Source organism: Cricetulus griseus, chromosome 2 (assembly GCF_003668045.3).
Source record: "Cricetulus griseus strain 17A/GY chromosome 2, alternate assembly CriGri-PICRH-1.0, whole genome shotgun sequence".
Classification (NCBI taxonomy): Eukaryota; Metazoa; Chordata; class Mammalia; order Rodentia; family Cricetidae; genus Cricetulus; species Cricetulus griseus.
In genome coordinates, this window is record NC_048595.1 from 395,398,386 (window position 1) to 395,469,282 (window position 70,897).

At 44.8% G+C, this 70,897-nt stretch overlaps 2 protein-coding genes and 2 long non-coding RNA genes across 10 annotated transcripts; 2 read left to right on the forward strand and 2 right to left on the reverse strand.

Annotated features, from left to right (window-relative positions):
- Window positions 1–1,950: 1,950 nt before the first annotated feature.
- Tuba1b (tubulin, alpha 1B) lies at window positions 1,951–5,165 on the reverse strand. The gene is made up of 4 exons (NM_001243979.1): window positions 5,064–5,165; window positions 3,509–3,731; window positions 3,223–3,371; window positions 1,951–3,102 (listed from the first exon to the last, which is right to left on the reverse strand). The coding sequence occupies exons 1-4, from the start codon at window positions 5,064–5,066 to the stop codon at window positions 2,122–2,124; spliced, it is 1,356 nt and encodes a 451-aa protein (NP_001230908.1). The 5' UTR covers window positions 5,067–5,165; the 3' UTR covers window positions 1,951–2,121.
- Window positions 5,166–5,329: 164 nt separating this feature from the next.
- Window positions 5,330–20,949, forward strand: LOC103163351. Of its 7 annotated transcripts, XR_003481434.2 has the most exons (7): window positions 5,330–5,567; window positions 8,978–8,999; window positions 9,417–9,528; window positions 12,585–12,719; window positions 14,976–15,051; window positions 15,215–15,409; window positions 15,547–16,137. It is a non-coding gene; the product is annotated as an uncharacterized LOC103163351 (long non-coding RNA). The 7 variants fall into 7 exon arrangements; XR_004768637.1 differs by lacking the exons at window positions 9,417–9,528; window positions 15,547–16,137 and adding an exon at window positions 20,089–20,949; XR_004768638.1 differs by lacking the exon at window positions 9,417–9,528 and having other exon boundaries at window positions 12,585–12,715.
- Tuba1a (tubulin, alpha 1A) lies at window positions 18,708–22,334 on the reverse strand. The gene is made up of 4 exons (NM_001243978.1): window positions 22,235–22,334; window positions 20,432–20,654; window positions 20,146–20,294; window positions 18,708–19,889 (listed from the first exon to the last, which is right to left on the reverse strand). The coding sequence occupies exons 1-4, from the start codon at window positions 22,235–22,237 to the stop codon at window positions 18,909–18,911; spliced, it is 1,356 nt and encodes a 451-aa protein (NP_001230907.1). The 5' UTR covers window positions 22,238–22,334; the 3' UTR covers window positions 18,708–18,908.
- Window positions 22,335–22,347: 13 nt separating this feature from the next.
- LOC113833567 lies at window positions 22,348–57,243 on the forward strand. Its single transcript, XR_003481437.2, has 2 exons — window positions 22,348–22,481; window positions 54,362–57,243. It is a non-coding gene; the product is annotated as an uncharacterized LOC113833567 (long non-coding RNA).
- Window positions 57,244–70,897: the final 13,654 nt, after the last annotated feature.

Here is a 70,897-nt window from a genome sequence, read left to right on the forward strand (position 1 = left end):
ACTTAAAAAAAAAAAAGATGAACTCACTGGAGTCTTCCCATTTTAATAGTGACCTTAGCAAGGTGAAGAATGCTATGCATTTTAGCATTGTGAATTTTTTTGGGGGGGGGGGTTGTGTTGTTTGTTTTTTTGGTAAATGTTGCAGCTAATGAGATGCCAAATTTGACCATCTAAGTTTGATCCCCAGAATCCATATGGTGGAAGGAAGGAACCATCTCCTATTCCCTATGCTTGCAGGGCCTAACAGGGTCTATCCCTATCTATTAACTCCTATAATCAAGGCGTTATGAAAATCTGTAGTACAAACTAATAAATGGGCCCAGGTCTTAAGGGTATCATGACAGAACAAGAGTCAAGTCTCTCTCTGACCCCTAGGGATAGGCCTTTTTGGGACTCACATTCTCTTGAAGTGCTTAAGGAGGACCAGGTTGTAAGGAGAATGTATGAGTTTTATAAAATGTTGCCATTTACATTGACTAAACAAACAGTGAAGATCCTAAAATGGCCAGGTGCAGTTGGACTTGCCTGTAACCTAGCATTTGGGAAGCTGAGTCAGGAGGATAAAGGTCAGCCTGTGTAATACATATGGAAACCTGTATCAAAAAGAAAAACTGGCTTTAGAGGGAAATAATCCTCATTTCATAATTTTTGAAGCTTTCTGTAGACCACAGGCTTTACCAGGTACAGCACCTTGAACAACTCTGATCCTCCTTCCTTCACCTTTTGAGTGCTGAGATAATATAACTAAGTCACCATGCCAGGTTGAATGCAGTGCTAGGAATTAAATTCAGGGTTTCATGCATGCTAGGCAAATATCCTGCCAAACTGAGCTACACATAAAGCCCCTACAATTCCCCAAATCTGAGACAGGGTCTATGCAGTCCTGTCTATCCTGGAACTCATGTTGATGAGGCCTGCTTTGAAATCAGAAACTCACCTGCCTCTGCCTTCTCTGTGCTGAGGTTAATGGGGCCCTACAACCTCCCTTGTAAAAAGATGCTTTCTGTACACTGTGGATGAGTGTGAGCATGTGTATGGAGGCCAGAGGTCAACTACAATGTTTTTCTGTTGTCCGCCTTGTTTTGGGGTTTTTAGACTTTTAATGTGAGTGCAGGTGCCACAGTCAGAGGAATCAGCCCACCCTGGAGCTGCAGCTGGTGAGCCAAGGGATGTGACTGCTTGCATGACTTCGAGATCTCTTGAAAAAGACTATACTCTCATCTCTGTAGCCTCTACCTTACTTGACAGGCTCACTCTGGGATCTGGCTAGACTTGCTGGCACAAGACAACCTTCCTCTGCTTATTTGTATTTTATTTTCTTGGGACAGGGTCTTCTGCAGCTTAGGCTGGACTTTAATTCTGGTAGAGGTATGCCTTTAACCCCATACACAGGAGGTGTGCTATATACTGAGTGGATAAAAAGACCATCTCAAAGTGAAAAAGAAGTACCAGTAGACATGGCCTATGTATCCTTTGCTTCTTTCTTGGTAAGAAATGACCAGTTAAATTTCACCTCTGTAGACCCCGGCACTGAGCATTCAACACAGGTCCTGCTGTTCAGTGTCATAATCCTCAAACAGGGCTGTCACATCACCCTCAAATATTAATTCACACATACCCCTCCTCCTCCCAGTACTGTGTAGCTCTGGCTGGCCCAGAGACCTGCCTGGTTTTGCATCCTAAGCATCACACCACCCTAAAGGATCGTTTGACATTTGATCTTGTGGATTTTCCCAAGCACAGCTGAAATGTAATCAAGGCAGCTTTAGAATAGCACAGTGTAGCTAGGGAACAGTGTTATCCCACGCCTGCTCTCCTGGCAAACATGAAGCACTGAATCACCTGAGTGGTGACCCATGTCCCAGGGCATCAAGCCTGGAGGATCAAGTAAAGGCCTAGTGTGGCAGACTTACCCCAAACCAAAAATAAATAAATAAATAGCAAGTACAAAGTGTCTTAAAGCTTTTTACTTTGAGACATCATGGAAAGACCATACAGGGCCACAGACAAATACATGATCACAGAATGAAGATGACACAATTAGAGGAATCAATGCCTATCAGCTAATGTTGAAGCTGAAGTTCTAGGAGTTTGACATGATCCAGGGGCAGAAAGAATAGATTAGTATTCTTCTCCTTCTTCCTCACCCTCTCCTTCAACAGAATCCACACCCACCTCCTCATAATCCTTCTCTAGGGCAGCCATGTCCTCACGGGCCTCAGAGAACTCCCCCTCCTCCATGCCCTCACCCACGTACCAGTGCACAAAGGCACGCTTGGCATACATCAGATCAAACTTGTGATCTAGGCGAGCCCAGGCCTCAGCGATGGCTGTGGTGTTGCTCAGCATGCACACAGCTCTCTGGACCTTAGCCAGGTCTCCACCAGGTACCACAGTGGGAGGCTGGTAATTAATGCCAACCTTGAAGCCAGTGGGACACCAGTCCACAAACTGGATGCTGCGCTTGGTCTTGATGGTGGCAATGGCAGCATTGACATCTTTGGGAACCACATCCCCACGGTACAGCAGGCAGCAAGCCATGTATTTACCATGGCGAGGGTCACATTTCACCATCTGATTGGCTGGCTCAAAGCAGGCATTGGTGATCTCTGCTACAGAAAGCTGCTCATGGTAGGCTTTCTCAGCAGAGATGACAGGGGCATATGTGGCCAGAGGGAAATGGATGCGAGGGTAGGGTACCAGGTTGGTCTGGAATTCTGTCAGGTCAACATTCAGGGCTCCATCAAATCTGAGGGAAGCAGTGATGGAAGACACAATCTGGCTAATGAGGCGGTTAAGGTTAGTGTAGGTGGGGCGCTCAATGTCGAGGTTTCTACGACAGATGTCATAGATGGCCTCGTTGTCTACCATGAAGGCACAATCAGAGTGCTCCAGGGTGGTGTGGGTGGTGAGGATGGAGTTGTAGGGCTCAACCACAGCAGTGGAAACCTGGGGGGCTGGGTAGATGGAGAACTCCAGCTTGGACTTCTTTCCATAATCGACAGAGAGCCGCTCCATCAGCAGGGAGGTGAACCCAGAGCCAGTTCCCCCACCAAAGCTGTGGAAAACCAAGAAGCCCTGAAGACCTGTGCACTGGTCAGCCTGTAGGAAAAAAAGAAAAGGCATTGTTTATCAGTAGTGAACAGACTTTACTTATTTTGGCAGGTCCCAACACTCCCCCACACTGCATTTTAAATGAATCCATCCATCTATGGTATTTACCAGCTTGCGAATTCTGTCCAAGACAAGATCAATGATCTCCTTGCCGATGGTGTAGTGGCCACGGGCATAGTTATTGGCAGCATCTTCCTTGCCTGTGATGAGCTGCTCAGGGTGGAAGAGCTGGCGGTAGGTACCAGTGCGAACTTCATCTGGAAAAGGAGATGAAATCAACCATTCACAACAGTAACTGACACACACAAGCTCACTCACTCTTCGGCGGTGTGTGGAGAGGTTCTGAGTATGTGACCAGGACAGAATGCCTCAGGGAAGCCCCTGGCCCACTTACCGATGACTGTGGGTTCCAGGTCTACGAACACGGCCCGGGGCACATGCTTGCCAGCGCCTGTCTCACTGAAGAAGGTGTTGAAGGAGTCATCTCCTCCCCCGATGGTCTTGTCACTTGGCATCTGGCCGTCAGGCTGGATGCCATGTTCCAGGCAGTAGAGCTCCCAGCAGGCATTGCCGATCTGGACACCAGCCTGGCCAACGTGGATGGAGATGCACTCACGCTGTGGGACAGAAAGAAGGGGAAAAAAAAACTATTAGTAATGCCGCAAGCAGCTGGAATTCTAACCATGGCACAAAGTGACAAATCGTTAAAACTCGCAAGCATTTATTAAAAAAAAAAAAAAAGCTAATTTCAGCCTTTCCACACCTAGAAGTGCTTAGTCACACTTCCTTTTTTGAAAACCAAGATACGAAGGCTTTTCATTTACCCTGTGCCCTCAGAGTTCTACTTTTGCTTTGTGCCCAGACTTCCGGACAACTGTAGGCAGAGGAAGCATGTGACTTAAGCAATGAGGAAGGTTCTGGTGGCAGGGCTCTACGGAATGAGATAATGGAGCATTTATTTGTGCATGCACCGAGGCGCCCGGGATGCAGCTGGTTTGCCACTTCCTCTATTTGTAGGCGCTGAGCTCAGCTCCCCCCGCATCCGTCCTGGTCCAGCAGGGAATCATAAGCCGCTCAGATCCGATTTCTGTTACCCTCAAACCCTTCAATGTCACCACCTGGTCCCACACAAATTCCTAACTCGAGACAGCTGAGACTTCACGCTGTTATTGCTAAGTATTGTGGAATATAGTCCGAGACCTGCCCCACATTTCTTATTGCTTTCATTAAAAGCAAAAGGAAAATCGAGGCTGAGGTAGAGAGGGGGCTTAGTATTCGAGGGCCAGGGTTTGCCCCACCGTCCCCCCCAAATACAGGAGACACACCCTAAACGAATTAAGCCCGCAGTGCCGCAGCGCGCACGCGCACACTGCAGAGGCTCTTCCCGCCGCTCTCAGGCGGGAACGTAACGGTCGCGCATGCGTCTTTGTCTCCTGGCGTCTTCCCGCCCCCGCCTTTTCGCACCGAAGAGGAAGTGAGGGCGGGGAAAGGCTATGTGCGCGCGCCCGAAAAGCAGAACGCAAGGGTAGGGTGGGGGCAGGGCCCGCGCGCGGGAAGACTGCAGTCTGAAAGCGCCATGCTGTAAATGCCTTGTGCAGGGCGTGGACGGATGCAGACCCAAGTCCAGCGGGGCCCGGGAGAGCCCCTTCTCCACATCCCGGAGGTCCTCAGGGATGGGCTCATGGGTCCTCAGCATGGGCCTCATGCTCCCCGGCTCACCCAGGGGAACCCGGGACAACCCCATCTCCCCCAGACCCCGGCGACCCCCAGTAGCTGGGGCCCCATGCTCGCCCGCTCTTCCAGGGGTACCCTGGAGAGCCCCTTCTCCCTCAGATACAGGCAGCCCCCAGCAGCCTGGGACCCTTGCTCTCCTGCTCACACACGCTTCAGCCCCAGGCCCCAGCGAGCAGCCCTCGCCTCGCCTCCCTTCCCTGCACCGATGCACTCACCATGGTAGCTACGGGTTAGAAGGCGAAGGTGACAAAAGCAGACAGCGGGTCACGGTTACCGTTCCCGACAGCTAAGAGTCGAGGTAAGTAACGCAATGAGGTGGAGGCGTCGGCTCCAGAGCCTCTTAAGTAGTTGCTGGGGCGGGGCGGGCGCGGCCGGGTGGCCACGGTCCCTCCCCCGGCCGGCCAGGTCCATTGAGCGCCCGGCTGGCCGCCGCAGAGGCGGGCTCGGCTCGCAGTCCCCTCCCTGCATGGGCCCACGGGGCGGGGCAGCCGCCTGGGCGTGCGCCGATGCTGCAGACTGGGGCGCGCCGCTGCATTGCGGGGAGGGAGTGGACGCTGCCGCAGACAGACAAGAGGGTGTGGGAGCCTGGGCAGACTGGCGCAGTCTTGATGAACCGGGGGACTTGAGGGGCCCGCAGTGTTAAAAGTGCGGCATCCTCAAGCGCTGAAAGGTGTGGTCCGGATAACTCAGCTGATCATTCATGTGGCCACACTCGATGAGTGAGTTTTGCCTTTCTCCTTGCTTCCTTTAAAGGCTGTGCTTACCTGCTACTGTGAAAGCCCCTTATAAAACCCTATCACTATACTTAGTATATTGCCATGGTTCATTCTCGAAACTAAAGGTACCTAGTACTGGAAGCAACTTGAATCATCCAAATGTTAAAATAGGGGCGGACTAGGCCAGAGTTTCAGCCTCTAGCTGCCAATTTAATGGGATTGCCCTAAATAAGGGCTCTTTCAAAAGATTTTTAAAATCATTTGAAGTGGTAAGCTAAATCGAAGAAGTGAGGGAAAACTAGAAGGAAAATGTCTCACTGAAGAATACAGACAGCAAGGAATTCTTGTGCTATACAAATTTTCTGAGTGCTGTGATGACCAGATTATAATCAATAAACTACCCTCCCCATTTATTCCAAGGCCATAAACTACTACTGACCTTAGAAATTCATAATGTGATGAAGGCTAACACGTGGCTTTAAACCGCCCTCACGGAACAGATTGCAATCACTCAGCTATTCAAAATGTCCTCCTGGCAGTGGCAGCAGGGAACACAGATCCTGTGCCGGCTGTGCAGCCTGAAACTCCCCTTTTCAGAGCCTCAGGCGCCTCTTAGTCAGGTGCCCTAGGATTCTCCACATAGTGCAGGAAAGCAGAATTCCAAGAGTCCTAGTAAAGGAATGCCTCAGCCAGTTAATTAAATAGGAGAAAGAGCAAACACTTGAAGCCAGGCGCCTAGTGTTAGAAGACAAGGCCCCCAAGTGCTTCAGCAGCAACTATGTAGGTAATTTCGGGGGCTTTGTAGTTACATTGTTTAAAAGAGGTAATGTGGATTGAGGAAATAGCTCAATTAGGACCTGAATTTGATTCCCCTGAACCCAAAAGGGGGGGAGCACTTTCATGGTGGCTTGTGCTTATATGCTGCAGAGACTGGCAGACCTCTGAAGCTCAGTGGCTAGCCAGACTGGCCTTTCTGGGCTAGCTCCAGGTCCGTTGAAACCATGTATCAAAAGCATACAAAAAATGTATCCACACAAACATGTAAATGTGATAAATTTAAAACAAAACCAAAAAACCCTAAAAGTTGATCACATGCATGCTCATACACATGTATGTTCACCTATGTGCCCCCCCAACATATAATTTGTAACTAAAGTTGAGGGAGAAGAAAATGTGATCTCATTATCTCACTTCCTTGTCAAAAGGATGTTTAGCCAGGTGGTGAGGCAATTGACATAATTCTCAGAACTGGGGAGGCAGAGGCAGGTGAGTTTGCAGCCAGCCTGGTCTACAGAGCAAGTTCCAGGACAGCCAGAGTTACACAGAGAAACCTGTCCCAAAAAAACAATAGAAAACAAAACAAAAGAAAAAGAAAAGAAGGCTGTTTGGTTTTGTTTTGAGAGTCTCTCCTATAACCCAGGCTATCTCAATTTCATATAGTTGAGGTTGGCTTTGAACCCTCTTATCCTCCTGTCTCTACCTCCCAAATGCTAGGATTACAGATAACCACTACTCTATCTGGCTATTGGCTGAAAGACCTTTTGATGTGGTAGTGGTTACTGATTTCTCTTTTTGAAACAGGGTTACTATGTTGTGCTGACTGGCCTGTAACTCACCATATAGACCAGGCTGGCCTCTAATTCACAGATCTGTCTGCCTCTGCTTCCCAGGTACTGAGATCAAGTGCATTTGCCACCATGTTTGGCAACCTTTTATTTATTTTTATTTTAATTTAATTATGGGGAGTGTGTGGCAGGCATTTTTAGGGGGTCACCAACCAGCTCCTAAATCATGACATGGAAACTTATTATTAGCTCTTATAACAAATTAATCTGTTTCTCTTCATCTACATTTTGCCTGGGCTTTTTTTTTTTTTTTTTTTTTTTTTTTTTTTTTACCTTTCTCTCATTCTGTATGTCCTACTGTGTGTCTAGCTGGCTGACCCTGGGTGTCTTCCTTTCTTTCTCTCTTCTCTCTCTTCCTACTTATTCTCTCTGCCTGCCAGCCCCCTCCTGTCCCTCTGCTGCCCTGCTATTTGTCTTAGGCAGGCAAAATAAAACAGCAACACATCTTTACGTAAATAAACAAATGTGAAAAATTAAAAAAGCTGTCGGGTGTGGTAGCACACACCTAAAAAAAATAAAATAAATAAATGTAAGCATCTTTACATAATTAAAGTAATATCCCACAACAAGCAGGGCATGTACAAATGCCACAGTGCTTATGTGGGGGATAGAGGGCAACTTTGGGGAAGCTCTTTTCTCTCTCCATGTTTCTCTGTGTCCCAGGAATCAAATTCAGGTCATCAGGCTTATGAGGCATGCATGACCCTCTGAACTATCTTACCCAAGACAAACTTTTTTTGTAGCTGTTAATTTGTTTTGATTTTTTCGAGATAGGGTTTCTCTGTGTAGCCCTAACTGTCCTGGAACTTGCACTATAGACCAGGCTGGCCTCAAACTCACAGAGATCCGCCTGCCTCTGCCTCCTAAGTGCTGGGATTAAAGGCATGCACCACCACCACCACCAACAACAACAACACCTCCCAGCTCAAAGACAAACTTTTTAAACCTTTTATTTAGTTGTATGTGCATGTGTGGTGTGTATCACAGAGCACATATAGATGTCATAAGACTATTTGCAGGAATCCACTGTCTCTTCTACCTTTTAGGGCCCAGGGATCCAATTCAGGTGAAGCTTGGCAGCAGGTTTGGCAGATGGTACCTGCTGAGCATCCTGTACCACATCCAACATGGCTCCAGAGACAGACCGGACTCTGGCAGAGAGGCAATGAAGAAAAGACATACATAGACAGCTGTGATTGGGTGCTGTAGGCTCTTAGCTAGAGGAACCGCAGGGTTCTGGAAGCTAAGCATGTTTATTATGTAGAGTTGAACAGAGAAGTGGAATTATTAAGTACAGATGACAAGGGGGCAGGGTCCATGGTGTACAGCTGGACTGACGAGATAGGTTTAGCTAATCTCATAGGAGCAGTATCTGTAGGAGAACAGTCTTCTGGACATAAATGTTGGGGTGGAAGAAACCACATGGACATTTTCTGCACACACAGTCAACACCTGGGACCCCTGAGGAAGGTTTTGCTTTGCCTATGGACCTCACTTTGGGGTGAAGGCTTTGCCATGATTCCATGGATCTGAGGCTCTGTAGTCCTTAATGTGGCTGTACTGTTGTCAAAAGCACACATCCACTCAAAACTTCACTCAGGGCTTTCTCCATTTTCTACACTTCTGTAATGTGTATGTATGTATGTAATCCTGAGCACGATTGTGTGTCAGGCAGTCTCCAGTCAGCTATAAAGAAACTTTCATTGAGTTAAGTTCATGTAGGGAAGGATGGAGGGCTCTTTTCCATATCCCTTTAACATTTTCCTGTCTTCTCTCCTTCCTCAACAGGTGATGTAAAAACAGCAAAAAGGTAAATATAATCGTAAGAATTCTCGTTCATATTTAGTTGTTACCTTTTTTTAAATATTTTATTTATTTATTATGTATACAACATTCTGCTTCCATGTATATCTGCACACCAGAAGAAGGCACCAGATCTCATAAAGGATGGTTGTGAGCCACCATGTGGGTGCTGGGAATTGAACTCAGGATCTCTGGAAGAGCAGTCAGTGCTCTTAACCTCTGAGCCATCTCTCCAGCCCCCACCTTTGGATTTTTTGAGACATCATCTTGAACTGCAAATCAGTTGATTTGGAACTCACTCTGTAGCCCAAGCTAGCCTTGAATTTGGATCTTCCTGTCCCAAGTGCTAGGGTTACAGGTATGAACCAGCAGCACCCCTGGCTGCCTTCCTTCCCTTCACTTCTCTTCTTCTTTCTCTCATTAGGGGTGGTTCGAGCTAGGCAAGTGCTTTATCACTAGAACTCACTGTGTAGCCCAGGCTGGCCCTAAGCTGTTGGCATTCTTTCACCTGAAACTTTCAAGTATTGGGATTACAGGTATGAGCTAGCATTTTTGGCTTCATTTTTGGAGACAAGTTCTCTAGCCCAGTCTGGCCTCAAACCCCCTACATAGCTAAGGATGATACTAAACTGCCAATCATCCTGCCTCCACCTTTTGAGTAATAAGATTATAAGTGTAGGCCACCACACTGCTGGGGATTGAACCCAGGGCCTTATGCTTACTATGGCAACAACCACTCTACTGACTGAGAAGTGTCTCCAGCCCCTTAGGTGACTTGGTTGGTTGGTTGGTTGATTAGTTTTTGTTTTTCAAGACAAGGCTTCTATGTAGCCCTGGCTGTCCTTGAACTCTGTAGACCAAGCTGGCCTTGAACTCAGAGATCCACTTGCCTTTGCCTCTTGAGTGCTCTGATTAAATGACTTTTTTTAAATGAGAAGAAATATTAATTTTGTTTTCACAAGCACAATATAAATTAAAACTGCTGGGGCTAGCTGGGTGGTAGTGGCGCACACCTCTAATCCCAGCATTAGGCAGACGCAGGCAGATCTCTATGAGTTTGAGGACAGCCTGATCTATAGCACAAGTTCCAGGAGAGCCAGGACTACACAGAGTAACTCAAAACACACACACAAAAACAAACAAACATACAAACAAAAATACTGCTGGGGCTGGAGAGTCAGCTCAGTGGTTAAGAGCACTTGTTGCTCTTGCAGAGGACCCCAGTTCAGTTCCCAACATTCACACAGTGGCTCATAATCACCTGCAACTCTAGTTCCAGGAGCTCAAGTGTTCTCTGACCTCTAAGAGCATCAGACAAGTGCTTTATCCTCTTAACCTCTGAGCCATCAGAGGTAATAAATAAATACATGGAAACTTTATCTTTTATCAGACTTCTCCCCTCTAAAAGCCTTCTCTTTGACAGGAAGAGGGAGCATGTCCTCCTTGTCACACTACTGAAATCACTCAGGCATAGCCCCATGATCCACTGGTGAAACAAGAGATAATACAAGACAGAGAGCAATGCCACCACTACCTCACTTATGTCTGGCTGAGTCATCCCTGGCCAAGAGGGTACCATCTTGTGCAAAGTGGGAGGGTCAGCTACACACTTTTGATCTCCGTTTATTTTCTTTTCTTTTTTAAGATTTTTTTTATTTATTATGTATACAACATTCTGTTTCCATGTATATCTGCACACCAGAAGAGGGTACCAGATCTCATAACGGATGGTTGTGAGCTACCATGTGGTTGCTGGAATTGAACTCAGGACCTCTGGAAGAGCAGCCAGTGCTCTTAACCTCTGAGCCATCTCTCCAGCCCCCTTGATCTCCATTTCTTAAAAGGCTGCAGCAGGATAATAAGTTTGAGACCAGCCTAGGCAGTATAGTTCCTCAAAGTGAAGGGGTGGTGGTGAAATGGGACTTTATAGAAACAATCACTATCAGGGAGAGACAACATCATCAGAAACTGAACCTAGAATGACTTGGTTTTTATATCCCATTGGTCAAAGCCAGGTTCATATCTGAAGGAGGCTAGGAAGGCAAGTATTGGGAGAGGAAGGGTTTGTTCTAATTTACCCCTGGGAACCAGCATTGAGTACTTTTCTTCTCTCATCTGGAAAGAATGGGAAGAAGGGTCATCTTAGACGTTTGCTGTGGCTTAGATATGGAATGTCCCCCAGACACATCTGTGTTGAAGGCATGATCCCCAGCACTGCACCATTGGATAATAGTGGAACTTTTAGGAGATAGGAATTCATGGAAGGAAATCTCAGTCAGTGGGACCTGTCTTTGAAGTGGATACTAGGATATGGCCCCTTGTCTTCCTGTCTTTCACTTCCTGGCTGCCATGACCTAGTTCTGCTAGGCCTCAAAGCACTGATGTATGGAAGCAGTTGCATCACCAAAAAGATCATCCCAGTATGGGAGAAGTCCCACAGAAGCTGCATGTGCACCCCACCTCTCTCTCTCTCTCTCTCTAAATGTTTAACAAATATATAGATAAAATATAGTTCAAGTAAAACCCACTGGCCCAGGAAATGGATCAACAGGCAAAGAGTCTGCTGCACAGTGTGAGGACATAACTTGATGCCCAGGAACCACCTCAAAGTTGGGCCTGATAGTATGCATCTGAAAGTCCAGTGTGGGAAGAAGGAATTGGGGGAGAAGTATCCCTAGAGCTCTCTGGGTAGCCATTCTAACTGATCTATGAGCTTGGGTTCAGTGAGAGACCTTACCTAAATAAATAAGGTGAAGGCTGGCACCTCTGGCCTCTAAGAGCAGCTGCATTCATGTGTATATACCCACACAGAACTTTTTATATTTTTTATTAATTTATTTATTTATTTTGGGTTTTCAAGACAGGGTTTCTCTGTGGTTTTGGAGGCTGTCCTGGAACTAGCTCTTGTAGACCAGGCTGGTCTCAAACATACACAGAACTTAGATTAAAAAATAAGTAAAAAGAAAGGTAGGAGCTGGAGAGATGGCTCAGAGGTTAAGAGCACTGACTGCTCTTCCAGAGGTCCTGAGTTCGGTTCCCAGCAACCACATGGTGGCTCACAACCATCCGTTATGAGATCTGGTGCCCTCTTCTGGTGTGCAGATATACATGGAAGCAGAATGTTGTATACATAATAAATAAAATCTTAAAAATAAAAAAGAAAGGTAAAGAATGGGTGTGGTAGTGCACACCTTTAATCCTAGCACTTGGAGGTAATACTGTGAGTTCCAGTCTAGCCTGGTCTACAGAGCTAGTTCCAGGACAGCCAGAAGTATTTATTACACAGAGAAACCTTGTCTTGAAACCAAAAAGAAAAGGAGAGAGGGGATAGAAGGAAGGAGAGAAAGAGAGAGAGAGAGAGAGAGAGAGAGAGAGAGAGAGAGAGAGTTTCCAGGGTCAGGTAGCATGGCCAGCACTTAGGGAGGCAGAGGCAAAGGCAGAGGCAGATAGATTTCTGTGAGTTCCAGAGACAGCCTTGTCTGTATCCAAGACAACCAGGGCTACATAATGAGACCCTGTCTCAAAAACAAAAAACAGCAACAAAAAGGAAAAAAGTTTCTAACACATATCTCTCCTCTTTTTTCTTGCCTAGAATGTATAACAATGACAACCATGATGACAAAACACCTATGTCATAAGGTATGGATGGAAGAAAGTAGAATCGAGGTCCCTGGGACATTGTGGAACTACAGAAGCCTGGGATTGCATCATCAGTTTGAACACGTTGGTAATAAACTCAGCGTCATCGACAATGTGCCGGGTCTCATTAGGGAAGGGAATTAAAGCACTTCCCCTTGCAGTCATTTAACCTAGAGTGAGCCCAGGTTTGAATTCTCTACTTCACTCTTTCTGTGTCTTCCATTGTCCCTTATCCGAATCTGTGCTAGCCCTAAGTGCTGTCTTGGGGTCTGCCCTTGCATCTGTGTGCCTGTGTGTATCTGTTCCTAACAAAAGCCTTTGCTCCCTCTCGTACTGACCAGTACAGACAGCATTACACGTGAAAACATTGAAGGACATGGCACAGAAGTCTTAAGAGTGTTACAAAGAATTAAGTCCCTGACCCAGATAACAAATGCTAACAAGCAATATCATAGGCTGTGTCAGCATGTATGGTGGATATTTGTTTAATGAAGTTTGCTTTCTAGCTGGGGGGGTCAGGGGTGGAGGAGTGGATCACACCTTTAATTCTAGTACAGGAGGCAGAGGCATTCAGGTCTCTGAGTTCCAGGCCAGCCTGGTCTACAGAGTGAGTTCCAAGACTGCCAAGGCTACACAAAGAAAGCCTATCTGGAAAAAAAAAATAAAGTTGCTTTCTGCCTGTAGTCAGTCTTTCTTTGGACTACCAGCCCACAAAAAATGACATGGAGTCTGGACAGTGGTGGCACATGCCTGTAGTACCAGCACTGGGGAGGCAGAGGCAGGCGGAGGATCTCTGTGAGTTTGAGACCAGCCTGATCTACAAGAGCTAGTTCCAGGACAGCCTCCAAAGCCACATAGAAACCTTGTCTTGAAAAACAAACAAAAAACAAAACAAAACAAAATGACATGGAAACTTATTATTAATTATGAAAGCTTGGCCTTCAGTTTAGACTTGTTACCTGCTAGCTCTTATAACAATTAACCTGTTTATACTAATCTACATTTTTGCCACATGGCTTTTTACCTCTTTCCCATCCTGTACATCTGACTTGTTCCGTGTCCTGCTGGTGTCCTCTGTGGGCCTAGATTCCTCCAACAGTTTATTTCTCTCCTCAGAAGTCCCAACTATTCTCTCCTGTGTAGCTATTGGCCATTCAGCTCTTTTTTTTTTAATTTTATTTATTATGTATACAACATTCTGCTTCCGTGTATATCTATCTGCACATCAGAAGAGGGCACCAGATCTCATAGCGGATGGTTGTGAGCCACCATGTGGTTGCTGGGAATTCAGGACCTCTGGAAGAGCAGTCAGTGCTGGAAGAGCAGTCAGTGCTCTTAACCTCTGAGCTATCTCTCCAGCCCCCTCAGCTCTTTATTAAACCAATCACAGAGCTACATCTTTTACACAGTGTAAACAAATATTCCACATTTGTCTATTTGCTGTTTTCAGCATTTACTACCATGACATACACACACATGCACACATACACAAACACAATATGCATTACCCATGGGTCAAGGGCAAGGAAGAGTATATAACTGAAGATTTAGGTTGTAAAAAAATGATTGTATGGGGCCAGGCAGTGGTGGTGCACGCCTTTAATCCTAGCACTCAGGAGGCAGAGGCAGGTGGATCTCTGTGAGTTTGAGGTCAGCCTGGTCTACAGAGTGAGTTCCAGGTCAGCCAGATTTGTTACACAGGGAAACCCTCTCTTGAAAAAAAAGAGAAAGAGGGAGAGATGTTCATTGTTTAAGCTTTGTGTTCTAAATAATTTTCATCTAAAGTAGTGAGAATAATTTTTGGAGACTCTACAGTACCAGTGTATTTATTTTCTCTTCACATATGTGTAAGCCCTTTTTGGCTACCTAGTTTTCATATGTAGCCAATCACCCCAAAGCTTACTATCTTAAAACAATGATTTATAAAAAGAAAAAGTATATATAATTTCTCTTGGTTTGGTGTGGCCTCATCTCTCTGCTTACTCAGCAGCTGCATTCAACTGGGAGGTCGAGAATAACAGATGTCTTGGGCTTTTGTTCTGTTGGATGAGATGCGGTGCTTTTCCACATGACCTTTATTTCTCTCCACTTGTTCTTTTCTCCATTGTTAATCTAGCTGCAGCTTCTTTGTAGGGTGGCTTGCTTTTAAAAGAATGAAAACAAAGCCACCAGGCTTCTTAAGGGCTTGACCTGGTTCTGGCATGCATGCTCTTCTGCTTCAAAGAGTACAGCAAGAGCTTAGGAAAGGCTGCTTTTGCTACAAAGCATTGTCTTGGCTTAGACTCAAGGCTGAAGGCACAGGGATAGGTCATTGTCCAACACCTGCAGTCACCTTGTGTTCCAGGAAGAAAAAAGCCTTTGAAGACGGGGAGGCCCCTCCACCAGATCAGATGAGGGCAATGCTGCATCCTGGTTCACAGGTAAACTTATAGAAACCCATGATTCACAGATTAACAACAACAAATTATCAGGTTAGCAGTTTACCAACTAACTGCCTTGCAGGACTGGAGCTGAGACAGTGATGGACAGGGCTACTCTTGACCAGGATTCTTAATTCTGCATATATTTTTCTTCCTGCCCCAGATCTCTGCTTACATCAAAGCTTGTATAAGTACCGTGAGGATAAACTAGGAGTCATGAACTCCCTTTATGTGTTCCTTTGCCTGCTTTACACCATTATTCATGCCTTAATTGTTACATTGGGATGAGTGACCTCGCCTGATTTGTTAGAGCTGCTGGAGCTGAGGCTTCTGCTCTAAAACTCCACTTACAACTTGGGTGAGTCACAGACCTTGCGACATCAGCATCAGTAACAAGTAACCCTAAATGCATGGGAAAGATTGAAGGGTTCCATACAGATGTTGAGATGACTTATATCACTTCTTCTTCCTCCTCCTCCTCCTTTTTTTCTCCAGACAGGGTTTCTCAATGTAGCCTTGGCTGTCCTGGAACTCACTATATAGACCTACAAGCTGGTCTTGAACTCACAGACATCTACCTGATTCTGCCTGGCAAGACTTTTTCTTCTTTCTACTTTGGCCAAAACCTACTGCTTTCTATCATCTGATGAAGCAGAGAAATACATGTTTGTACTCTGAGGGTTCTAGAGTCTGACTCTGGATAATTTCCCTGACTTGGTGCACTTCAAGCATTGCCCTTGCTGTCCTGGTCAGTTAGGAGTTGTTTTGAACTTTTGTACACCTGCTATTTGCCCTGAAATACTTTGTCTTTGAAGACTCTTTTGCTCTGGGGAGCTTTTGAACTATTGAGTATCTGCTGTTTGTCTAATAGGCCTTGTCTTTGGGCTCTTTTGAACAATTCTGAATTCATTTGAATTATTTGGGAGTCTGTTAAGGTGCCAGGGAAGCTTGGATTCTGTAATGTTCTATAGAAAGTGTTATGAGAAAGCGCCTGGGGAACCTTGGTGGATTCCATGGCAGGCAAGGGTGACTGAGGTGGAGGGACAAACATGGCAGGCAGACAGAGCTTAAGTGAAAAGTTTTGTTAGAAAGGGGAGGGAGGGGGAAGGAAAGAGAAAAGAGATAGAGAGAGAGAGAGAGAGAGAGAGAGAGAGAGAGAGAGAGAGAGAGAGAGAGAGGACAGAAGAGAGGAGGGAGACAGGAAAAGTTCTGTCTGCCCCAGGGGAACAGCAGGAAACAGAGCAGGAAAGGAGAGTGGGAAAGAGAGCATAAGTGGGTGGAAAGGTCTTTCTTTTAAAGGCGTCCTTTGCATCTGCCTGAGTGCATTTTCCACATGACAGACCAAGTTAGGGCTATATAGCGAGACCCTGTCTCAAAAGCTAATACCCCCCACCCCCCAGCTACCTACTGGAGCTTCACAACTGAGAATTTGGGTAAATATATTTTCCATTTACACCCCCTTAATTAGCAGTGTCAAAATAAAAGTGCAATAAAAAGGCAGTTGAGCAGTGATGGTACATGCCTTTAATCCCAACACTCAGAAGGCAGAGGGCAGGCGGATCTCAGTGAATGCAAAGCCAGCCTGGTCTACAAGAGCTAGTTCCAGGACAGCCTCCAAAGTCACAGAGAAACCCTGTCTCAAAAAACCAAAACCAAAACAAAACAAACAAAAATAGGGCAGTTGATACAAAAAAATACCACTTGTTTCCATTGAGTGTATCTCGGAGCAGATACAGTGTTAAGGATAGCATGTTCTTCTGCCCAGTAGGACTGACAGTAGGGCTCAATTTTTGGAGAAATCCTTACTCTAAAACTGTTTCTAGGACTATGTGATGGCTCTTCAGGTGAAGATGTCTGTCACCAAACCTAACAACCTGAGTTCAATCCCTGGAACCACATAGCGGAAGGAGAAAACTCTGCCTTCCACATTGCTGTGACAGGCTCCTCACAACTCTATGCACACAGAATAAATAAAACATCATTTTCAGACACAGCTGTTTGGGAATGGTGATGATACTATATTAAGTCTCTCAGTACTTTTCTTTGAATTTATTGGCCCGTGTTGCAAAAAAGAATATCCCTAGAGAGTTATTCGGATTTAATTAACATTAGATTGAATAGATTCGTTAGGTTTTCAGCATGGTATTAAGCTAGAGATGGGTTTGGGGAAAAAACATTAAAGACCTAGGTCAAATGTAGGAGGCACTTGCTTGGAGAACAGGTGTCTTTTGGGAATTTTGGACAGCGAAAGCATGTGGCACTAGACACATGTCAAGGAGTCCTCCGGGGAGCATAGAAAGCAGCTTATAAAACCCCAGGACACATTTACAAAGTCACCATTTTATCTGTTAGCGGCATAAGGTCAGCAGTTAATTAGCAACTTTCAACTAAAAAAGTTATTATATAGTAGTTGCTTTAAGGAGTCTGAGCCATTCAAACCTAGAGTTCAAGGACAGCCTGAGCTACTTAGAATGTAGAATGGCCTGTTAGAAAACAAACAAACAAATAAAAAATATGTCAGTTTAAGTAACTTTAATGAAATGAAAGTGTAAATACTGAAAACAATGTTTCATTTTTTTTTATTGTAATCTCTTAACCTTTGTGTTGTAATTTTCTTTCTTTCCCTTTCTTTCTTGCTTTTTTTCTTTTCTTTTCCTAAGGAAGGGTTTCTTTGTATAACATCTCTGGCTGTCCTGAAAATTGCTTTGTAGATCAGGCTGACCTGGAACTCACTGAGATCACCCTGTATGATGGCATTTCATCCTTATGTGCCATGTCATACATTGTTCTCAATCATTCTCCTCACTGTCCTGTGTTCCCCATTAGCTATTTCCTTACCTTCCCCTTCTAGTGGTAATCCGTACATATATTTTATATTAAGATAACTTAAAAGTAACTGTAGCATATACATAAGCTACCAGCAACAGTCCTATTACTTATAAAGGCTAGGTCTCATTTGCATCCATGGATGGTCTGGAACCTCCTAGGTAGAGTAGGCTGGCCTCAAACTCATAGATCCATATGCTTCTGCCTCCTAAATATTGGGATTAAAGGCATACACAATATCTGGCTTATTTTTAAAATTGATTTTTACCCTGTCTCAAAAAACCAAAAAAAGTTATGCATTTATGTATTTTCTTTTCCAACCTTTTTCTTTTTGAAAGGGTCTCACGTAGCTCAGACTGGCTTGCAGCCTGTTACACAGTAGATGACCATTTAGTCCTCCTGCCTCTGCCTCCCAATTATTGATACTACAGGCCTACACCACATCTTTTTTATATTGTTCATTATTCTTTCTTCCCAAAATACTGAACCTTCAACCGTGTTGGTTATCAGCCAGTGGCACAGAATGTGGGGTCATATGGGGACTAGAGAATGCCTCCATCAGAGAGCATTCAAGGGCATCTTCTTGATTACTGACTGGTGTGGCAATGTGGGCGGTGCCACCCTTGAGCAGGTGGTTCTGGGTTGAATAAAACTGTAAGCAGAACAATGGGATGCAAACTAGTAAGCAGCACTTCCCTCAATGGACAGTTAGATAAAAAAATAAATAAATAAACCCTTTCCTCCCCAAGTTGTTTTTGGTCATGGTGTTTATCTGGGCAAAAGAATAAAAATTAGGATAAACCCAAATATAAAACACAAGACAACTTTTAAGACAGGGAATATTTTATTTAAAACCCATCAGTGAAATGGACGGCTTGGGTCTATGACAAGTCATTCATATTTTCAACCATAAGTCAGTAACTGTATGAAAGCACACATTGCCACATACAAATTAACTGATCAGACCACAGCTTTCTTTGTTGGAACAGAATAAACTTCCCTGTAAAAGCAGCACCTTTGTGACAATTAATTTAGTATTCCTCTCCTTCTTCCTCACCTTCTCCTTCAACAGAATCCACACCCACCTCCTCATAATCCTTCTCTAGGGCAGCCATGTCCTCACGGGCCTCAGAGAACTCCCCCTCCTCCATGCCCTCACCCACGTACCAGTGCACAAAGGCACGCTTGGCATACATCAGATCAAACTTGTGATCTAGGCGAGCCCAGGCCTCAGCAATGGCTGTGGTGTTGCTCAGCATGCACACAGCTCTCTGGACCTTAGCCAGGTCTCCACCAGGTACCACAGTGGGAGGCTGGTAATTAATGCCAACCTTGAAGCCAGTGGGACACCAGTCCACAAACTGGATGGTACGCTTGGTCTTGATGGTGGCAATGGCAGCATTGACATCTTTGGGAACCACATCCCCACGGTACAGCAGGCAGCAAGCCATGTATTTACCATGGCGAGGGTCACATTTCACCATCTGATTGGCTGGCTCAAAGCAGGCATTGGTGATCTCTGCTACAGAAAGCTGCTCATGGTAGGCTTTCTCAGCAGAGATGACAGGGGCATATGTGGCCAGAGGGAAATGGATGCGAGGGTAGGGTACCAGGTTGGTCTGGAATTCTGTCAGGTCAACATTCAGGGCTCCATCAAATCTGAGGGAAGCAGTGATGGAAGACACAATTTGACCTATCAACCTATTTAGGTTAGTGTAGGTGGGGCGCTCAATGTCGAGGTTTCTACGACAGATGTCATAGATGGCCTCGTTGTCTACCATGAAGGCACAATCAGAGTGCTCCAGGGTGGTGTGGGTGGTAAGGATGGAGTTGTAGGGCTCAACCACAGCAGTGGAAACCTGGGGGGCTGGGTAGATGGAGAACTCCAGCTTGGACTTCTTTCCATAATCGACAGAGAGCCGCTCCATCAGCAGGGAGGTGAACCCAGAGCCAGTTCCCCCACCAAAGCTGTGGAAAACCAAGAAGCCCTGAAGACCTGTGCACTGGTCAGCCTGTAGGAAAAAAAGAACAGGCATTGTTTATCAACAGGGCATACTCTCAGCACTGCTTGCAATTCCTCAAGATGGCAAACCACATTTACTTGAAAGGAAAAAATTGTGAATTGGTATTAAAAATGATCTCATGACCCATAGACCACATGTACAAGTCTACTTAATTAATGTAGTGAACAGACTTTACTTATTTTGGCAGGTCCCAACACTCCCCCACACTGCATTTTAAATGAACCCATCCATCTATGGTATTTACCAGCTTGCGAATTCTGTCCAAGACAAGATCAATGATCTCCTTGCCGATGGTGTAGTGGCCACGGGCATAGTTATTGGCAGCATCTTCCTTGCCTGTGATGAGCTGCTCAGGGTGGAAGAGCTGGCGGTAGGTACCAGTGCGAACTTCATCTGGAAAAGGAGATGAAATCAACCATTCACAACAGTAACTGACACACACAAGCTCACTCACTCTTCGGCGGTGTGTGGAGAGGTTCTGAGTATGTGACCAGGACAGAATGCCTCAGGGAAACCCCTGGCCCACTTACCGATGACTGTGGGTTCCAGGTCTACGAACACGGCCCGGGGCACATGCTTGCCAGCGCCTGTCTCACTGAAGAAGGTGTTGAAGGAGTCATCTCCTCCCCCGATGGTCTTGTCACTTGGCATCTGGCCGTCAGGCTGGATGCCATGTTCCAGGCAGTAGAGCTCCCAGCAGGCATTGCCGATCTGGACACCAGCCTGGCCAACGTGGATGGAGATGCACTCACGCTGTGGAAAAGGGGGAAAAATTATGAAATTAAGCTGTATTTCTATTTTAGATTTTAATAGATTTCTAAAGTGTTTCTAATAACACAAATATTGTTGAAATTTATTTGGAGTCATATCCCTCATATGACAGAAACAATAATGAGTACCTGATACAAATACTGCAAAGGGGTGTGGTCTGAATAATGTCACCTTAATACTAAGACTTGGTGCAAACCCATTGTTCTCACAGCCATACTTAAATAGAAGAGTTTTCATGTTCGAAAAATACTTAATACACTGATACTGTAAAGTGAAATAATTGTCTGGAATTATTTTAATTGCTTCTTTTCCTGATAAGTAAAGATGAATGCTTCATCTTTTGTGATCTGGTATTTCAACATGGACATCAGTACTGCGGCTGCGGGCAGGAGCCACACCCTTCTGCAGAACTCATCAGCACTAGACAAAGTGTGACTTCTGCATTGCTGTGTCTGCTGTGCCTGGTGCTAGCCTGTGCCCTTTGTTACATTATTTAACAGAGAAAGCTCTATTTCCAGCAGCTGTCTATACGATCCCCTCGCTGCTTTCAGTTTCCTAACCCTCTTAACCCTGTCTGGGCCATTTGCCTGAAATAATGAATTAGTGAAGATGTATTAGAACAAAAGACAGTTGGATACGGAGTATAATTTTTTTCCTTGCAGCAGTTTCATTAGATAATGAAGATTTTCCAGAATCTTTTCCACTATATAGAAGCAAAATATTCTTAAAGCTAAGTTAGAAACAAGGGCCAACAATAAAAACCGAGTAAAAAGATAACATTTAAAACTAGAAAATGGTATTTTATTCGATGAATCTTTACATACCACATAATATATTAGTATTATTTATTCTATAGAGATAGTTTTCTATTGTCTTTAAAGCTACAACTTTCATTGTCTGCGGGGGTGGGGGGTGGGGAAGGGCGTTTCCCTGGGTTCTGACAATCAGGGTAGTCGAGGCAACCTCACCAACTATCCAGCCCCTCTCTCCCCAGCGAGATGTCCTGGTGTTAAGTAAATCGTACTTTTGACACTCAAGCAAACAAAACCTCTTGTAAGATTACAGTTCCACAGCAATTTTTTAAAAATAAAAATACAAAAACCACTCCCGAGGGAAGTTTAGAGAGGGCGAACCCCTCCCAAAACGCCACGGAAGCAAGAGACAAACAACCCCGCCCCTGCGCCTCCCTGACACCGGCTGCCATGGATCCGACGCAAACTAACCATTTTCCCATAGAAGTGGGGCGGCGTTTCTGGAGTGAGGGCTCGGCCGCCGCCCTGCTCGCCCGCCGCAGCGCACCCCTCTAGCCGTGAACCCCCGCCCTGACGGCCCAGGCTGTGCGAGCAAACACTCGCAGGAGCCTTTGTTCTTCCCCGGGTCTGGGCGTTTCCCTGCCCCGCACTGCGGCTGCGGGATTTACGGACTCCGCGCAAAGCTCAACTTAACAAAGCATTGAGACCACCCTTCCCCGCAGGGGTGACAAAGACTTAGGCTTTCCCTTGAAGATCTCGGGAGACTGATTCCACCCAGTTACGGAGGACCAGGGAAGAAGGCTGGCTCACCATGGTTGCTGCTTTGCGGCTGCCCGGAGGTTGGCGGAGGCGAGGAGGAGGTGTTGCTTCTTACAGCGCGACTCTTAGGCGGTCGATGTAAGAGAACCTGCGGCACATGGGCGGATGCGGCTCCTTATATACAGCTCGGTCACCATGGGGATGGGCCACGGCCTTTTCCTGTTGGTCCAGACCCCTCCGTCTGCCCAGAGAAGCCGCGACAGGAGAGTGGTGATTGGTGCAAGCGACATGGTATGAGGTAATCTCTCCCCCACCCCTTCCCCCTAGCATCCGTAGACTTTGCATCCTCAGACAAAGGCTGAGCAAATGCAACTAGCGGAGCATCCATTATGGGGTGGGGCTGGGGAGGGGAGGGGAGGGGAGGGAAGGGAAGAAAGAAAATCGGGGCTGGGTGATTATACATGACTTAAACCTTAAACTATAGTTAAAATAATCCAAGGTTTTCCCCTACACTTAATCACAGACTTTATGGTTTTTTTTTTTTAATAGAAAATTCCAGCATTTCATACACAGTACACTAAATTTGACCATATTCCCTCAGGATCCAAAGTCTTTAATTGCTTTTAAAAAACCAGCAGAGATAGAAATGATGGTCCAAACGGCTTGGGTAAATGCCGATGTTTACAGTTATTGTTACTGTTGTTTGAACAAGATTCAGAAGCCCACTAAGAATAGGCCAGCATCGTAATCTAAACTGCAGCTGGGGTTCAGAGGCAGGAAGATCTGCAGTTCAAGGTCACCCTAACTGGCACGTAAATCCCAACCTTGGAGGAGCTGAGGCTGGAGGATTACAGCTGGTTTGAGGCCAGCGTGGATTATAGTGTGTGATCATGTCACAAAAAAGCAAAAGAGAACGAACTAAAGAGAAATAATATACAAAACAGAATTTATAGTTCACCATAGAGCTAGCTTTGTTTACGGACAGCACTCCCTACCACCCCTCCACACCCACTCCCCTCCCCCGAGCCTGTGCTATTTTATCTGTAGAAATGAGCTATCCTTTCCAATACAGGGTTCCGAAACTATAAGGAGAAAGAATTGAGTTTTAAAACTAGCTCTTTCTTTGCGTGGGCTTATATTTCTGCATTGCTCTTCTTTGGGGAGGGGTGATATCAAGTAAAACATGACTGAGATACCAAATTTTTAAAAACAGAGAAGAGTTATATAATATAAAAGGAAACCATTTTGTAATGTTGCTTTCATCCCAGACAACTGTGCAATGTCAGCCCGTCTGCAGTTCATTTTACGTAGTTCCCTAAATTCTGTAAATAGCCCCTTCTGCAGTTGGGCTTCTAACTGTGGGAACAGTAGCTCCTCACACCACTGCTATTCAGCTAGAGTCTGTGGTTGTTGCTCAATTGGCCATTGGGACAAAAATGCCTTGCTTTCACCCCTAGGAAATGGATTACAGTGGCATTCTTTCTATTTAGAAAGCCTCCATTATCGGCCAGGATGGTCTATATAAAGCATGTCTCTGAGCTGCAGACCACTGAATATTTGCTGGAAGAAATTTCAGAGGTTAAGAGATATTTGTTTGGGCACCAAGCTGAAAATTTGGATTTTGACAGATGATTTCCCTTTTAGTTTTCATAGCAGAGTCTTGGTTTTCGGCAGACTATTTCCAGTGGACTCTATGGAGTCCATTCATTCCGCAGGGCTGACAAGGAGCGGGTGTGGGAGGGAGGGCGTTGGGAAGAGAGCAGCTGCAGGTTATGCGGTAACAATGGTGGCCAGGAGTTCTTCCAGCCTGCCATCCACAGCTCTGCTTTTCTTGTTTGAATGTATTGTGAAAGTCTTTCTTAGGGAAAACCAAATCAATAAAACCCACACACAAGCTTGTTTACTTCTTGCATATGTCATAGGAGAAATACCCCCCACCCTCTCTGTCATTTTAGGAAATAAAATTATATTTTAGTAAAGAAGCAAGCAGGAATAAAGATGACTTGACTACTTCTAATCTGAAAATACATTTAGCAAGGATAAGAACTAATGATGGCAGCTCTGTCTTAGAGAAGCCCACACCCTGCTGTCTCTTAGAGAAGCCCACACCCATCCACGCTCTTGGGTATTTTCCAATCACTTCTGCTTTTCTCTTAACTCATACTTAAAATCTGTTTTAAAGTCCTTTAATAAACCCCAGCTCTGCTTCATTAAAAAATACCATAAAGGAGATAGGGATAGATAAATAGCTTGTTGAAAATATTGTCACAAAATTATTGCATTTATTGCACATATTTATTTGTGTGTGTGTGTGAGAGAGAGAGACTGTGTTTGGAGGCCAGAGGACAATTATGAAAGCAGATTCTCCTGTCATCATGGGAGAACCAGGAATAAAACTCAAACCCTAAGCCTTGGTGGCAAGAGCATTTACCAGGTAAGCCTCCTCTCCTTCACCGAAATTTTAATAATGAAAAAATCATACACTACAGGGCCCCACTGCAGTGTAACACAAATCTTTTTTTTTTTTGAAGTACAGTGATACATTTCTATTTCTTTACAATACAAAAGACTGAGAAATGTCTTCTTTCCCCAGTGCTCAGTTCGTTATGCATTTTACAGAGGATTAAAAGAAGATTTGTAGGATCCATTCTTTGTCCCTGTCTACCTCATTGCCATTTGGTTCCTTATGCAAATGAGAGGCTTTTTTCCTCTCTCCCTTTAAGCATAATCATCAGATCTGGGCCAGAAACAGACTATTTAAACACTACAATCTTAAATATATAAATGGAGATCAGTGTGGGTGGGTTAATGTGCTCTTTTTTTCCTTCCTTCCTTCCTTCCTTCCTTCTTTTCTTTTCTTTTCTTTTTTTTTATTCCAGACAGGGTTTCTCTGTGTAACAGTCCTGGCTGTCCTGGAACTCACTCTGTAGACCAGGCTGGCCTCAAACTCACAGAGCTCCACCTGCCTCTGCCTCTGGAGTGCTGGGATTAAAGGTGTGCGCCACCACTGTCCAGCTTCCACTAAGATCATTTTAGACATAAGATGTGTTTCTGGTATGGAATTGAAACAGGTGAATTAAGGATTTGGGCTCATCATTTTATATATGACAGGCAGTCATTGGTCTACTTTAAACAGTAGAATGACACGATTTGTATTATGCAGCATAATCTGTTATATATGTACACTCAAAGCAGTATTGCCATTGTGTAGAGATTCAGTTGAATGGCAATAGGAGAGGAGGAAGACATGAACACACACACAGACATAGACACACACAAACACACATACACACACACACACACACACACACACACACACACACACACACCGGTAGTTTGAATAAGAATAGCCTTTATAAGCATACACACCTACAGAGGTCAGAGGATAGCCTGTGGTATGTGTGGGTCCTCACCTTTAGGATAGGATCTCTGTCTTGTTTGCTATTAGCCTTCCCAGGTTTACTTGGCTTCTAGGGATCCAGACCAGGGTCCTAACACTTGCTTGGCAAGCATCTTACCCACTGAGCCAACTCCCCAAGTCAATTTATTTATTTTGTTAGACAAAGTTTCATGGATTCCAGTCTGGCCTTGAGCTTGCAGTGTAGCCAAGAATAACCTTGAATTTGTGATTCTCCTGCTTCCATGCTTCAAGTGCCGAGACAGTAGACCTGTTTAACACCAGGCCTGTTTTTATGTGGTGCTGGGGACTGATCCCAGGACTTTGTGAATGCTAGATACGTACTCTACCAAGAGACCTACATTCCTAGCTGCACACACTGATTTTAAATTACAATAAATTGTAAATAAGCCATCTAGAAGTTGGTGTAGGAAGCTGTAGGTACAGTGGCGGCCTCAGGATTGAAGGAGTCATGGAAAAAACCTGAGGCTTGGCATTGTGAGAAACCAGAAGAGGCACTGGTAAAGATGCAGCTTCAGTTGCAGTGGAGACTCCAGGATATTGGAACTGCCAGGATCATGGGGCAGTCACCAAGGACAGTGACGGTTGTGGAAAGAATTCAGCCTGAGCCTGTTAGATAAATTGTGCTATGGATGGCAGAGTCCTAACAGAGAGACTGCCCAAGACCCTTAGAGCCCAGTTCATAAGTGAGCCCCAGATACAAACACTGAGATTTTTAAACAAGTTGAGTTTTGGCCTTACATTGATTTAATTATAATTTGCTCTTGTTTCTCCTATTAGAATAAGAAAGTATGTTTTTTTTGAGACTGGGTCTCACTGTGTAGCACTAACTACCTTGGAATTCACTGTAGACCCTGGCTGGCCTTGAATTTACAAAGTTCTACCTGCCTCTGCTTCACAAATGTTGGGATTAAAGGCATGAGCCATGAGGCCCAACTTTTTGTTATTGTTGAGACAAACTTCTTTTTGATTTTATAGAAGCCCATAGTTGAAAGACATTAGAATTTTAAAGAGATGTTGGGTTTTTTGTTTTCTCTTCTTTTTGAGATCTTAGACTTTTAAAGTGTTGAAAGGTTATGGTTTGAAGTGACATGTTTATGTGTCAGGGTTGACTGGGGTGGGAGTGGGGGTGGAATGTCATAGTTACCTTCAGCTGTCAGCTTATACAGACTTAGAGTCACCTGGGAGGAGGAAATGTCAACGGAAAGATTGCTTTGATCAGATTGGCCGGTGGCTGTATCTGTCAGACATTTTCTTAATTGCTAATCAGTGTCCGATGACCCAGCCCACTGTGGGCAGTAACATTACTTATGCTGTATAAGAAAGGTAATTGAGTGAGCCAGAGGTAGCAAGTCAGTAAGCAGCATTTGTTCATTTCTGTGTGAATCCATATGTGTGCATTGGTCATGTTGATTTAAAGGGCCTTGTTCTCCTGGTGTCTGTCCACCATCCCCTCTGGTTCTTTTTTTTTTTTTTTTTTTTTTTTTTTTTGGTTTTTTGAGACAGGGTTTCTCTGTGGCTTTGGAGGCTGTCCTGGAGCTGGCTCTTGTAGACCAGGCTGGTCTCGAATTCACAGAGATCCTCTGCCTCTGCCTCTGCCTCCCAAGTGCTGGGATTAAAGGCGTGCGCCACCAACGCCCGGCTGTCCCTCTGGTTCTTACATTCTCTCTGCTTCTTCTTCCATGGGGTTCCCTGAGCCCTTAGGGAGAGATTTCATGGAGACATCCTGTCTAGGGCTGAGTGTTCCTAAGTCTCTCACTCTCTGCAAAATGTCTGGGTGTCTTTGGTCCCATCAGCTACAGGAGGAAGCTTCTCTGATGATGGGTGAGCAAGATACTGATCTGTGAGTTATAGCAAAATATCATTAGGAGTCTTTTGTTTGTTTGTTTTTGTTTTTCAAGACAGGATTTCTCTGTGTATAAGTCTTGGCTGTCCTAGAACATACTTTGTATACCAGGCTGGCCTTGAACTCACTGAGATCCACCTGCCTCTCTGGGATTAAAGGTATGTGCCACCACTGCCTGGCATTTAGGTGTCATTTTATTGCTACTTTTTTGTTTAGTTTAGTTTTTTGGAGACCAGAAGTATTTGGTTTTACCCTAGGTCCTTCGGATATCTAGTCCCAGGTTCTGGTATGGGTTCCATCTCATGGAGTAGACCCTAAATCAAATCAGATATTGTTTGGTTACTTCCACAAGCTTTGTGCCACTATTACCCTAGCAGAATGGTTCAAAATCTTTGGGTTGAATGATCCTTGTATAGGGATCACCTGAGATCATTGGAAAACACCAAAGTGTACATTATGATTGGTAACAGATGTTAATTACAGCTATGAAGTAGCAACAAAAATAATTCTGTGGTTGGGGGTCACCACAACATAAGGAACTGTATTAAAGAGCCACATCATTAGGAAGGCTGAGAACCTCTGTGGTTCTAGTATATCCTGCAGGCAAGATGGCATTGTAGATCAAAGGGTTTGTGGCTCTTTTGGTAGTGTAAAGAGTACCCTCCTGTATCAAAGATGCTAGAATATAGGGGTGGGTGAAGCTCTCTGTAGGCACCAGCTTGACTTCTCCATGTTCAATGAGTTGTGTAGGGGTTGTTTTCTGCAATGGGACCCGGCCATCAGTCTGGAGAACAAGCATTGTCTTAGCAACAGCCTGGGTTGTTTGGGGATTCCCATGGGACCCTTTTGACCAACAACTCAATTAGATGTAACCCAGTCCTGGTACTGGAAGATTCATTCTGTGACAAAAGATATTTGTGTGTGGGTCTGTCTCCCCCATTATTTGGTGATTTTATTTAGCTTGTTTTCATATATATATATATATATATATATATATATATATATATATATATAAAATCTTCTACTGTACTAGGCATTCATACTACTTTCAAATGGCCCTTAATTTTATCTGTCTCTTCATATTCCCTCCCTCATCCCTCTTCCTCTCCCCCTCCATTTTTGATCCTCCTGTTCTGTCCTCCATCCATCCATCCATCCATCCATCCATCCATAATTATTCTATTTCCCTTTCTTAATGAGACCTGTCGGTATATCACCTCCTAGTCCCTTACCCTATACCTAACATCTGTGGTTCCATGGATTGGATTGTAGCTTGGTTATCATTGACATAATAGCCAATATCCACATATAAGTGAATACATACCAGATTTGTCTCTCTGGGTCTGATATACCTCCCTCAGGAAGATTTTCCCCCTAATCCCATCCATTTACCTTTGAATTTCATATCATTCTTTTTTAACAGCTGGCATTCCATTGTGTAAATGTACCACATTTTCTTTATCTATTCTTCTGTTGAGGGTCATGTAAGTTTTTTCCAATTTCTGATCATGAATATGGTTGAGCAAGTAAGTGTCTCTGTGGTAGGATGAATCATCCCTTGGGTATATGCCCAAAGGTGGTAAAACTGGCTCTTGAGGTAGATTGATTCCCACCTTCTTGAGAAATTACACTGATTTCCATAGTGACTTTACAAGTTTGCATTCCTACCAGCAATGGAAGAGTGTTTCTTGTTCTCTGCATCGTCACCTGCATGAACTGTCACTTGTGTTATTAATTACATCTATCTCATGATAGATGTAAACTGAAATCTCAAAGCGGTTTTGCTTGGTATTTCCCTAATGGCTAAGGATGTTGAACATTTAAGTGTTTCTCAGCAATTTGAGTTTCTTCTATTGAGAATTCTCGGTTTAGATCTGTGCTCCATTTTTTTTTTTTTTTTTTTTCAAGACAGGGTTTCTCTGTGTAGCTTTGGAGCCTATCCTGGCACTCGCTCTGGAGACCAGGCTGGTCTTGAACTCATAGAGATTCGCCTGCCTCTGCCTCCCGAGTGCTGGGATTAAAGGCATGTGCCACCAACGCCCGGCTCTGCAGTCCTTTTATTATTCAGGATTGTTTTAGCTATCCTGGGTTTTTGTGTTTCCATATGGAGCTGAAAATTGTCCTTTCAAGATCTGTGAAAAATTTTGATGGGGATTGCATTGAATCTGGAGATTGATTTAGGTAAAATGGCCATTTTCACTATATTAAGCCATCTGCACGGGAGAGCTTTCCATCTTCTGATATATTCCTCAATTTCTTTTTTCAGTGTCTTAAAGTTTTTATCACAAGTCCTTCACTTGCTTGGTTAGAGTTATTCCAAGATATTTGATATTATTTGAGGCTATTGTGAAAGGTGTTTCCTGGTTTCTTTCTCAGTCTGTTTCTCATTTGTATATAGGATGGATACTGATTTTATTATTTGTAGCCAGCTACTTTGCTGAAAGTGTTTATCAGCTGTAGGAGTTTCCTGGTAGAATTTTAAATTGATGTTGACTATAGATTTGCTGTAACTGTTTGGTTTTTAGTTTCTGTTGCCCTCCCTGATTCTTAGGAGAGTGTGGTTGCCTTGTGTGGCCTGTAGGAAATTCTTCTGGGATCCTGACAGGTGTGGCCACTGGGGATTCCAGGTAAAATGTGCTTCTAGGTATTGGGAGCTGACAGTTAGGAATGGGAATGGGTTGGGGTGCTGAGGAGCTCTGCAGGGGGGAGGAAAGCAGGGTGTTCCTCCAGGATCTGCTTAGTTCCCTGGGAATGGGGGCAGAGTGTGAGGAGAGGCCCCAGCAGAAGGCAGACTACAGAGCTGGGGATGAGACTGGGGCGGGGGGAGGGGGGGTAGTATTGGATTTGAGGAATGGAGCAAGAGATTAGTATCTATCCTTCACCTACCTGCTTCCTTGGCAGGAGTGACCTTTGGCTTCCCAGGGAATGGCTGCTAGAGTTGGAAGCCTAGGTAAAATGATGAGTGTGTGTGAGTGTGTATGTGTGGGAGGGTTGAGAGGGGAAAATCTGTGTGACTCACTGAAGATGGGGTGGGGAGCAAGGTCTCAGCAGGTGTCTGCTGCAGAGCTGGGGATGAGACTGAGATGTGAGGATTGGCTTTAAAAGAGAGGAGAGATAGGTGAAAATCTACAATTAGCCTACTTTTTTCCCTGGTCAGAGTGGTCCTAAACTCTAAATTTAAATAAAGGAATGGACATGATTATGGTACCATAGAAAATTTATTTTGATCTTAATTTTAGGGTTTAGTAGCAATGTGGTGAATAGACTGGATAAAAGACTTCTAAAGTTCCAATGTTAAAGTTTTAGAAAAGAATATGACTTCTGCCGGGCGGTGGTGGCGCACGCCTTTGATCCCAGCACTTGGGAGGAAGAGGCAGGTCGATCACTGTGAGTTTGAGGCCAGCCTGGTCTACAGAGTGACCTCCAAAGCCACAGAGAAACCCTGTCTCAAAAAAAAAAAAAAAAAAAAAAAAAAAAAAAGAAAGAAAAGAAATAGGACAACAGTTGGGGCTGTAACTCAGTGCTTGCTTACCATGACAACGCTCTGGGTTCCCATCTCCAGCACAAAATGAAATTGTCCTCTGCATATCATACTAGTGCATCCAACACTGGAATAGTCCTTTTCACCAAATCAAACAAACAAACAAATAAATAAATAAAAATGAAAAAGACTCATGAAGTCACTCACTGAGGTGCAGTTATTACTGAATTATATAGTCTTTTTCTTTCTTTTTTTTTTTTTTTAATTCCCAAACATGGTTCCTCTGTGTAATAGCTTCGGCAGTCCTGGAACTCTCTCTACAGACCAGGCTGGACTTGAAATCACAGAGATCCACCTGCCTCTGCCTCTGGAGAGCTGGGATTAAAGGTGTGCGCCACCACTGCTGGGCAACCACTATTGTTTTAAGCTGTTAACTGTTCTCCTTTATTTTATAAACCAAATGGCTGCTCCTTCTCTTCCTATTCTTCCTTCTCTCTGTCCTCCTTGTCTTCTTAAAACAGTCACATGGACCTCTAGCTAGCCTCAAACTTGCTACATTGCCAAGGACAACCTTAATAAACTTCTGATCCTTCTGCCTGCACTCCTGGGTGCTGCAATTATAGTCTTACACTACCACACTCAGTTTTCCTTGGTGCTGGGGAATCAACTCCAGGGCTTCCCTCTTCATAAACAAGAACTCTAGCAGCTGAGCTGCATCCACAGCCAGCTGGAATACCAGTTTTTGTAAAACACGATTTATAAATTAGTTGCATTTCATTGACTTAAATTATGCACACTTGCAGAATATATGTTGAACCACCTTTGTCCAGCTCCCTTTGTTCTGAGAAGCAGATGGAAATTAGGTGGCAGACTGGGAAGGTTGCCATGGTGCTCGGGCTACAGGGATTTAACAGTAATCAAAGGAAACTCCAGACTCCCCTCCCCCCACGTTCAGTAGCAATTTCTCACATTTCTCCCTAATCCTCGTCTAATGTTAGCTAAACTGCCTGGTCGGTGATCCCCATAGATCCTGTCTACTTCCCCAATGCTGAGATTACAGGCATGTGCCACTGTGCCTGGCTTTATAGTCTGTGTGCTGGGGGTTGAACTCAGATCCTCATTCTTGTGTGGCAAACACCTTACTATCTGAGCAATCCCCAGTCCCTTCCATGCACTGTGGTAATTATGTCATTATATTTATTTAAATTAATCTCAACCAATCATTAAGTTCTGTCAGCTATATTTGAAGATCACCCTAACACTGTGGAATGAGCAAATGATGAACTGGTAAAGCTTGACCAATTCTGTGAATCAAAGGGCCTAAAGGTAGACACAATGTGGCAGAATATTTGGGGCTCCATCTTTGACTTTTTTTTTCCCCCAGATAGGGTTTCTCTGTGTAGCTTTAGCTTTGAAATCTGTTCTGGAACTTTCTCAGTAGACCAGACTGGCCTCAAACTCACAGAGATCCACCTGCCCCTGCCTCCCGAATGCTGGGATTAAAGGCGTGCTCCACCAGCGGCCCAGCCATTTTTGACCTCTTGAAACATTGTATGCGTTTTCTAGTACAATTTCTTTTGTGTTACTGTGAAAAAACACCAGGACCAGAAGTTCTCATGGAAGAAAGGGTGCGTTTGGTTTAGCTGCAGAGGGAGAGCCCTAATGGCTGGGCGGCATGCCAGCAGACACGGGGCAAGAACCAAAACTGAGCAGTCACATCTTCAACCTCAGACTTGAAGCAGAGCAAACTGGAAGGGGGACAAGGCTCAAAGCCCAGGGCCTGCCTCCAGCAAAGCCGTACTCCTCCTGTCTTCATAATCTCCCCAAACAGCACCAAAGCGAACAGCTTCGCTCACTGGGGAGTTCAAACACCCGAGGTTTTTGGAGGTGTTTATCATTCCAGCTACCACAAATATGTAAATTCAAACAGGAGACAAGCTTCTGAATGGGGTTCCAGTGGCCTGGAGTGCCAGTTCTTCCTCGGTGTATTGAAGGAGGCTGCTGAAAATTTGTTTTCTTCACTGGAACTAATTCAGTAGCTCTTAGTCAGCCAATCAGATTTTTATAGAATTAGTAGTTTACCCTCTTGGAAACGTCAAAGTTTTGGCATAATTGGTATGGGTCTGTTTTTTCATTCTTTTTTTTTTTTTTTTTGAGGGGGAGGGAGGTGCTGGGTTTCTCTGTGTAACCCTGGCTGTCCTGGAACTCACTCTGTAGACCAGGTTGGGCTTGAAGTCACAGAGATCCACCTGCCTCTGCCTTCTGAGTTTTGTGACGAAAGGTGTGTGCCACCACTGTCTGGCTCTGAGTTTTGTGACTAAAGGTGTGTGCCACCACTGTCTGGCTGGGTCTGTTGTTTCTGAACTCTGATAATTCTTAGATAAATTGACTGAAAATTGTTCCTTTATGATAATAATCCCAAAGATACAACTCTCAGTGATGCCTGGCCTTAGAGGCTTGTTTGTTCATTCATTTATGTGTGTTTATATGTGTGGGTGCCCATGTCAGGGAACACTACAGAAGTCAAAGGACAACTCCAAGGAGTCAGCTCTCTCTATCATCTGGGACCCAGAACTGAAAATCAGGTTTGCGGCTTGATGGAGAGTTCTTGTACCTGCTAAACCACATCCCAGGTCCTGTTTGTTTTTTTGAGATAGAGTCCATGTAGTCCAGGCTGGTCTTGAACCACTTTCGATCTTGCTGCTACATCCCCAATGCTAGGATTATAGACACGAGTCACTGCATCAGGCTTAAGGAGATATTTAAGAAAATTATTTCTCCAACTTCTTTTAGACTTAAATTTTAAAAATTGGCTGGGTGGTGGTGGTGCATGCCTTTAGTCTCAGCTCTTGGGAGGCAGAAGCAGGCAGATCTCTGTGAGTTCAAGGCCCGCCTGGTCTCCAGAACAAGTGCCAGGATAGGCTCCAGAGCTAAACAGAGAAACCCTATCTGGAAAAAAAAAAAAAAAAAAAAAAAAAAAAATATATATATATATATAATATATATATATATATATATATATGATTTGAACCCAGATCCTCTGGAAGAGCAGCCAGTGACCTTAACCACTGAACCATCTCTTCAGCCCCCAAACTTGAATTAAAAACAAAACAAAATACATTTATTTTATTAATTAATGGGTTTTCATGTGTGTGCCGAAGCACACACATAGAGATTGGAGAACAGCTGTGGGAACTGGTGGGTCCCAGGGACCATCAGGTTTGGGGCAAGCACTGTTACCTCTGAGTCTATCTCAGCAGCTCTTCTCTCCCATGAATTCAAGCACCCATTATGGACACACAGAAGCAAAAAGATTTTAAAAGGTTTTCCCCTTCTTCTGCTTCTAGGAATAGCAAACTGTTCTAGGATGTACATTGTAAGAGATGTAAACATTCATTTAAGGTAAATTCCTGATACTGTCCCTGTATTTAGTATTTTTCATAAAGAAGCCCACTGTTGAGTCTTTTTTAAAAAAATGTTTTCTGTATTTTTAGGTTTGTAAGAGTAGTTGCATTCTCACCTCTCCTGTTGCTAAGCAACAAACCACACAGTTGCTAGGAGATGAACCAGCAAGGTTGGGGGTAATTGTCAATCCAGTCATCACCTTTCATGTCACCTGACTTGATAGCTTCAGTCAAAAGAGAAAAAAAACAGTTCAAGACAGATGAAAAGGTTAGGAAGAGACAGGAGCCCAGTGGTCAGAGGATGAAATAGGCAGCAGGGAAGGATTGGAGGGAAGAGTGTGTGTGTTCCACAAGGAGAGGCTTTGATGCAATTTCCTTGCATGAGTCATGGAAAAACCTTAAACTGCCCCGCTGAATTTCATCTTCTGCTTGCTTCTGCCTTATCTGAAAAACTGATTAGAGAAGAAACTTGAAGAAGAAATCTTCCAGTTGCCATCCCTGAATGTATACATTAGAAATTAGTAGTTACGCTCATGGAAGACTGACAATTACAAAAATGTTTAGGATTACTTAAAAAAACCCAAGTCTAGAGTTTGGGATGCAGGCCGGCTCATAAACTGCATGACCAGCTCAGTCCGAAGCACCACATAAACCAGACACGATGGCACACTCGGGAGAGGGAGGGAGCTGCAGGAATGCAAGGTCATCCTCTGATATAAACTGAGTTTGAGGCCTGCCTGGGAAACGCGTGACTCTATCTATGCCCAGGGCCTGCAGAACTTCAAGCTACACAGGGTTCTAGCACATTGAGGGGGCTGTGGACACAGGGTCTTATCGCTGACCAAGAAGCTAATTAAAATTAATACCTGCTGGCAAAGGGAAAATCAAGTTTCTCCAATGGAGTGTCATTGGGCATGTCAGCCACACTCCAGGGCATGCTTCATGCCCGGCAATAGTTAGCCAACACAAAATGAACCCCACTTTATAAATGCAGTAAAGTATATGAATATAATAAAGTTTATAAATAGAATAATTTAGTTTTGTTTTGGCATTTTTGTCTTACTGTTTTTTTTGTTGTTGTTGTTTTGATTTTAGTTTTTGAAAAAGAGAAAGAACATAAAGTTGGGTAGGAAAGAATAATCTAGGAAGAGTTGAGGAAGGGAAAAACATGATCAAAATACATTGTATTTAAAAACTATTTAAAATGAAAAAGACGAGTAGGAGACAGTGGTAAAGTCACCTACAGCCAAGCCTGTGTTGGATCCAGAGATCTGCATGGTGGAATGAGAGGATCAACTGACCAGTTATCCTTCAACCTCCACATCCACACATATGAATAAATAAGTAAATGTATAGGTAAATAAATGAACACTAAGAAAGCAGGAAGGAAGCAGCTGTTGTGCTCTGTCTTTGTTATGTCTGAAATAAGAAACCCAGCTCCAGGTTTTCTAGTCCCTGTAAAAGGCTCTTTGGGGCTCTATATGGATACTGTTGCTAGCAATCAGGAGGAAGCTCCGAGATACTATTGCAAGGTCCCTCAGAGCTCTGTCTAAACCTGGGCTAGTGCCAGAAGCACTCAAGTTAAAAATCATTGCAAAACATTCAGTTTCCTTGGTCCCCAGTGATTTTATGCAGGCCATCTGTTTCGTGTTCATCGACAATCCATGTAAAATGGTAGCTTCACACAAATGGTTCATCAGCATCTTCTTCATGAATGTCAGTCCTCACTGCAGAGCACTAGGAAGTCGATGGGTAATAGATTAATTAAGATAGGATACATTGAGGGGTGGGGGTGGTACACACCTTTAATCCCAGTACTCAGGAGGCAGAGGCAGATGGATCTCTGTGAGTTGGAGGCCAGCCTGGTCTACTGAGTTCCAAGCCAGCCTCCAAAGCTGTCTCCCAAAAAGTGGGGGGGGGGCAGGAGAGAAGTGGAGGGAGAGGGAACTGGTGATTGACATGTAAAACAATGTTGTTTCTAATTAAATAAAAAAAAAGGGAGGAAAAAAATGCGATACATGTTCTGCTGTTGCCAGCCTTAACTAAAAGTATAATAAAGAACCTAACACAGACTTGGGGAGGTTCAGGAGGTAAAGGTGCTTGCTGCCAAGTCTGATGACCTGAGTTTGAGCCCTAGAAACAACAGCCAAAGGTATTCTCTGACCTCCAGAAGTAAGCTGTGCCATATGTGTGTTTGTGTGTGCATGAGTGTGACCATATAAACACACACATACACACAACAGCAACAATAATATAAGTAAATGTATGGGAGAAAAGGCCTCTGAACTAGTGTGTATGTTGGGGGATGCATACCTCCATACCCTGCGCAGTAATAAACATTTCTTTTTTTAATTTAATTTTATTTTATGCATATAGGTGTTTTGCTTGTGCATGTCTGTGCACCACGGGTATACCTGGCCCTGCACAGGCTAGAAGAAGAGTTAGAACCCTTTAGAATGGAGTTTTAAGATGATTGTGAGCAGCATGTGGGCACTGGGAACTGAACTCAGATCCTCTGGAAGAGCAGCCCATGCTCTTAGCCACTGAGCCATCTCTCTAGCCAGATAGATGTTAATATACCTTTGTTTTGTTTTTTGAGACAAGATTTCTCTGTGTAACAGTCCTGGCTGTTCTGGAACTCACTCTGTAGACCAGGCTGTCCTCGAACTCACAGAGCTCCATCTACTTCTGCCTCTTGTGTGCTAGGTTTAAATGCATGTGCCACCACAACAGCCTATGCAGATGTTTTCTTAAAAATGCACTCACCAAGGTAGCATAGGCTACCCTTGAACTCAGTCTGAGTGCTGCCCTATTGTTGGAGTGCTTGGAAATATTTTTCCCATTAGTGCTCAGAATTTGATACTATCTATAACACCCTGTTTTAAGATGACAAAACTGAGGCATAAAACTTAGTTAGGCCTTTTGCCAAAAGTCACTAAGTAAATAACAGTGGCAGTGCAGTGGAGTTCTAACCTGTGGTAGTGGAGTTCTAACCTGCCGCAGGCTTTCTGCTGTAAGTTTCATTTCTTCATTTAAACTTTATTTATTTATTTAGTTATTTGTTTTTTCGAGACAGGGTTTCTTTTTGTAGCTTTGGAGCCTATCCTGGCACTTGCTCTGGAGACCAGGCTGGCCTCGAACTCACAGAGATCCACCTGCCTCTGCCTCCCGAGGGCTGGCATTAAAGGTGTACACCACCAACGCCCAGCTAAACATTTTTTAAATGTTTATGAGTGTTTGTCTCTATGTATGTCAGCATATCCTGTGTGTGCCTGGTGCCTCTGGAAGACAGAAGAAAGCCTCAGACACCCTGAAACAGGAGGTAGAAAAGATTATGGGCCACCACGTGGGTCTGTCACAGGGCCACTGCAAGAGCTATCTTTCCTGCCCTAGACCTCCTTTAGATACCACCTTTAAAATTTACATTTGTTTATTTATTGGTGGGGAGGTACAGGGTGCAGGGGCACAGCGGTCACCTTTAGATATTTGATTATACCATGTAAAGATATGTTACCGTGATTGGTTTGATAAAAAACTAAATGTCCAATAGCTAGGCAGGAGTATAGCTGGGACTTCTGGACAGAGCCATCTCTGGGAAGAAGAAAGGCAGAGTTGCCATCCAGACCTGGAGGAAGCCGAATGAGTTAAATGGAGATGAGTAACAAGTGCATGGAAGAAGGTAGATTACAAAGATAATTTAAATGACAAGAGCTAGTTAGAAACAATCCTATGCTAAGGCCGAGCTTTCATAATTAATAATAAGTCTCCATGTCATTATTGGGGAGCTGATGGTCCAGACCAAAAAGTCTGACTGCAGTCAGGTTTGATGACAAGTGTCTTTTCCTACTGAGTCAGCTCGCTGACATAATATTACATTTTATTCTGAATTTACTTTAGAAGCTGACACTGTCCTATAATATCAGCCCTCAGGAAGTGAAGCCAGAAATCCAAGACCCACCTTAAGTCACACACTGAGTTCAAGGCCAGCCTGAATTACTTGACACCAGACCTGAAAACCCTAAGTATGGGCTTCAGGATGCTCCATTGGTAAAGTGCTGGCCACTAAAGCCTTAGAACCTGGTTGTGGACACACAATGAATACAGAAGAGCTGATTTGTCAAATCAAATCTATAATCCCAGAACTGGAATGGCAGAGATGGTGGATCCCTAGAGCTCATGGGTCACCTAGCCTAACCAAATTGACCAGCTCCAGGCTCAGTGAGCTCATTGGTTGGTCAGCTAGCCTAGCCAAATTCACCAACTCCAGCCTCAATGAGAGAGCCATCTCCAGAAAGAAAAAAAAAAAAAAACTACCATCAGCAACAGCAGCAAAAATCCTAAATATATTAAATAAATAAATAAACTCAAATCAAGATTTACATTTAGGGCTAAGGATGTAGCTCATTTGGGAGAGTGCTTGCATAGTATGTGTGAGGCACGACATAAAAATCAGGTGTGGGGAGGCCCAGAATGGTGGCCTGTGCACCCCTTTAATCCCGGCTCTCCAGAGGCAGAAGCAAGTGAGTTTGAGGCCAGCCTGGTCTACATAGTAAATTTCAGGACAGCCATGGCCAGGTAGAGACTCATTCTGCCTCCCCTTCTTTAAACTTAATTAATTATTTTTTGATTGATTGATAGATTGATTTTTCAAGACATGGTCTCACTATGTAGCTCTGGCCGTCCTGGAACAATCTATGTAGCAAAGATTGGCCTCAAACTCACAGAGATCTGCCTGTCCCTGCCTCCCAAGTGCTGGGATTAATGAGGTGTGCCACCACACCTGGTTTAGAGACCCGTCTCAAAAACAAACAACCCTCCCCATCACACACACACACACACACACACACACACACACACACACACACACACGTGTTGCTCAAACACTCAAGAGCTAGGGGGAAGGATCAAAAGGGAAGGTCATCCTTGGCTACAAAGTAAAGTTGAAGCCTGACTAAATTATGGTACCATGTCTGGCTGAATGTGTAATAACAGCCAGGCCCAGGGTAGTATAATCCATGTTACTCAGGAGGTGGAGGCAGGAAGATTGAAAGTTTTCGACAAGTCTTTGGCAATTCAGTGAGACCTCATCTCAGATAGGTATATTTTGGGGGAACTGGTTCTCTCCACCATGTTGGTTCTGGGCATTGAGCTCGATCGTCAGGCTTCATGACAAAGGCCGTACCTGGTGAACCATCTCGCCTGTCCTTTGTTTTTGTTTTTAGTTGGGATCTTCTATAATTTAGCTCAGGTTGGCTTCCAGTTTCACACGAAGCAGGGGCTAGCTCTGATTACCTGTTCTTCCAGTTCTTACACAGGCATTAGTCAACATGCCCGGAGAGGACTCTCTTGCTTTATAGGGACCAAGTCAAAGCCTGAGACTGTCTTTGTTAGTACTTTCTTCTGTTCCTTCCAGGCCTCTTTCTCTACCAGCAGAATATGAGAAGGGGAAGTCCCTACTTTAATTTTTAAAGCCCCGGGACACATGTGGCTCGTGTGAACTCGGTGACGAATCAGCTGAAATGACCCACTTTGGCAGTATTCAGCAGATAGCTTTGACTGGAACGTTGACTGCTGTAGGAAATATCATGCTTGACCTCATTCTGCCACTTTCTGGGAAGTGGGATTACGTTTCCCTCGGAGGGTAACTAGAGGCCAGGCATTTCAGAGGCTCTCCTGTCAGCAATACCGTGTCTATCTGGACTTCGATTCAGGTTAACTATTCTCTTGTTTGGTTAAATAGGAACTCTGGCTCTCATTTAGTGCTGACTTGGTGCCTGGCACTCCCTGACAGTCTAGTCCTTTTACCTTTTTTTTGGGGGGGAGGGGCGGCATTGTTAGAGTTCCTGAAGCCACAGCCAGACAAGTCACTGCCAATGCCCTTCATGTGGCATTGCCTTAGTGAAAGACATGCCTTCCCTTCTCTCCACAGAGGCTAATCACTAGGGCTAGACAGCTTCAAAAAGGCGATTAGAATAACGTGAGAAAGCCTCAAAAACGGGGGTTATAATTCAAATTACACTGTAAATGGTGTGAATTGGGGACAATGAAAAGGAATGATTATCAGGTGGGCATTCTAAAGTCATTTTCCGAAGGCACCAGGTGTGTTTCCTTTTCCTCTTGGGGTGAGGGGCATGGTCGAAGCTCTTCTAGAAAAGAAGTGCAAAGGAGAGGATTACGTGTAACTTACTGGAAGCACAAAGAACAGCTTGAGGTTGAGAGCACAGCTGGGTGGATGCCAGGAGACCTCCCAGGGGAACAGTGCTGCCAAGTAACCGACGCAGAGAGCTGACCAAGCTCTTTTCTTAACGCTGACTGCCGGCTCCGAAGTTCTGTTAGGGAGCTACATTGAAAGGCCCGCTACACTTTAAAGCAATCATGGTGACACTAGAGCAATCTGAATTCTGAGAAACTAGTAAAAGGGACATAGAGCGATGTAGGTATATCCATCAGCTCTCCGAGGAATGACTGTCCGGCTTGGGTGGGACATGCCAGACATTCAATGTCATCATTCTCTCTGTGCCTTTGAAATGACCAGTTTGAAGCCAAATGCTTGGGAACCCAAACGTTCCCAAATGCTTCCTGGACACTTCTGGGCAGGGGGAGAGGGAAGATGTAAATAGCACATCATTTTAGCCAGAAAATGTAGGTTTAATGATACTTCAGTCTCCAAAGCCACAGAGAAACCCTGTCTCAAAACAAACAAACAAAAAAACAAAAAAAACAAAAAAAAAAGAAGAAAAAAAGAAAAAGAAAAGCAGGGTCCAAAGAGCCAGAGCTTGGTGGTGACAGACAGGCTGGAAGCCAGGCATGTTCTGTCCTCAGCTGGCCACTGATTCACTACAGAGGTTTGGGCCCAGGAAACCACAGAGCAGGAGGTGCAGGACACATTGGGGCTGCGACTCAGTGCAGTGTCTTGCCCATGCTGAAAAAACACATCGATTCTGTTTTCCAATCAGCTCCTAATTTTTAATCTTTCCTTCGGAAATTCGGTGTTTAAGCGTACTAGAGAGTAGGCATTGGAGTCGGGGTGATATCTCACAGATGTCCTTTAAGCAATTAACTATCTGCAGGCTTTTTATGACAGGATGCATTCTGCACAAGCCTCATGGCCTTCTAGGTGGTGTCAGCTGCCGCAGTCACATGTTCCCAAGGCACAGCAGTCATCTGTCTTCTCCATAGCAACCCGAGACCCAAGGATTTTACTAGCATGCAGTCCATGGACCACATGAGACACAAAGACTTCTGTCCTTCAAAACAAGCTGTTTGATGCCGTTTTAAAGTAATAAGGATCAGGCCCTGCTAACTAGTGTAATACAAAATGTAATAACAGGGTGTGTCTGGAGCCTGGTCTTGGGTCTTTAATTACTTTCTCCTCACTTGTATTATTGTCTTATACTCTACTAGACACGCCGTCGCCTCAGCTATGGAGCAGTCGCTGCAGGAATTTATGTTTGTCCTTTGAGAACATGTGTTCAAAGCAGATAAACCACACAAATGGGAACGTTTTATAAAAAGGTTTATTAATTTTTTATTTTCTGTGCATGAGTGTTTAGCCTGCCTGTATGTATGTGCCTTAAGTGGTACAAGGTGCCTGAGGAAGCCAGATGACATCAGATTCCCTGGAACTATAGTTACAGTGGTGAGCCACCCTATGGGTGCTGGGAATTGAACCCAGGTCCTCTGAAAGAGCAGCCAATGCTCCTGAGCACTAGCTCAGGGGACTGTCTCCTATCGGCTGATAACAGCACACAGACTCATAGGCATCTCTGTTCTGTTTTATCATCTAGTGCTTGTTTCTGGTGGCCTACACTGTGAAAGAGAAGCCTCATGGTTCTTCATCTAGGCTCCACAGGAGTGCTGGGATGATTCTCAAATGTTGGGAAGTATAATGTTCAAAATAAATATTTTACAATAATTATCTATATGCTGGTGGTGCACGCCTTTAATCCCAGCACTCAGGAGGCAGAGGCAGGCAGGTCTCTGTGAGTTCAAGACCACAGAGAAACCCTGTCTCAAAAAACCAAAAAAACCAAAAAAAAAAAAAAGAGAGAGACAGAGAGAGAGAAAAGAAAAAAGAAATCTATGTAAGCACATCAGGGTTTTGTTTGCTTAAAATTTTATTATTTGTATGTGATGTATGTGTGTGAGTGTGTGTTTTTGGCACTTGGATGTAGGTCCCCAAAGAGTCCAGAAGCGAGATATGAATCCCCCCCTCCCCACCCCCAGCAGAAGTTATAGGCAGTTGGAAGTCTCCTGTTGTGGTGCTGGGAACCAAACTCTGACCCTGAAGCATCAAGCACTTTTAACAGCTAAGCCTTCTCCCCAGCCCCAGATACACTAGTTTGCTTCAAATCAAGTTTCTAATTCTTCTATGTATTTGAAAAGAATTTGTCAATATTATTACTATTAATAGCGTATGTGCTTCCGTGTGTGCCCGCGCTCGAATGCGTGATATTAGATATTGAGCCTAGGGCCTTATGAGTGTTAGGCAAACACTCTACCACTGAGCTATATACCCAGCTGTTGTAACTACTTTTTAATCTACATTTTTTTTCTTTTGGGTTTTTTTCGAGACAGGGTTCCTCTGTATTGCTTTGGAGCCTGTCCTGGAACTTGCTCTGTAGATCAGGCTGGCCTCAAACTCACAGAGATCCACCTGCCTCTGCCTCCCCAGTGCTGGGATTAAAAGCGTGCGCCACCAGCACCCAGCCATTTTGTTTTTTTGAAGCAGACTCTCACACTGTAGCCCAGGCTGGCCTGGAACTCATGACAGTTTCTGGAATTGTCCTGACACTTCCAACCTTTGGAAGGCACTACATACCATCCATAAGAAATGGGTACTTGGCCAGCCTGGTCTCCAGAGTGAGTGCCAGGATAGGCTCCAAAGCTCACAGAGAAACCCTGTCTCGAAAAACCAAAAAAAAAAAAGAAAAAAGAAAAAAAAAGAAAAGAAAAGAAAAGAAATTGGTGCTTTACATTTTGTCTATGTTTCTGTCGTTTTTTTTGTTTGTTTGTTTGTTTGTTTATGAGATGGAGTCTCACCATATAACCCAGGCTGGCCTTAAATTTTTCGTATTAGGACCTAGACAAGAAAAGGTGAGCCATTTGCTTGATGATGTGGAGATAGCTCTCTGGAATAGCCAGAACTGGAGTCTAGTGAGTTCCAGAACTAATGACTTAAATTATAATTCCTACACTCAATAAATGTATAATCTAGCTGAGGGAAACATGACTAACCTGCAGTTTCAGAAGCCCAGTAAATTATGTATAAATTATATATACATAAGCATATATAATTAAGTGCTAAATTAGATGTTGTCAGCTATGAATGCTTCAGGAGGACATGGAAGCGTGGACTGGGAAATCGAGGTCTTGTGGAGGAATGACCTTGAATCTAAGCTTTGGGTGATCTCTGAGAAGTCCATGAAGAAAGTACTGGAAGCAGGAGTAAACAGGACCTTGTCCCAGAGGATCCTGCCCACAGCTTGGTGAAGCCTATGGGGCTGGCCGGCCCAGCTTCAAAGGCCTTTAAGGTAGAGTTTAAGTTTACAGCATTAACAAGAAAACAGTCATTAAAAGCGCTGGATCAATGGAGCGATATAACAGTAGGAAGTTTAAAGAGGAAATGTTTGCCTGCCAGTTTGGGTGGCTCAGATCTGTAATCCTAGCACTTGGGAGGCTGACCCAAGAGGATTGCTGCAAATCAAGGCCAGCCTGAAACCACAGAATGAGGGAAAAGGAAAGGCCCTGAAGAGGTGACACATGAGCTGGGCTCTGACACAATTGGCTTTCTTAGTGAAAGCCGTCATCTTGGCAAAGGCACTGAGTCTGCTGTAAGAGAGAATCCTGCATGCCAGGCTGAGCTCAAAAAGAGCAACTTGTTGGTGAGATCCCAGAAAAAGGGGGAAAGCTACCTAAATACAAATAATTGAGTTTAGGGAGAAGACCTCAGCCAGAAAAGTGTTTATTAAAGTGTGTGTGTGTGTGTGTGTGTGTGTGTGTGTGTGTGTGTGTGTGTGTGGTGCCAGCATGTGCATACCACAGTGCACATTTAGAGGTCATAGGACAACTGCACCTTGAGTCTTTTTGGGCCCAACATAATTACCTATTCTGGTTAAAGTTTACCACCACACCATACCTTTATGTGTTACTAGGAATTGTAGATGGATTTTTTTTAGGGGGGTGGCTAGCAGCTCACAAAAAATGACATGGAGACTTATTATTAACTATGAAAGTTCAGTCTATAGCTTAGGCTGTCTCATTAGCTCTTATAACTTAACCCATTTGTATTAATCTATGTGCTGCCGCATGGCTCATGGCTTTTGCTTCTCCTCCTGCATGCCCTGCTTCCTTTGCATCTGGCTGGTGACTCTGCCTTTTTTCTTCCCAGAGTCCTCTCTGTCCCCAGAAGTCCTGCCTAACCTCTTCCTGCCTAGCTATTGACCATTCAGCCCTTTATTAAGCCAATCACAATGACACATCTTCACACATTTTAAAAGAATATTCTTTCCGGGCAGTGGTGGCACCTGCCTTTAATCCCAGCACCCGGGAGGCAAAGGCAAATGGATCTCTATGAGTTTCAGGACAGCCAGGTTTACATAGAGCATCCAGGCCAGCCAGAGTTACAAAGTGAAACCTTATCTCAAAAACATTTTTTTACTCATTTATTTTATGTGTGTGGCATTTTGTGTGTGTGCCACTGTGTGTGTGTGTGTGTGTGTGTGTCAGACGACAGTTTGTGGGATGGTAATTTCTTCCTTCCATCATGTGGGTTTTAGGCATGGAACTCAGATCTTAGAGGCAAATGACCTTACCCACTGAACCAACTTATGGGTTTGAGACTAGCCAAGTGCTTGTCTAGCATGTACAGTCCCTCAGTTAGATCCTCAGATTAATAAAACTGGGCACATGGTGTACACGCTCCCAGTTCAAGGTCATCCTCAGCTACAGAGTTCAAAATGAATCTAAGTGCAAGAGGCCTTGCTGAAACAGAGAATGGAACAAAGGGAGAAAGAGAAGGGGGGAGGCTGTGCCCACCTACCCCCTCTGGGATGCTTGCAGAAAAAACAAAGGTCACAACATAGAGTATCATTTAACAATAGTCCCATAGCCTATCCAGGCATCGGTTTCACAGTGTTGAGGATAAGAAAATTCAGACTGCCGGGAGCTTTTACAAAAAGAACCAAAGAAGGCAGGGACCAGATTGGAAGCCGCTGGGGATATTTCTGTCATCTGTTGACCAGGATGAGGGGCTCCAGTCCCAAGGGCATGATGACAGGGTCAGCCCCATCTCTTCCCCCTGTTCTTGGCAACAGCCAGTCAAGCCAGAAAGAGCAATCTGCCAAATCTAATTAGAGGAGAAGAAAGTGAACAATGGGTGCCCAGCTTTTAACTGACAGCCCCGTTTATGAGGTGGAGGAGCTCAGGGGAGGATGTGTGTTTCATGTGCTTGGAAAAAATGGGTCCTCCAGATTAATTCTTCCCTTCACTCCAAGTGTAAAACATCTCTAACTGGATTCTTATTTACTTCACCCGAAATCTCCAGGTGTCTTCGCTTTTTTTAATTCATGCACAGCCAGCAAAAGCAGAAGAGAGCGTGGGTCTGTTTCAAAGGTGAGGCTAAAATAGAGTACGGTGACACTGTGCGTTGCTTGGATTCGGTGATGTGTGCATGCTGCTGGTGTTATGTGTTATGAGTGGGTTCCCATTTCTTTTTTGTATTCTGTCATACCAGTGACATGAGCATTTCTCTGTTTTTGAAGTCCTTTTAACACAAGGCTTACGTTTCAGTTTTATTAGTCATGAGTAAACACATTGTAAGATACAAGCATATTTAATTATGTTTTTGATTTGTACTTGAAAGGGACGCTGTCATCTGGGTGATTTATCTCTTGTAGCAAAAGTGGTTTTCATGGGGAAGAGAGACCAATTTTTTTTTTAAAAAAAATTCAGTTGAGTTGTTTCTTAAAATTAATAGATGAACTAGACTATGGATGCTTAAAATTGTACATTTGCACAAGCTAACATTTCAAATATGCAAAGCCTAACTGTTAAGCTAAAATACCTAATCCCAATGCTTTATTAATTTAATGTGGCCTTGGTGTGGGCATTTAGTAATGAACAAAGTACAGTCTTAGTGTGGGGCATTAAGATACCTTAAAGGAAAAAGCAAAATTTCTTTGAGGTGGAAGAGAAAGGATGGGAAGAGGGTGAACAACTAAGCTGGAATTCCCCTGCCCAAGTTGTCTTTGATATTGTTGTCTATTTTCTCATTTAATTGTCACAGCATTCGGTGACATGTATTTCTATTCTCTCCACTAAGTAGGTAAGGAAATTAGTCCAACAACACAAAGAAATGCAGTCAGGCCGCCCTCCAGTCCAGGCTGGCCTTCTTTCAAGAGCCGAGAAAGTCAGAACTCCTTCGGTAGAGATAAGAAAAATTAAATATTAAAAACCATTGAATTCAAAATAAGATGTTAACCCGACATCTGTCTTCCAGTCTGTCGGTCTCTATGGATACGGATGAGGCAGAGGCTTTTAGCCTGGTGTGTTCACCCAATTTCCTTTACTGCATGTGGGTAATCTTTTATTTTCTTTTTTTAAAAAATGTTTATTAGATTTATTTATTTTGATATTTTGTTTTCTGACTGCTCTGCCACCCCATCCTCTGTTCCTTTTCTTTTACACACCCTTTAGGTTAATGTACTCCAGCCTGGTCCCATGTCCAGAAAGCCACTCTCATCCATAGTTCTCCTTCGGTGGTCAAGGGTGTGTGTTCATGCGTGCGTCTTTGTTCTGTGTGTCTCTTAAAAGCAGAAATGGTTCCATGCTGTACTTTCTGTTTGACTTGCTGTTTTTCTATCTGTGCCTCTTGGAGCTCCTTTCACCGGAGTGTTTACATCTCATCCCTTTCAGCCATTGTACAGGGTGTCAGTGGCCACCTTCACTTGTTTTTACTCAGCCTCATGCCTGTGCTCTTGAAATGACTTCATGGCACAAGTCAACACCGAGCGGTGTTTGTATTCACAGGGCAGGTTGAAACAGGCTTAGACTTTACGGTTGATTGGAGTGTTACTAGCAACATATAAGAACTGAAGAAAAGTAGCTGGGGGCCCATCTCTGCACCCTAAGCCCCAGGCACTGTGTTCTCAGTGCATTTGTTATCCATCTGCCTCCCGATAGTTAACCCACCACTCTCCAGTCATTTATTCCTTATATGTGAGATGTTAGCAATAGACTCCCAATGGTGTTGTGAAGTGAAATAGCACAGAGAAAGATGGGCAAGCCTGGTGGACTGAATTACACTCGCACTTCTCTTGAGGTGGTCTTTCAGATGAGGTTCTTCAGGTGCAGCTCAAAGAAGGGTGGTTGCTGACTGGGGCTATGGGTGTGATTAGTAGCCAGGAAGCACTGGAAAGACATGGTGATGCACACCAGTAACCCAAGCCCTTGGGTGGCTGAAGAAGCCAGCCTTGCCCTGTCTAAAATAAACAAAACAAAACACTACACAGCAACAAGCAACAAAACAAAAACCTGCACCAGCAAAAAACTAAATGGAAGGCACTGCGGAATGGCAGCTGGGTGGGTGACTGTTGATTAGGTGACTATTGTAATTTGCGAGATATTTGTCACATACAAAATAAGGGTAACAGTCATGTGTAGCCTCTTCCAAGTGCCACCTCATTCAGTCCTCACAGCTGCGCCCTGTGAAGAGAACTGGATTTGTAAATGAGTGAGTACGGGGATGGAAAGTACTTGTCGTATTTTGGTGTAAATGACATATGTGGTGTTACTTGATGCAGTGTGATCTAAACTCAGAATTTAGAGTACAGTCACCGTCCCTTGAATGCTTTTGTTAGTTGCTTTATTTCTTTTGAGATGGTCTCAAGTAGCTGGGGCTGTCTTTGAACTCCTGATCCTCCTACTTCAGCCTCCTGAGTGCTGGCTAATGCGGTTTTTTTTTTTTTTGCAAAGCATGAATTCCTTCAATGCTTACTGCCTGTCTAATGCTCTGCTGTATGTGTGCAAAATATAAAGTGAAAAATAGAGATCTTGTCCCCAAAATTATGATTTTGATTTTTAAATTGACGTTCTCTGAAATATGAGGTAACATATTTGGGGTATTTTGAACCCCACAGTTGAAATCTCTGCTAGAGACTCACTGTAGAGGTAACTGACATCAGCCAACACAGGCAGGATTATGAACATTCACGCCCAATATCTGTTTAAATTTTCTTTTAACTACAAAGGTAAATACAAGTCCGTGACATCTGCTCCCTGTTCTAGCTGGGTCTCACAGGTGAAAGGGGCCTTTGCAGGGTCTCTCCTGGGCTAACCAGGCTGGTCACAGGGACTGCCTGAGGGTGGGACAGCTGCTCCACTGCGGCTTAAGCTCCTCCAACAGCTTGCGGATTTCCTTTTGTTCTGAACACAACACAAGCTGATATTTAGCAGGCAGAGGAAATCCAGGAAGAATTCTGTTAAGGAGCTGGACTACTCATGTAAAGAGCCTGATTTTGGGATAATGTTCAGGAAATAAACCTGTGTTGCTTCTAAATCATCTGATCCCAGAGTTCTCTCTCTAACCCATAGAACCTGTTTTCCGGGTGTGTGGGAACACATTCCAGCCAGCCCCAAACTGAAATTCCAGTTGGGGGTGAGGGGGAGACCACTCCAGCTGTCAAGAGCTGAAGAAGCCACATGTGAATTTTGGTCTGAGCATCAGTCAGGCCGCAGATGGGCTGGGAGCCTGGGGAATGTGATGACTCCAATTCAGGAGGCCAGAGCCAGCCCCTTTGCCTTAATTCCAGGCTTAGCTCAGAGAGAAGCAATTCAGAATGCTTTTCTTTTAAAGGGACAGTGTTAAATTTTTCATTTTGTTTTGTCTTTTGGTTTTGTGTGTCATTTATTTGAGGTATTAGAATTTGAACTTGGTGCTGCATAGCAAGCCCCTCCCTGCCTTTTCTCCCTAGATGGGTTTCTCTCTGCAGCCCTGGGTGTCCTGGAACTCACTCTGTAGACCAGGCTGGCCTCAGACTCAGAGATCCACCTGCCTCTGCCTAAGGGTGTGCACCACCACGGTCCAGCTAGGAGACAGTATTGTGTTTTGGTCTGGGTCAGATGTGGGGCTGTAAGATTTCCCATCTTGAGGCAGTGATGCAGCAACAATAAAGGACCAAAGAGGATGAAATCCCTGGCCGGACTAGAGACCTAACGTTTCTGTTAGGTGGGCCAACAACCTGGCTCCAGAACCACCTCTGGGAAGGCAGATCACCTGAATAATTATCCCTTTAGTGAGATAATGTGCCTTTCCTTCCCAGGATACCCATCCCAGAATGGTAGTTTGCAGGGCTGCACGCATGCAGTTTCATAAGCCCAAATGGACACTATCCCACTCAGCGTGTGGCTCTGGCAGGCCCTGCCCTTCTCCCCATTTCCCTCTGCCTTGCTAAAAACCATTAGATTACATTCCTGAAGCTAGCAGGGTCTATTCCCTTATTTGGACTGTCCCTCCCCCTGAGGCTGAATACCAAGGTCCAGCTATCAAAGTATTAAAGTCCGGCAATCAAGAGACCGATTTGGCTCGCCTAATTAACATGCCAAGTTAAAATTAAACACCTCATCCTAACGCCGGATTTTCCCTTGTACCTTTATAAACCGTCATTTTCCTACAAGCCATGCCTGTTTCCTCTCTGTTCAGTGGCAGCCCTTTGTCTCCTTCCAGGACAAACACTCTCACTGCTTTCCAAGGTTCCTTTCTTTTTTGTTTTTCAGAATGACACATGCTGCTGTGCCCCAGCCCTGCAAGCTGCTGCACTAGGGACACGGGTCATCTTTAAAGAACCACTAAATTATGATGTCTGTCCCTTTATCACGGCCTAAGGTGGGGTCTCTCTGGGATGTTAGGCCTCCACCTAGGCCAGAGATTTCACCATTTTTTTTTACTCTGACTCCCACATCATACACAAACAATAAACAAAATTTTTTAAAAAATTAAAAATCCCTAGGGGTTCGGAAAAAGAAAATAATTGGGTGGTATAGGGTCCCCACCCATTCTGCAACTGGCAGAGTTCTTCCTTGTGTGACAGGTTTTCTTCTCTGAGGTTAGCTTAGGCTTCTGCACTCCTGCTCAACACACTGATTTTGCAAATGGGAAAAGGTGAGGGTGTCTTTCTCTTCCACTGCGGCTTCAGGTTAGGGCCAAGGCTGAACTGCCTCTTCCTGAAGGTGAGCTTGAGTTTTATTTCATATTAAGAAGAAAGGACACAGTAGGAAAACTTGCCTGGAAGCTCAGATTTAAATGCCCAAGGGTGGGAGTGGAGCCCACTGATAGAATGTAAAGCACTACTAAAGGAAAAAAAAAAAAAAGCAAAACTCAAGGCAGGTTAGAATTCTAAATATGGTTAAACCTTGCTTTTCACAGAGTTCAGGGCTCCGGAAGATTCGGGGATCAGATCAGTATCAGTGAGGAATTAATTTTGCTTTCCTCCTCCCAAGAGATGAAAGCAACTCGTGGAGGAGGGGGGAGGGGGAAGGACAGGTGAGGGGGGCAGGGAGAGAGGTCGAGGAGAGCTCGAGATTCTTTTCTTTTCTTCCCATTCAGGGATGTTTTGTGTAGCCCGGACCGTCCTGGAACTCGCTCTGTAGACCAGGCTGGCGTGGAAGAGACCCTTCCCAACAACAAAGAAAAGGCGGCTCCCCTCCCCCTGTCAGAGAAGGGCTTGGCTTTGTGTGGCTTTGTGTGAGCCGACTTCCTCTGGGGGCTCCTCCAGGGAGTCTCAAGCCTGGTCCCTGCCTTAGTTTAGTAACCTTTGGTTCAGTAGTCTAGCGTCAAGCGGGGAGATGTTTGCCTGCATTGTATCCAACTTTTCAGCTGCTCTGTTCTTGTATCTTCTCTCTGAAGGACACTTACAACAGAGTAACAGGGAGGCATCCCCTCCTTCCTCTCTGCAGATAAACAAATGTCAGATAAACAAATGTCAAACATCTTCCTGGGTTGCCCCATTCACTAAAAGTTACTAAATATCCCCCTTTGTCCTCCAAACAAAGAACTCCTGGTGTTCATCTGGTTGGATCCGGATTGGGAGGGCTGCAGCCCAGACGCTCACCTGTGGGACCTACTAACCCAATCTTCTTTCTCTTGCTGTTGGGTTCCTAATGTGTTTTTCTGGCAGTGCTGTTGTGAATGAGAGACTATAATGAATGCTTCCCAACAATGGGCTGTGATGGGAGAAGCAATCTTCATGTCAAACTGGGAACCAGCACACACCATCATTCTTTTACTTCTTCCTTTTAAATGGGCTTTTTTTCTTTTACTAAATTTGTTCTTTAACCATTTCATATAGCTGGGCGTGGTAGCGCATGCCTTTAGATCCCAGCACTCCAGGAGGCAGAGGCAGATGGATAAATCTCTGTGAATTCAACCTCAGCCTGCTCTACATACTGAGTTCCGGGCCAGCCAGAGTCATTCGATGAGACCCTGACTCAAACAAAACCAGTGTATTCTGATTACGGGTTATACCCATCCTCTCTATTAACCCCGGGCCCCCAGAACGCCCTCCATTCAAATCTCTTCCCCACACTTATGCCTATTAGCTCTGTTTTGTGGCCCACTGAGTTAACCAGGCCTGCCTTTGTGACCACAAACCGTTTGCTATTTTTCACTAGAACGCGGTGCACTGCTTAGCTACACAGCTAAAGACAATGCCCGCCCCTCCCCCAGACAGCATCTGTGGCTCAGAGTTCAGCAGGAAGTACGGCCTCAAGGGCCTTCCGGGATCTTGCTGACAGCTCTGGTCAACGGCCTAATTTCAGGTACAAGTGTCCTGTGGCTGCGCCCATCTGTGGGTCTTCATTCTCTTACTGGAAGTAAAACGAAGTTGTGTGAGATTCTAAAACTAGCAATCGCTGAGTGGAAGGCGCCTGCATTGAAAGTGGAGCTGTATTTGGCATCACCCTGCAGGGTTCCCGACAAACAGGCAGGCTCAAGAGCAGGTGGCAACCCGTCATCTTTCTGCCGGCTTCAGCCATAGGGGGAATAGGTGGTACCACAATCCACTCTTCCAGTGGATGCTGATGACGTGTTCTAAGGAGATGAGTGCAGGGGCTCCTGTCAAATGAGTGAGGAGAGAACGGAAGTGGGGAGAGGAGGCGGGACTCCAGAAACCTCACCACCGCAGCGTCCCTAGAATAAAAATGACAGGCAGAAATGATTAGCGCATCCACTTTAAAACGCAACCCCCTGCTCATATTTCAAGCTTGCCTTATAACCCCTTTTAGTATTTGGCAAGTCCCATTGATATAGGGTAAAATAAAATTAAAGTGGACCCCTATCAGGTTCTGTTTTCCATTCTCCTCCAGTAAGAGTTGTCTAAAACGACAGTTATAAAAATCAAACCCATCCTTTTTAGCTGTTGGAAGCATTAAAGCCCTCAGGGACATTGCCTTCCCAAACTATAGCAGGCATCAGCTTTCTCTTCCCAGCACAAGGCCGGCTCCAGCTAAGTACCTAGCTCTTCTTGCTTAGGGAAGAATAAACTCTCTGGTATGAGCAGGGTCCACGCCCTGCACGCAGCTGCCCAGATCGGTGCTCTTTACCACCGTGACCAGCAGGCGGCGCTGTCTGAACGCTGCGGCCACCGCCCGGCGTCCACGGAGGCCATTTCAGTCGCAGCGAGTGAGCCCGCCGCTGCCACGCCTTGGGAGTCACTGGGCCCGTTTGTTTTAGTTTCTGAAACATCCTGCCTTTTAAAAATATTATTTTTTTATTCCTTTAGCGTTTCATACATTTATACAACTGTATTGATCATATCTGTCCACCACTACCGCCCTCACATTTTACTTATTTACTTATTTACTTATGTGTGAGCCCTGGGCCTTGTGCACAATAGCCAAGGATTCTACCACTGAGCTGTGTTCCCAGCCCCAGTGTGCGCTCATGACAATTGCTATTATTTGAAAACGTGGGCAAGCCAAATGGTTCAGTGGACAGACGTGCGTACAGCTCAAGCCCTGCTAATTGAGACTGATTCCTGGAACACACTTGGAAAGAGATTACTGATATCTCAAGTAACGGTGGCGCTTTGCCTTCCACATGTGCTCCCACTCAGACAGACAGACAGACAGACAGACAGACAGACAGACAGACAAAAAAGTTGCCCCGGGCTTTCAAAAAGAGGGGATCGGGACTGGAGTGATGGCAGAGTAGCACAGAATTCTAACTGATCTTGCTGAGGGACCAGGTTCGGTTCGGTTCCCAACACCCACCTCCTCGTGGCTCACAGCTACCTGTAACCCCAGTTCTAAGAGATAAGATGCCTTCTGGCCTCTGCAAGAACCTGCATACAGGTGGTGCACATAAAATCACACAGCTAAGTACATAAAAATAATAAATAAGATCCCCTTCTAAAAGTGGGCAACCTAATGAACAAAGAGCAAATATTTCTTTTTTTGCTTTTTGTTGTTGTTGATGGGGGCCTTCACGACAGGGTTTCTCTGTATAACTTTGAAGCTTGTCCTGGAATTCGCTCTGTAGACCTGCTGGCCTTGGAACTCACAGAGATCCCTCTACATCAACCTCCCAGAGTGCCCGGATTAAAGGCGTGCGCCACCGCCTGGCTGCAAATTTTTTTTTTTTTTTGGTTTTTCGAGACAGGGTTTCCTCTGTGGCTTTGGAGGCTGTCCTGGAACTAGCTCCTGTAGACCAGGGTGGTCTCGAACTCACAGAGATCCTCCGGCCTCTGCCTCCCAAGTGCAGGGATTAAAGGCGTGCGCCACCACCGCCCGGCTGAGGGCATTTCTAAAAACAAAACTAATGCCTCCGGTGTTAAGAGCACTGGCTGCTCTTCCAGAGGACCCGGGTTCAACTCCCAGCATCCACGTGGGTGGCTCACAACAATCTATAATAATAAGATCTGGTACCCTTTTCTGGAATACAGGCAGAACACTGTATAATAATAAATAATAAATCTTTTTTATAAATAATAAATCTTAAAAACATTTTTTAAAAGTTTCCTTGTTTTGTTTCCAGCCTTCTGCAAGCTGGGCATGCACAAGACCTCGAGAAAATTCAGCTGTGCTGCCATCTGCTGGACGTTTAGAGAGATGCTGCAAGAACCTGTGGGTTGAACAAGGTGTCTCGGTTGGCAATGAAGACCTAGCTTTTCACCCAGAAAATAGCGCCGAGACAGTATTCACATGCAGTCTGCTCATCCAAAAACAAACAAGCAAACAGAAACTACCACGCCCACCGGCCCTTTGGGAGAACATAGTGTTTGTGTTGGGAAGCACTCGGATCTGAATGCTCTGGGATTGGTGGTCACAGGAAAGCCCGGGGCTACAATATGGAAAGAGGCAGAATTCTCATTAACACACATCCAGATTGGGCACTAGCTGAAAACAAAATCCTTGTTTTCCATCACTGCTCACAGGGGAGTATCAGGGACAGAAGTTATAGGACCCCTATTCTCCTAAACGGACTGATTTTGCTGAATGGAAAATTTTAAAAGGTGAAAGGGCGACATAAATAAACGTCAGTCTGGGAGCTGGAAGGTGTTCAGATGTAGCCTTGGTGGGGGTTGATATGAGGACGCGAAGCCCTGCCACCGTTTTCCAACTTCTTGAGTCAGTTCTGATTCATTTGAAGAGTTTTCTTTTTAGGAGCCACAGACCCTTTTCACAGGAGGGCCTGAACCCATTTGCAAACACATTTATAGATGTATTTTCAAATAAACAATGTTTATTTGAAACAGTCCATTCAACATTGTTGCAATTCCTCTACAATGCACATTCAGAAGCCTCTTGGGGAACTGGCCAACAACAGAATGAAGATCAGAGTAGAATTGGCCCACCCACCTGGGAAAATCGGTTCACTGCAGAAGCCTTAGTAATGGAAACACATTAACAAAACAATAACTCTGACCTCAAGGAGCCTCGTAGATACTTTTAACAAAACTAGTTTCTGTATTCTGCAATGAGCTTTTAGTGGTTTTTCTGGAAGAGATGAAATCACTTGATCAACCGTGTGGCCTGCTGGAGGCTGGCTGATTACAAAATCCTTGGGGTCCATGTCAGATGACTTCCATAGTCAATCAGTATGTTCTAAGGGCATCCTACATTTCTTCAATAACTAAGTCCTCAAGGAGGAGACTGTCTGGTCCTACTGCTAGAAGTCATAGCTCTCTCCAGGGGTGCTTAGAGAAGATATTCCAGCAACCAAGAAAACAGAATGAGAAATAAATAAAAGTCCCCATAGCAAGTCCTGGATGGACTGACTGTGTGTCAGAAAATGAGGAAATCGAGTGTGGTTTTATTGATTTGTTTGTATTTTAAAACTTTCTGTGTAGCTCAGGCTAGCCTCAAACTTGAAGCAACATTGCTTCAGCCTCATGTGTGTGTGTGTGTGTGTATACATATATACAAATATATGCACATATCTTGTCTAATCATATAAATTATGCACTGATACTCTCTTGTACCAAGTATCTATTCTAGTTATCGTATAGAGGGCAGTAAATGCAGTAATTTACTGGAGTAATGGCTGGTGTTGTGGCCTGGAAGAAGGAGGGAGCAGCTAGAGGCAGCCAGAAAAATTGAAAGGGGGAAAGATAATCCTGAGAGCCAGGAACACTCAGAAAACTAGCACTATTTCAGCTGATGGCAAGAAGTTATAAAAGGAATGGAAACCCTCGGGGGCGTTCAACTGTAGGCTGTCTAGGTGCCTTCTACATATGGGAATAAATACAATTATTAAATAAACATTGCTAGTCAGGCAATGGTGGTGCATGCCTTTAATTCCAGCACATGGGTGGCAGAAGCAGGCAGATTTCTGAGTTCAAGGCCAGCTTGGTCTACAGAGTGGGTTCCAGGACAGTTAAGGCTACTCAGAGAAACTCTGTCTCAGAAAAACCAAAACAAACAAACATTGCTGTAAGTAGAAAAAGATTTGAACATTAGAGTATGGTATACTTACTGGAATAATAATGAAGACAACTGAAAAATGTGAGGTGTTCTTAATTTTCTTCAGCAGAGTTTTACCTGTGTACCCTAAAGAGACTGGGAGCAAAGGGGTTTAGTTGTTGCTTTGTGATGTGGGCTCAATCCTAAGCCCCCTTACATGTTCAGCAAGTTCTCCACCATTGAATTCTATCTCCGGTGGGAATGGCTTTAAAAAAAAAAGAATTAATTTTTATTATTTATTCACATATCAAGACCTCTTTAGTATAATTGATTCCAGGATGGAAGTACCATTCAGGCCAATAGAACTCAGCATGTAGACAGTACCATCTGCCAAAACAAAAACACAGACATAGTCCATCAAAGTCTGTACATAGTTCTGGGAAAGTCTCTAGATGTACAAACCTTGCTTTTGGCTTCTGTAGTTCTGCTTCTAGCTAACTGTTCTTGTTAATTGAAGTATGTCAACCCAGAACATGGTTTTTGTGCTTAACCGTTCACCCTGAGAAAGGCTCAGTTTTACAGTAGGATCCCAAACATCCAGTTTAGTTGCCAGGCAGTTAAAAAAAAAATGTGTTCTATTGTCCTAAGTCCGTCTTCTCTGATGGATACTCCACAACACTGCCTTAGCCTCCCTAGTAGCTGGCATTAGAAGCCTCTCCACCACGTCTGGCTTTGCTAGCTCCCTTCTGAGAAGAAACCACATACAATCAGCTTTCATCCCTAAAATTTCGTGATTTATTTCCAACGAGACATCATTTGGCTTAGTTCCGATCAGCCCTGTATCTCCCCAGAGTTCTTTTAAAAACTCTCCTCACAGGGACTGAAACAGTGCTTGTGAGACCCTGCCTCAGATAGAAAAATGAGAAAAAAATGAGCACAAGCCCACCTATCTTCTGATGTTTTGATAAAACACATATTTTGTATCACAATAAATAAATAAATATACAAATGTCATTGTGATGGTTAATGCTAATGGTTAACTTAAAAGAATCTAAAATCAGCTAGAAAATGAGTATGCCTATTGGTACACCTCTGGAGGATTATCTTGGTTGCTTTGAGGTGGGAAGGCCAAGCCATGCACGCGCATGCGCGCTGGCGTGTGTGTGTGTGTGTGTGTGTGTGTGTGTGTGTGTGTGTGTGTGTGTGTGTGCACGCGCGCGCGGCACGCGAGTGGTCCCATTCTCTGGCTGGATCCTGGACTGTGTGAGTGGAGAGCAGGGACCGAGCAGCAGAGCAGTAGTCTGCTTTCATTGTTGTGCCCCCCAAACACACACTATGCATGCCATGTGACCCTCTGTTATAGTTCCTGTGGTCTGGACTTGTTGGGCATGATGGAGTGTTGTGAGGGTCTCTGCAAATATTGTCCATGGGAAGCAAGAAGAAAGTCTGCTTTAATATGACTCAAACATCTAGAGTCTGACACCAGGCTTTTATTTCAGGCATATTTAAGTACAATTCAATTTGGGAAAAGTTTCCTGGTGTAACACAATCCCATGTGCATAATAAAGCTTAAGGCATAAGTGCCATCGAAACTCTTTTCGAAGTTCAAGTCATGTCTTCCATAAAGATGTGTTCTGTAGCTAGGTGACATTTGTCATCTTGAGGGCCTGGGGGAGGATCTGATGTGGTCTCTATCCTACAGATAGGGCAGAGGTCATCTAGGCTACCAACATTCCCAGGCTTCTGGACCAAAATCAGGTTATACATTTCTTTTGAAGAGACAACCCTAGGGAGGCAGAGGCAGGCAGATCTGTGAATTCAAGGCCAGCCTGGTCTACAGAGTGAGTGCCAGGACTGGCTCCAAAACAATATAGAGAAACCCTGTCTCAAAAAACAAAAACTCAACAACAACAAAATTTAAGAATACCTGTCAAGCAGGTACTGAGTCCCAGGTTTGATGCCTAGTGCAACATAAGTCAGGTGTGGAGCATATGTCTGTAATGCTAGCCCTTGGAGTAAAGCCAGGGGAACAGTAGTTCAAGGCCATCCTCCACTATCTATAAACTTTGAGGCCAACCCATGATATCGGAGACTTCATCAAAACACAAAACAAATAAACAAAAAACCCAGCCTCAACCCCAGCAAAGATATACTATTAGAACACAAGATATTTGGTTATATTTGGCCTAAGAGATGGCTCAGCATTTAAGAGCAATTGCTGCTCTTGTAAAAATCCAAGGTGCCTTCCCAGTATATAGCGCCTGTGCTACAACTTCTTATGGGTTCAGGCGAGGGAATCTGAAAGTGGGTCATTCTTGCAAGGAGAATGCCATTTATTTCAAAGGAGAGGAGACACAGTGGAAAGTTACTCAGGTCATAGGTTCATGCCCCCCAAGCTCTCCCCCTCCTCCCTGGCAATAGGGATGGGCAGATAGTTTGCACTCTTACATTGAAGCCTAGTCGGAAGGAGGGAAACAAGGAAGTAAATACCTAGTCAGGGGACCCCAATGGGAAGGGCACAGGAGGTCATCCTTAGTCACCAGATGATCAGCTGACCCCAATGGGAAAGGACCCAACACCAGTACCGCCATCAGATGGCTCACAACTACTTTTTGTTTGTTTGCTTTTTGAGGTTTCCCTGTGTAGCTTTGGAGGCTGTCCTGGTCTTGTAGACCAGGCAGGTCTCTAACTCACAGAGATCCACCTGCCTCTGCCTCCCGAGTGCTGGGATTAAAGGCATGAGCTACCAACACCGGACTTCTACACAGAGTTTTTAAAAAATTTAAAATAAATCTTAAAAAAAAATTTGTTACACTTTTTTTTTTTTTTTTTTTTTTGGTATTTGAGACAGAGATTCTCTGTGTAGCCCTGGCTGTCCTGGAACTCACTCTGTGGACCAGGCTGGCCTCAAACTCACAGAGATCCACATGGCTCTGCCTCCCTTGTGCTGGGATTAAAGATGTGCACCACCATTGCCCCGTGCTGAGTCTTAAAAGACTGGATGAGGCCGGCCCCCAGCTTTGCTCATGTGATCAGCAGGAATAGGAAGACAGACATCCCAGAATGCCTGGCTGGAAGAGGCCTCAGAGAGGACGCTGCTGGAAACCCCGGGCCTGAGAGGAGCTCCTAGGGAAGCTACAAAGGGTCAAGTGGAAGAAAGACAAGCAAGTCTCCCATCTCTGTAATAACAAACAGGCTTATGGTAAGCTCTGGAAAATTTCAGTTACACAGTAAAATCAGCTAACTGTCCACCCAGGGTTATTTTTATTTGAATGCACTACCAGGATTTTTCTTTCAACAGATTCCAGCAGGGGGCAGCAAACATAAGCATGGATCGAAATGCTTACAATTATTTCAGTAGAAGTAGAAGAGTACTTTAAAACAGTTTATTTATTTTTTTAATTTTATTTATTTATTATGTATACAACATTCTGTTTCCATGTATATCTGCACACCAGCAGAGGGCACCAGATCTCATAGTGGATGGTTGTGAGCCACCATGTGGTTGCTGGGAATTGAACTCAGGACCTCTGGAAGAGCAGTCACTGCTCTTAACCTCTGAGCCATCTCTCCAGCCCAAAACAGTTTTTTTAGAAAAGATTTATTTCTGCTGTGAGTGTTTTGCCTGCAGGTATGAATGTCCACCATGCATGTGCCTGTTTGCCACAGTGGTCAGACAAGGGGGTTGAATTCCCAGGAACTGGGCATGGTTGTGAGCCATCATATGGGAGCTGGGATTTCTTCCCTGGGTCCTCTGCAAGGACAGCTAGTGCTCTTAGTGTAAGGATTCAAGCATTATGCTGGCCTGCCTCTGTTACCAGGCAGAATCCACTCAGGCAGTACCCTGGTCAGCCCAGGGTTCCATAGGAACTAAGTCTACACACAGGTGTAGAGGACCCCTTAAGAGACAGACCCTTGCCCACTTACACTCTCTTCTTTTATGCGCTCTCTCACTCTCTCTGCTCTGCTCTGTTCTTCTATTTCTCTCTCTCCTCCCCCCTCTCCCTCCCTATAATAAACTGGTTAATGTGCTCTCTATAGTTGCCAGGAGTCCATTTCTCAACCTCTAATTTAAGCAAAAACTTAACCCTTAGCTACTGAGAAATCTCTCCAGCCCCAAATTCCATCTTAAAAGAATTTCCACACTAGACCTAGGTTTTTATCTTGTCAACCGTTAATCTTTTCCAATGAACCCCAGAAGCTGCCCTGTGATCTCATGTTTGAAAGGAGAGGAGGGGAAGGGAGCGGTGGAAAGGGATGGAAAGGAAAGGGGGATGGTGGTACACTCCCGCAGTCCCAGCACTTGCGAGCTGAGGGCAGCAGGGTAAATAAAGGCTAGCATCAGCTATGTGAGACCCTGTCTCAAAAACAAAAAGGAAAAGCCACGCAGGTGTGGTGGCACGCTCCTGTAACCCCAGCACTTGGGATGCAGAGGAAGAACTGCAGTGGTTTGGAAGAAAATGGTCCCAAAGGGAATGGCTCTATTGAGGAGGTGTGGCCTTGTTGGAGGAAGTGTGTCACTATGGAGGCGGGCTTTGAGGTCTCATATTTGCTTAAGCCACGCCCATTGGTATAGATCGCTCCCTGTTGCTTGCCAGTCAAGGTGTATTACCTATCAGGACCTGCTCCACACCATTGCTGCCTGCATGTCGCCATGGCCCCCCATGATGATAAAGGACTGAACCCCTGAATTGTAAGCCAGTCACCCCATTTAAATGCTTTCCCTTATAAGAGTTGCCATAGTCACAGTGTCTCTTTATAACAACAGAAACCCTAGGACAGACTGCCTCGAGTTGTGCGTCAACTTGCTCCACAGCAAGTTCAGGCCAGTCGTGTCTACATGGTGAGACCCTGGCTCAAAACAAAAACAAGTTCCTTAAGACCGCTCTGAGCAAAGTAACTGCCACGATGTTTTCCTGAGAGACACAAACGAAGGTCTGTTCACCCCACAGAGGGCGCTAGCACAACTAGGATGGATTGCAGCTTCTGAACCAGCGAGTTTATCTGCTTATTTAGGGAAGCATGGGTGACTCTCAAACAGCTCCAGCACTGAAGCACCAACCCCACCCCCACCCCCACGTGGGAGCCTGGGAGCTGCGTAATTTCAATGAACCTTTTCTTTCCCGTGCATGCTAATGTCTCAGGAGCCCTTGCAGCTGGTGAGCATCCCCTACAGGAGGGGGTGGTGCCCAGGAGGGTGTGTCACCGAAGTCTCCGTTGAGGGTCTTTGGATAAGGGAATGCATACCCCGCCAGATCTTGTTGGGGTTACAGCTGCTCTGCTGCGGAGGTTAACTTGTTCCCCAGCGGCATAGCAGGAACTTCCAAAATCGTTACAGGGTTTGGAGTTTGTCATGCTGGGTTTGGTCCCAGTATTTCCTCACTGTGCCCACTTTCCTCCTTTTGAAATTGTAATATATATCCTATGCCATTGTATGTTGGCAGAATATAATTTATTTTTCAAATTGGTCGGAGCTACAGTTAACAGATTGCCCTGAGTCTCAGAAGAGACTTTAGATTTTGAAATAGTCTCAAGATTACTAAGGAGTAAGGAGACTTCTGAAGTTGGATTGAATGCATTTTTCGTTATGATTTAGCTACAAGCTTATGGAGGCCAGGGAGTGGAATGTGGTGGTTTTGAAACATCCCCCGGTGGCTCAGGCCCCCCCAGGATTTCGGCACAGGACCGAGGCGACCCCAATCACCAGGAGGAGGCGAAAGCTTGATGCAAACAGCAAGAGGCTTCATTTGCAGTTGTTTAACGAGCTAACCCCATTAGCTCGGGCCTTTCATCTATCCACCATGGCGGATGGCTGGGGAAAAGACCCCAAGAACCCACGGGATAGAGATCTTATAGGGCAGCGTAAGGAGAGTGTCTAGGGGTACGCACAGGCTCAGGATTGGTGTGCCTCCAGGCTTAGAGGACTTGCCCTGGTTGATTGGTCAACTGGTTGTTATGGCCCTAGGCCCTCCCAGGGCAGTTGCTATGTTCTGTACGTCTCTGCTGTGCACTTGTCCATAAAGCACACCCAGAGCTGTAAAGCATAGCACCACCAGCTAACTTCTGATTGGTTCCTTGCCACGAGGCAGATATCTCAGCTCCTAGTGACTAAATCAAGGTCAGGCAGAAACCTGTTAGGCTGTTATGGCTGCAGAAATGGGAAGCTGGTCCCTTCAGTGTGAATGAGAATAACTCACACAGGCTTAGACATTTGAATTCTTGGTCCCTAGTTGGTTGATTGTTTAGGAGGTGTGGCCTTGCTGGAAGTGGTGTGTCAGGGTTAGTGGGCTTTGGGTTTCAAAGGCCCACACTAGGCCCAGTCTCTCCCCCACTCCCCTTTCTCTCTCTTCCTCTCTGCATCCATCATCTTGCAGATAAGATGTAAGCTCTCAGTGCCATGCTCCAGTGCCATGCCTGCGTGCCTGCTGCCGTGCTTCCCATCAGGATGTCATGGGCTACTCCTCTAAATTGTAAGCAAGCCCCAAATTAAATACCTCCCTTCAAACTTGTTTTGGTTATAGAGTCTCTTCACTGCAACAGAAAAGTAACTAAGATATGTAGAAATACACACACACACACACACACACACACACACACACACACACGATGGATCTCTAAATGTTTGGATCTGTGCAGATGGGTCCTGGGAACCTGACTTAGGAGACAAGGGCATGAAGAAAGACAAAAGCAATGGGCCATACTCTCTCCTGGAGATCTATACTACCAGCAGCCTGGAAACTAGACATGTAAACATCTGGAAAGAGGAGACTGCAGTTAGTACACCTGTACACACACCAGCCAGGGGAAGGCTGTGCCATCCCAGGGATCTAAGGGTTTGGCAGCCTTGATGTGGCCTTACCCATGTCAACAACACAGTCATTCCGGACTTCATCAACTCCACACTTAATTTGGGTTGATCTCAAACTCATGATCTCTTCTGCCTCAGTCTCCTAGCAGCTGTGTTCAAGGCTGCTCCACCACGACCCAGCTCCTGCCTATTCATCTTTTCCAGGTAGCTGGTTTTACGACCAAAAACAACTAAAGGCTTCCTTGTGACTGGGGATTTCTGAGTCTATTCTTCTATTATGTTGTCCCCTCCCCCTGCCATGACCTTTAAGGTTTTTTTGGTTTTGGTTTTTTTGTTTGTTTGTTTGTTTTTTGAGACAGGATTTCTCTGTGTAACAGCTCTGGCTGTGCTGGAACTCGCTCTGTAGACCAAGCTGGCCTCAGACTCACAGAGATCTGGCAGCTTCTGCCTCCCAAGTGCTGGGATTAAAGGTATGAAAGGTATGTACCACCACCTGCTGACCTTCAAGTTTTTTATTTAAATCTCAGACTTTTCAACTAATCCTGACCACCATGTTATACTATAATTCTTTTTTTTTTCTTTTGTTTTTGTTTTGTTTTGTTTTGTTTTTTGAGATGGGGTTTCTCTGTAGCTTTGGTGAAGGTTCAGGCTTTAATGTTGATTGGCTCTACCTCTTTAAGAACAGACCCCGCCCCCTGACAACAGTCAGGGAGCACAGGGAAGTGCCATCACCACATCACCCACCATGCATTTACAGCCTGCGTGAGGACTCTGGGCATGCGTGGAACCTCAGTACGCATGCACAGTCTTCCCTTTAAAAGTTCCTACTTCCCTGCTTCGCTCTCTCTCTGTTTCTTCTTTGCTCTCTGTTTGCTTCTGCTTCTCTTCTCTCTCTATGGCGACTGGCCATGGCAGTCAGCCATTTACCATGTTTCTCTTCTCTCTTAGTCTCCCTACTCGGCTGAGCCTATAATAAAATGGTTAATATGTCTCATCTTGCACCTCTACTTTTTCTTCAAAAATTTTAACATTTGGAGGCTGTCCTGGACTTTGTTGGGATATTTTTGGGGTCTGCTGATTGTCTCGTAACTAGGTGTTTACTTCCTTGTTCCCTCCTTCCAACTGGGCCTGAATGCAAGAGTGCAAATTATCTGCCCATTGTGGGGGCCAGCTTGGGGGCATGAACCTCTGACCTGAGTAAAATTCCACTGTGGCTGTTATGGTATATAAATCTACTCCCCTTTGAAATAAATGGCATTCTCCTTGCAAGAATGACCCACTGTCTTGTCTTTATTCAATCCTCAGATTCCCTCGTCCGAACAGGAGAAAAGTGTTGTAATGCAGGCATTATAGGACCTCCCTCAGTAGACCAGACTGGCCTAGAACTCACAGAGATCCACCTGCCTCAGCCTCCAGAGTGCTGGGATTAAAGGCGTGAGCCACCACCATCTGGCTATATTGTAATTCTTGCCTACTGATTTATCAACTCCATTCACTTTTCTTTTTATAACGGGTTTGGAAACCCAGATTAGCCTGGAATTTACCATTCTTGTCTCCTGAGTACTTGAGTTGCAGGTATGCACTACCAGGCCAGAAATTCTATGCTGATAAAAATTTGTGTGTGAGCCAGGCGTTGGTGGTGCACCTTCATGATGTTTATATGATTCTTGCCAACAATCTTTTTCCAGAGGAGCACAGGGGAGTCTGGGACCAGGCTGGGCCTATGCAACTGACAGTACCCACCCAACTGGGGCTAGGGTAATTTCCGACCAGGACCATGAAAGAGATTACAATGCTCCAGGGGACAACCTAGCTAGGAATCAAATTATGACTTGCCTTCTGGCTGGTTCGTGCAAGGGATCCAGTTCTCATTACAGATGGCTATGAGCCACGATGTGGCTGGGAATTGAACTTGGGACTTCTGGAAGAGCAGCCAGTGCTCTTAAACACTGAGCCATCTCTCCAGCCCCAAAGCAGGGCTCCTGTAACCTTGTACCTTCTCAATCTCAGCTGTGTCATGAAGAATGACATTATTAAAATGTTTTCTCGTCTTTGTTTCTGTATTTCTCTGATTTGCTGACTTGGGAGCCGTTTATACCTAGAACAAGCCACAACCATGGGAGCTGCCAGTCACTCTCTTCCAGATGCCCCAGGAGTGCTACCCATACCATTTCCCTATAAAAGGCTCAGCAACTGGATTCAGAGTTCAGATGTTTGTGCTTGGCAATAAGCAAGGGAAAATGTTTTGAGAGATGACCTTTCCCTTGACTTCCAGACTATTCTATAATGGGGCTTTGAGAGTTTACGGTTATTCTCTGAAAAGTATGAACTAGATTGAAGTTTTGAGATCCTAGAGATAAACTATTTTGAAACCCATGGTGGGAAGATCACTTGAAGCAGGAGTTGAAGGACACCCTGAGCAGCAGAGTAAGTTATCCATCTCCAAAGCAAACAATATCAAAAATTCCTGAGCCCGGTGTTGCATGTAATCCTATCTACTGGGGTTTCTGAGACAAGAGGTTCATAAGTTCAAGGCCTACCTGGGATGTCAGTGAGTGTACATCCAATCAGGAGAACTTGGTGAGAACCTGTTTCAAAAAGAAAAGTGAAAAAAGGAGTTTGATAGCATTTGTCTTTAGTCCCAGCACTTGGAAGGCCAAGGCAGGCAGATCTCAGAGTTCAAGACCAGTCTAAAAGGAGACCTTTAGACCCTGTCTAAAAAGATGAAGGAGCTGGGAGTTGGTGGTGCACGCCTTTAATCCCAGCAAGCAGGAGGTAGAGGCAGTTGGATCTCTGTGAGTTTAAGACCAGCCTAGTCTACAAGAGCTAGTTCCAGGACAGCCACCAAAGCCACAGAGAAACCCTGTCTCAAAAAACAGAGAGAGAGAGAGAGAGAGAGAGAGAGACAGAGAGAGAGAGAGAGAGAGAGAGAAATATAAGAGGCCAGGAGGTGGTGACACAGAACTTTAGTCCCAGCACTTGGGAGGCAGAGGCAGGTGGATCTCTGTGAGATATAGACCAGCCTGTTGTACAAATTCAGTTCCAGGACAGGCTCCAAAGCTACACAGAGAAACCCTGTCGAAGAAGAAGAAGAAGAAGAAGAAGAAGAAGAAGAAGAAGAAGAAGAAGAAGAAGAAGAAGAAGAAGAAGAGAACAACAAAGAAAAGATTAGCGGGCCAAAGAGCTGGCTCAGCAGGTATGTCACTTCCTTGACACCGAGCCTGAAAACTTGAGTTTGATTCCTAAGATCCATCTGGTGCAAGGAGAGAATCGACGCCTGCTAGTTGCCCTGTGACATTCATACTAAAGTCATGCACACACACCCATATAAATAAATAAAAGTAAAAAGAGCCAGGCGGTGGTGGCTCAGATCTTTAACCCCAGCACTCGGGAGGCAGACACAAGTGGATCTCTGGAGGCCAGCCTGGTCTACAGAGTGAGTTCCAGGACAGCCAGGGCTACACAGAGAAGTCCTGTCTCAGGGGGAGATAAAAGAAAAAACATATATTTGATCTCTCCTCCAAGTTCTTAGTACTGAATTCCTAAATTCCTCTTTACTTCCTGGGTGATTAGAGAATCTTTTAAAACTTGTTTTTGTTTAGCTGGGCAGTGGTGGTGAATGCCTTTAATCCCAGAACTCAGGAGGCAGATGCTGGTGGATCTCTGTGAGTTCTAGGCCAGCCTGGTCTACAAGCTACAAAGAAAATGCCTGTCTCAAAAAAAAAATGTTTTTTTTGGGGGGGCTGGAGAGATGGCTCAGAGGTTAAGAGCACTGACTGCTCTTCCAGAGGTCCTGAGTTCAATTCCCAGCAACCACATGGTGGCTCACAACCATCTGCTTTGAGATCTGGTGCCCTCTTCTGGTGTGCAGATATACATGGAAACAGAATGTTGTATACATAATAAATAAATAAAATCTTTTAAAAAATGTTTTTGTTTGAAATTATGAGTATGAGCATGTGCATGTGAACGTAGGAGCCTTCAGAGAGAGACCAGAGGCATCAGATTCCCAGGTGCTTGTGATGCAGGAGTCCTGAGCCTCTTAGAGATGAGTGGGACCTCCACAGGTCAGTAGCCTTTGTGTTTTCTTAGAACCCTCCAATAGATTCCTGTCTTTTTTGTTTTTTTTTCGAGACAGGGTTTCTCTGTGTAGCTTTGGAGCCTATCCTGGCACTCGTTCTGGAGACCAGGCTGGCCTCGAACTCACAGAGATCTGCCTGCCTCTGCCTTGCAAGTGCTGGGATTAAAGGTGTGTGCCACCACTGACCGACTGTTATTTGTCTTTTTGAAACAAGATTTCCCTGTGTAGCCCTGGCTGTCCTAGAACTCACTCTATAGACCCAGCTGGCTTTGAACTCAGAGATCCACCTGCCTATCCCTGTTGTAATTCAAAAAACAGCATGAAAGAGAAAGATGCCATGTGATAGAGCTCACATGCAGGGTTTTGTTTTGTTTTATTTTTTAAAATTAGGGGAAAGGGAATGGGAAAAAGGGGAGGGGGGGGAGACTTACCTCTGGAGACTGGAGCAGCAGAAGGGTGGGGCTAGGGGAGTGGACAGATAGGCAGAGAAGCAGGGAGAGAGATGAACAAACAGAAAGATGGGAAGTGGACAGGGCCGTTTTAAAAGGGAACACAGTGAATATGTATAGTGGGAAATTACCAATACGGAGTCAGGTAGAAATATAAGGGTATTTAATAGGGAAAAGCCTTACTTACAGAGCGACCTAGCCAGCCGGCTTGGCAGCAGTCTGTACGCAAGCCCAAAAGAGAAACCGAAAACAAAAACGCAGTCACCCTACGTTCCCCTGACCACGCCCTCGAAAGCTTGTGAGGGCGTGGTCAGGCATACTTGTAGCCAGCCCCTAAGTAGGCGTGGCTACAGCTTCCCTTACAAATATGCACAGGTGGTGCTCTTAGTGGCTGCAGCTGAGGGTGTATCCTGTCAGAACCTTAGTGCAGGCCAGTACAGATGCTTGAATACTAACAAGAACTAAAGGTGTGCACCACCAGGCCCAGCTGCAACAAGTGTTCTTAATCACCGAGCTGTCTTTCCAGCCCCAAGAATAATATAATTTAGTATTTCCAGAAAATACAGTTTTCAGGTTGCAACATAGCAGTGTAGATTGACACTGGCATCTTACAAAAGATGAAGATGTGGATTGTCCTGAAGCCTGATCAGGATTTCTTGATTCCCAGTCAAGCAACCCAGGCTGTTTCAGACCAAGTATCATCAATCTCTGATTCACCAGAAACAAGTATGCCTTTGCAGAGCTCCTGGCAATTGCAATAGTTCAGAGAATTCGCAAGCTTGCCTCCAAAGGAGGATTCGCAAAAGCCTTGCTGCCTTCTGCTAGCTTTCCTACTTCACCTCTTCTCAGGGTCTTCCCACAGTGCTTGTGCCTGCAATATCTCCTGGGATTGCAGTGTCTGCTAAGAAAGCAACCGCCTTCCCCATCAAGCTGACCTCCCTTCTTATGATCCCTAGCAATGTCCTTGGAGTTGGGCTCTGTGGACCAGGAGGCCGACAAGACTCCAAACAAAGAAGCAAATGAGTCAAGAAAACAGGGTTTTGTAGCTCGTCTGGTGGGCTATAGTCCAGGTTAATTTTTTTCTCACCGTAAAACAACTTGACTTACTGCTAGTCATCTGTCAGGACAAGGAGCAAGATGGCCAAGCAACCTGAATTTTAAGCTTGTTTCTTTGTTTTGAACACAAAGGAATTTTTTTTCCCTCCACAGTATGTGAGCCAGGCTCCGTCCCTTGGGCTCCATACAAATAAATGGAGCTGCAGAGGGAGCCGTGTAAGTTGATTTTTGTAGTTACAAGCTGTTCCACATCAACTATTTACAAGGTCAGCAGGGACCACAGCCTACTAAAACAGAGAACTATGTAATTTAAAATGAGGAAATCTTGATCTACCAGAAACATGAGACCTTTCAGGGTTTCTAAATCGCTCATATTCCAGACTCTGTTGGAACAAAATATGCTGGAGGGGAAGGGAAAAGTACACAAACTGCCATACAGGATAAAATAGCAAAGAGTTTTCAAAATAAAGCCCTTCGAACATAGGTCTTTTTCATTCACTGTATCTCCTGAGGGGCTGGACCATTCCAGATTTGGATGATTGGGGAAGTCTATGTGGTATAGTTGTAGATATAAAATTGGGTCTATACTAATATGTTTCTTTGTTGTTTTGATATATTTATATAATTGTTTTGTGTGTGCCACAGCACTCCTTGTGGAAGTCAGAAAACAAACTGTGGGAGTTTCTTCTTCTCTTTCATCGTGTGGGTCCTGGGGATCAAACTCAGAGCACTGGGTTTTGTGACAAGTGCCTTGAGCCACTGAGCCATATTCCTGCCCTGTTTAGGACTATTGAGAAAGGTACTCCTGTAGCCCAGGCTGGCCATGAATTCACAATGTAGCTAAAATCGGCTGAGTTCCTGATCCTCCAACCTGCACCTCATAAATGCTAGGACAGTATGTTTACCACACCTGGCTATACTTATGTTTTTGGACAGCAGACAGTGGGTCAGAAAGAAAGGCATTAGTCACACTAGGCATTTGCTTACTCCTTGAACCTCAATAGTCAGAGGTTCAGGCAGAGGACTGCCATTAGTCAATGTCAGCCAGGGTTGCATAGCAAAACCTGACCTTAGCCAGGCACTGTGGAGCACATCTGTAATTCCAGCACTTAAGAAGCAGAGGCAGGAGGATCATCAAAAATGCATTGCCAGCCTGGTCTGCATCATGAGTTCCAGGCCAGTGCAGGACTACATAGTTAGACTGTCTAAACAGACAAAACAAAACAAAATAAAAAACCCAAAACCAAAACACAAATAAGTAAATTTTTAGAAGATCCTGTCACTCTTCCACCCGAAGATAAAAGTCCACCTATATTCATAGATTATTGCAGTACTTTTTGGGGGGGTGGGGTTTCTCTGTGGCTTTGGAGCCTATCCTGGCACTTGGTCTGTAGACCAGGTTGGCCTCGAACTCACAGAGATCTGCCTGCCTCTGCCTCCCGAGTGCTGGGACTAAAGGCGTGTGCCACCAGCACCCAGCTTATTGCAACACTTAAAAGCTAGAATGGTGTGGGATGTCCTGTTTGCTGCAAATATGTGCTGCTTTTATTGTTTGATGAATAAAGCTGTTTTGAGCAATGGCCAGGCAAAATAGAGTCAAGCGGGAAATCCAAGCAACTAAAGCAAAACATAACAAGAATAAATAATTGGAGCCGGGCGGTGGTGGCGCACGCCTTTAGTCCCAGCACTGGGGAGGTAGAGGCAGGTGGATCTCTGTGAGTTCGAGGCCAGCCTGGTTTACAGAGCAAGTGCCAGGACAGTCTCCAAAGCAATACAGAGAACTCTGTCTTGAAAAAAAAAAAGAATAAATAATTGGATCAAAGCCCAATGGGAGTGACATTAGCACTACTGTGGAGGGCTGGGGTGAAAGGGGGCAGTGTAAGAGATGGGATCTTTTAGATAAAAGATTTGGGAGGAAAATGAGGGCTGGGGTTACAGAAAAATGACAGAGTGACACATGCTTAGAATGCTGGAAAGACCCTGGGTTCAATGCCCAACACCAAAACAAAACAAACAAACCCTGGAGTAAGCTGATTAGGAGAGGGGCTGAGAAGAGTGAAGCCGCTTTAGGAGGAAACAGTCTGGGCTTCCTGTTTTAGTTGGCTATGACAACAGGATTCAGTCTGAGGCCACTGAATGAACCATGCTTAGAAACTAAAAGACCATTTGAGCTGGGCAGTGGTGGTGCACAACTTTAATCTCAGCCCTCTGGAGGCAGAGGCAGGCAGAGGTCTGTGAGTTTGAGGTGAGCCTGGTCAACAGAGTGAATTCTAG

Excerpts from the sequence above, each read along its gene's own strand:
- Tuba1b (NM_001243979.1), bottom strand. Across the intron at positions 3,372-3,508 it reads CCTGGAACCCACAGTCATCG|ATGAAGTTCGCACTGGTACC; the intron begins GTAAGTGGGCCA and ends CTCCTTTTCCAG. Across the intron at positions 3,103-3,222 it reads TGGACAGAATTCGCAAGCTG|GCTGACCAGTGCACAGGTCT; the intron begins GTAAATACCATA and ends TTTTTCCTACAG.
- Tuba1a (NM_001243978.1), bottom strand. Across the intron at positions 20,295-20,431 it reads CCTGGAACCCACAGTCATCG|ATGAAGTTCGCACTGGTACC; the intron begins GTAAGTGGGCCA and ends CTCCTTTTCCAG. Across the intron at positions 19,890-20,145 it reads TGGACAGAATTCGCAAGCTG|GCTGACCAGTGCACAGGTCT; the intron begins GTAAATACCATA and ends TTTTTCCTACAG.